The 71150-nt window shown below is 38.0% G+C and overlaps 6 protein-coding genes across 6 annotated transcripts in view; 1 reads left to right on the top strand and 5 right to left on the bottom strand.

Annotated features, from left to right (window-relative positions):
- Positions 1 to 14841: 14841 nt before the first annotated feature.
- LOC107593446 (extracellular matrix protein 2) lies at positions 14842 to 33020 on the bottom strand. Its single transcript, XM_016283173.1, has 10 exons — positions 33006 to 33020; positions 32546 to 32770; positions 31370 to 31437; positions 30551 to 30977; positions 30306 to 30421; positions 29542 to 29674; positions 27515 to 27672; positions 27283 to 27422; positions 16242 to 16568; positions 14842 to 15026 (listed from the first exon to the last, which is right to left on the bottom strand). Exons 2-10 carry the CDS (start codon positions 32694 to 32696, stop codon positions 14849 to 14851), a joined length of 1698 nt encoding a protein of 565 aa, XP_016138659.1. The 5' UTR covers positions 32697 to 32770; positions 33006 to 33020; the 3' UTR covers positions 14842 to 14848.
- Positions 33021 to 37372: 4352 nt separating this feature from the next.
- LOC107593406 (troponin C, slow skeletal and cardiac muscles-like) lies at positions 37373 to 39267 on the top strand. The gene is made up of 6 exons (XM_016283121.1): positions 37373 to 37559; positions 38178 to 38208; positions 38344 to 38490; positions 38583 to 38697; positions 38786 to 38922; positions 39019 to 39267. Exons 1-6 carry the CDS (start codon positions 37536 to 37538, stop codon positions 39048 to 39050), a joined length of 486 nt encoding a protein of 161 aa, XP_016138607.1. The 5' UTR covers positions 37373 to 37535; the 3' UTR covers positions 39051 to 39267.
- Positions 39268 to 41725: 2458 nt separating this feature from the next.
- Positions 41726 to 52771, bottom strand: LOC107593428 (transketolase-like). The gene is made up of 13 exons (XM_016283150.1): positions 52481 to 52771; positions 49113 to 49230; positions 48903 to 49016; positions 48258 to 48355; positions 47963 to 48006; positions 46178 to 46413; positions 45896 to 46060; positions 45180 to 45336; positions 44924 to 45054; positions 44748 to 44831; positions 44411 to 44507; positions 42705 to 42824; positions 41726 to 42560 (listed from the first exon to the last, which is right to left on the bottom strand). The coding sequence occupies exons 1-13, from the start codon at positions 52582 to 52584 to the stop codon at positions 42388 to 42390; spliced, it is 1641 nt and encodes a 546-aa protein (XP_016138636.1). The 5' UTR covers positions 52585 to 52771; the 3' UTR covers positions 41726 to 42387.
- A 576-nt stretch (positions 52772 to 53347) lies between these two features.
- LOC107593427 (leucine-rich repeat-containing protein 23-like) lies at positions 53348 to 54874 on the bottom strand. Its single transcript, XM_016283149.1, has 6 exons — positions 54830 to 54874; positions 54532 to 54668; positions 54263 to 54372; positions 53874 to 54136; positions 53520 to 53650; positions 53348 to 53422 (listed from the first exon to the last, which is right to left on the bottom strand). The coding sequence occupies exons 2-6, from the start codon at positions 54646 to 54648 to the stop codon at positions 53348 to 53350; spliced, it is 696 nt and encodes a 231-aa protein (XP_016138635.1). The 5' UTR covers positions 54649 to 54668; positions 54830 to 54874.
- A 1839-nt stretch (positions 54875 to 56713) lies between these two features.
- On the bottom strand, positions 56714 to 59776 carry LOC107593405 (uncharacterized). Its single transcript, XM_016283120.1, has 5 exons — positions 59207 to 59776; positions 57718 to 58112; positions 57482 to 57642; positions 57271 to 57403; positions 56714 to 57194 (listed from the first exon to the last, which is right to left on the bottom strand). Exons 1-5 carry the CDS (start codon positions 59463 to 59465, stop codon positions 57024 to 57026), a joined length of 1119 nt encoding a protein of 372 aa, XP_016138606.1. The 5' UTR covers positions 59466 to 59776; the 3' UTR covers positions 56714 to 57023.
- A 5247-nt stretch (positions 59777 to 65023) lies between these two features.
- Positions 65024 to 71150, bottom strand: part of LOC107593426 (ubiquitin carboxyl-terminal hydrolase 19-like) — a 26403-nt gene continuing 20276 nt past the window's right edge. Inside the window, exons 12-22 of the mRNA XM_016283148.1 lie at positions 71094 to 71150; positions 70771 to 70911; positions 70556 to 70674; positions 70296 to 70439; positions 69119 to 69456; positions 68926 to 69039; positions 68623 to 68839; positions 68383 to 68535; positions 67036 to 67202; positions 66765 to 66940; positions 65024 to 65538 (exon numbers count right to left, since the gene is read on the bottom strand). The exon at positions 71094 to 71150 is cut by the window's right edge and continues 45 nt beyond it. Of these exons, the coding sequence (XP_016138634.1) occupies positions 65257 to 65538; positions 66765 to 66940; positions 67036 to 67202; positions 68383 to 68535; positions 68623 to 68839; positions 68926 to 69039; positions 69119 to 69456; positions 70296 to 70439; positions 70556 to 70674; positions 70771 to 70911; positions 71094 to 71150 (1908 nt within the window). The 3' untranslated portion in view covers positions 65024 to 65256. The remainder of the gene's footprint in view (positions 65539 to 66764; positions 66941 to 67035; positions 67203 to 68382; positions 68536 to 68622; positions 68840 to 68925; positions 69040 to 69118; positions 69457 to 70295; positions 70440 to 70555; positions 70675 to 70770; positions 70912 to 71093) is intronic.

Raw genomic sequence — 71150 nt, 5'->3', positions numbered from 1 at the left:
CACGAGAGGCAGCGATCGTGACCATCACCCGGCGCCAGGTAACGACCGCACCCAGAAACACACGGGTGGTAAGACATCTTTAAAAAGACGCGTCTTCAAAAAGACATTCCACCTGTGAAGCTCTTTTAGTATGGAAAATTGCTCTTTCAGTGTACTGAAGCACACAGGGGAGATGGCCGTCTGCAACACACACAGGGGTAGTGCAGCCTGCTGTGTGCAACCCACTCGACACGGGAAAACCACCGCTGCTGAAGCACCGTACCACCAGCAAGAGAGCCCACAAAGAGCGTACTTGACTCGTAGTCTTTACTCTCTACTCGTAGAAGGTCAGGAGCAGAACGATAGAACCGCTCGGCTCCGAAGCGAAAAGCTGAATATGCGCTGCATCTGCTGCCTACTTATACTCACTCTGTGATCAGCAGCAGCTGGATGCAATAATCATATGCCAATGTGCATTGGCTCATTTAGTTTACACTCGAAGTGGATTGGTCTCTCTAAGCGAGATCCCAATTTCGTAGGTCATCCGACGTGACGTCGAGAGTGACCGACTGAAAGGGAACTCGCATTCATAAAGTAGCCTTGTTGAAAAGTTTGGGTGAGTAAGGGCAAAACGCACAAGATGCAGTACTTTCAGTGACCTGTAATAGGCAGTATCACGTCTTTTGTAGCAGAAATAAACTGCTGCAGAAAAAGCTAGGTCCATGCAAAATGTAATGTGTAACTGCAACACTCATTTCAAATGAAGTGGAGTAAAGAGTTCAGATACTCATTCAAAAATGTAGTGAAGTAGAGAGAAAAAGTTGCTACTATCTTTGATACTCAGTACAGTTACAAAGTATCCAAAAAGATACTCAAGTACAGTAACTAATTACATTTACTCCAACACCTCTGCTCAAAAGTACTAAAATTACTATTATTTAAAAGTGCAAAAGTGTCTGATGTTAAAAATATTTGAATGAGAACAACCTTTTAGTTTATCTTTTGGTAACAGCTGCTGACATAAAAAAAAAATTTAAGCAAAGGGGAAACTAAAGAGACAAGTGTCTGTGTCTGTAGGACAGGTCTGGTCAGACGGTGTGTGGTGGTGGAAAAACTCAAACTGGCCTTCTTAAAACATATCTTAAAACAAGCCATTCATTAGACAGGAAGGAGGTAGGAGGGAATATTTCTGACAGACTCTGTTTGTGTGTGTGACTAAAAGGGTGGGCCACTCATAATGTAATTTCTCAATGTCTTCCAGCTGAGTCCTGTGACGTCACCAGAGATTTTGGGGCTAAGATGTGGTTAAGGATCTGGGGTCCGCAGAACCCACCAGAGGACTACACTGATACCTTAAACATGGGCCTGTAACCTAAACCGCAAACCCTATTCAGCCACATGCCCCCCACCTGTCAGTTCCTGACTTAACCTTGGCCTGTGTGTTGAACCTGATCGAACCGAGGTCTAAAATTAAAGCCAACACCTGTTCTAAACCCAAATCAACACCCTAAACCCAACCTGCATCCTGAACTTTAAACCTGAATCATGCATACTCTAATAGCTCACACTGAATGTGATATCTCATGGCAAAAGCTCAAGCAACATAACATTACAATTAGGCCTATCCTTTAAATCCATCCAGCTGGGGGGAAAAATCAGTTAATCTCACTGCCATCATAGATGATTGTCTTCACAAATGAGTCGCAACACTTTTAATCCAAAGTATTCCCTATACATGCTGGGAAGAAACACATGTGGATGAGCGAGAGGAGCCAGATGTCAGAGGATGACATGTGTCCCAAGAGAGAAACCCAATGTCTACCCATCACAATTTACTGCCACATTCAAATATGTTCCCTCAACAACATTATAAGTCAGGAAGTGAAGATTGAAAAGGTATGAAAAGCATTCAAAATCCCAGATACTCAATCAAATTGAAATAAACAGTCTCAATTACTATGGATGGATCAAATGGGGGAAAAAACTACCCAGCAGAACATTTTTACACAAAAGTAGCTCTTTAAAGTTCATTTAAGTTTCCTGAACTTTGTCTCTGTCTTTTGTGTTTGCCCTCAACTTTAAGAGAAATAGTAATAGATACAGGAAGATTACAATATAATATGTGGATATTCATTATATATAATATATTTTATATCCTTTGAACCAAAGAAGACCTCCCATGAACTTTACTAAGTTAAATAATGTCTTCTGTAACAACATTACAGCAGGCATATAATATAATATAATATAATATAAAATTTATTTTCTATCCTATGGATCCAAGAAGACCTCAGATGAACTTCATTTTTTGTTTATTGCTAAGTTAGATAATATCTGCTATAACATTTGTCATTCAAAGGTGAACAATGAATTGAGGGACACCTCTAAGTCAAAGAACTAGCCTCAGCTCCTATTTATGCATAGCAAACTCACAGTAAAGACTCCCACATTAAGCTTAGAGGGATCCCACACAAATGTTGTTCATGTAAATGTGTCCGTTGAGTCCTTTATGTCTCCCATTCCACACAGCGTCTGTGACTAATGAGCATGGATGCTTTTGCCGTTCCCCTTGGCTACTCCTCAATCATCTTCTGTGAACATTCACACTGTTGTCTAGGTCTGAGGCAACAGAGAGATCTTTGAAATGACTACAAACAGACATTTACATAAAAAATTTGTCATGGTGCCTGACAGTTCCCAGAGCTGACCATATGTAGCTGATCCAAACATTTCCTAAATATCTGTTCAGCCAAGGTACGCATTAAAGCCTCCAATGGGATATCCAATGGAATCCCATTCTTTATCCTGACATGCCAACATCTATGTGTGTTCCTCTCATATCGTCTGCCCATCTTTCACTTTAAAGTCAAACACAAGGGAAAGCGACAGCCGTTTTTTATGCCTCTGACCTGGAATAAAAGCAAAGAGGGAAGAAAATGTACCCATTTGTAAAAATAGTGTCTAAATTATACCGCGCTCCCAAAAAAGGTCTGGTTTGGACTGGCCAGAGGAATGCGAGGAGAGGGCTGAGGCACAATTACACACAAGTCCTTGCATCCTGCTCTTCACGGAAGAGTTTGAAAACTATATGCGTTATTTATGAACACAAGCACCATAATACTGGTATATGTGCTGTTTTTATGGGATAAAATACTTTTGCACTTCCAAGCAGAAATTCTTTCATTAGAAGCTGCTCAACAAAACAAGGTGTCTTGAGTGGGATCTCAATAGTTATGTTCGCACATATGCAAAAATAAATACAATTCTGCAAATAAAATGGTCACAAACGTGACAGAAAGTGTCTAAGAATCAGTACAATCTAATTGGGAAAGCTTTGTCTTTTGAATGTTCTCTGAGCATTCTGAAACAAGTAGTAACATTTAAAAAATGTTAGACGAACATGCAACTTTTTTGTTTCAGAAAAAAAAGATTCCATGAAAGATGTATAAATGACGTTTTTGTGCTAATGTTTTGAGAACATTAATAAAGCCCAGATAACTGAGAACTAACATTCTGTAAATGTTCCTGGAAGAATGTTTGTTCACAACTTTAAGAGAACCTGTTGAGAATGTTACCTGTTAGCTGGGGTAGTGATTCATGAACAAATTACTCTTAAAGGGATAGTTCACCCAAAAATGAAAATTACCCCATTATTTACTGGCCCTCAAGCCATCCTAGGTGTATATGACTTTCTTCTTTCAGACAAATACACTCGGAGTTATATTAAAAAATGCCCTGGCTCTTCCAAGCTTTATAATGGCTGTGAATGGTGGTCAAGATTTTGAAGCCCAAAAAAGTGACAGTAGCGTTCCAGCAGATGAAGTAGTGCTTTTTTGGGGCTTCAAAAAATATCACCATGTCATATACACCTGGCTTGAGGGTGAGTAAATCATGGGGTAATTTTCATTTTTGGGTGAACTATCCATTTAAGAACCAGTTCTTTATAATGAGTAAGGATTCACGAAACAGCCTCAAACTCACTGGAGAGTGAATCACTTATCCATTCAGTCATTGATTAGTTCAGAGTCATTTTACTGATTTAACTGACTTCCTCACTGACGTGTCATTTTTTGGAGAAGTCTGATTCAAAATGAACCAGAGCCATTGATTTCTAATTTAGTGAGACTTACATAGTATGTTAAGACTTGAGTCAAACCTGTTAGTAAATACACTGTGTGTGAAAGCAGCCAATAAGCAAAAGTCACACACATCTTAAAGCCTTTGACAAAAACATACAAACATTAGCTGAAACAAGGATAATCTTTTCCCATGGCCTTAGCCAAAAACATCAGTGGACAATCCAAAGCTCACAGCACTTATCACTCCAGTCTAAAGACACAGTCCTCTCCAGAACGGTGACTTGAAGTATGGCATGGCCTAGGCATAACAACCACTTCTGCTGCTAATTACACAGCACATACTTCTCAATGTGGAACGCAGACAGCTATTTCTATCACTCAAAATGTCAGTTAGTTTTAAAGTTACATGTGACAGAAATTAAGAGAGAGTGGTGGCATACAGATGAAAGAGCAGCTGCTGATGGCAGAAGCAAGGTGAAAGTGAAAGTGCTGTATTCTCTTAAGATGATTTATGTCTGCATACGCTGTTTTCTGCTGGTCCAGTTGGACCAGAAGTACAGATTGTTACTCGCATTAACACATTTTCTCTGGCCCCACCTGTTCAAAAGTTTGAGGTTTTCATTCATTTGGTCAAAAATACAGTAAAAAGGGTAATATTGTGAAATATTGTTTTCTGTTTTAAAATATTTTAAATTGTAATTTATTCCTTCAGTGTCACATGGTCCTTCAGAAATCATTCTAATATGCTGATTTGGTGCTCGAGAAACATTTCTTATAATCAATGCTGAAAACAGTTAATACTGCTTAATATTATAACAATATTAACTTTTTTTCATAATTCTTTGATAAAATAAAAAGTACAGCATTTGAAATAGAAATCTTTTGCAACATTATAAATGTTTTTACTGTCACTTTTGATCAATTTAATGCACCCTTGCTGAAAAAAGTGGTAATTTCTTTACAACAAAAAAACGAACAAAAAAACATCACTGACCCCAAACTTTTGAATGGTAGTGAATAATGGTAGTGGATGCCTGATTTCTGTTGATTTGTTTTCCTCTTTGACAAATATATAATATTTAGATCTTGGGCATCAATACATGTATTTTCTCTTAATTAAAACAATTAATTTCTGTCTAAATCTCCACCTAGTCTGGTGTTACTGAAGAAGACAGATAGTAATTAACTTAATGTCAGATTTTAATAATAGAGTGCACAGCAGACGTCTCTTAAGAAATGACAGAGACTGAGCAGTGCCCACACAGAGATCTCTCTGAACACAGCAGCATGTTTCCCATGATTACTGTAATAATAATAATAAAACACAACAATAACACATTAGCCAAAAAGGGGATTTCCCTCCACACTGTGAGGCGTGTTTATGTCTGATTTGTATGTCTTTAAGATTCATTTAAAGAGTTAAGGCTGAAAAACTAAAAGCCAAGACTATGGCATGTCTGTTTTACAGTGAGCTGAAATTCATAAATAAGACAAGAGATTAAACATCTGAGACAACATCACAAGAAAACATCAGAGGAGTTCAGAAATATGAAAGAGTGCTCCATCAGTATCTACTCCTGACCTCCTCACAGGATGTTTTGTTTAAAAGCAAACAGTACAGAGTTTTGTTTTATAACTAGGCGGTTATCATTAGAAATGTTTTGACTGTGGCTTTGTTAAATCTTGAATAATGTTCTTATTATAGTAATTTCAAAAATTGGGTAAAGTACTAACCCTAAACCTAACCTTAACCCATGTAGTTACCTTATATTACCATTACTTTCTTAGGTAAGTACGCGTAAGTGAACATCCTGTGAAATAAAGTGCAACCCAGAACTGTATAAAACAGTTTGAAAGCTGTAACTTGTGAAAATGATGTGATAGGACTTTAGACTGTAAATCTATCCATCATAGTCTTGTTTTCATCTGTGCTAAATTCAGTATGGCATCTAACCTTATTAAGGTCTATTATCATAATCAATTACAATCCTTTTTTTTCAGTCTGTTTTTTTTTCTTCCTGTTTTTCGTACAATCAGTTTTTTCATGTTATGGCCAATAACCAATAAACAGCCTTTATTTAAAAAAATCAATTGTTTTTGTAAATCAATGTTGTTAGATGTTAGAACTATTCTGTTTTTTGAGATTTGATAAAGAAAAACATTTATTTGAACAACAACAATAATAATAATAAAACAAATAAAGTTGGACCTCTATTATCATCATTGTTAAATGGTTAAATATTTGCTTTATTCTTGCACTGATCCTCTACATTAAAATTAGATAATGGCAAAAGTCATAAAAATAAAATTAAATATCCAATAAATGTCTGATTAAAAAAAAATAACACTAATATCAGCAAATAATATTGTGCGCATGATATGGAAAGCGTAATGATACTCAGATCAACAGCACTGTCTGTGCGTTATCTACAGACTGACAGTCTGTGCATTAGTGCTGGCGATTTGTCAGTGACTCTTTTTCTGCAGGTTACATCATTACGCAGTTGCTGACAGATAGTGCAAATATGTGCATTTATGAGTTGAATTACTGAAATAAATGAACTTTTCCATGACATTCTAATTTATTGAGATGCACCTGTAAATGTGGTCTGATTGGGAGTTCAATGACACACTTGCTTTCAATGTTCAACAGCCAATAAAAGTCTGACATCAGCAATCAAATATATGAAGATTTCCTATGTAATGTGTTCTCACAATTGAAGTCAATCATCTAAATTCAGCCGTTTTGTCTATTGCATGCACACATGTATAGGCTACTTAATTTTCCCTCTCTCTCTCCTGACAAACCATTGGGTGGTGCTGGTCTCTATGTGCTTGGTTGGAATTAACTGCTGGCTTGACTGTAATTTGTTAACTTCAGTCCCTAAAAAAGCTTCTGCCTGGCAATGTCTATTACTGCCCTGCATGAATGTGGTGACTGGCACAGCAAAAAGTGAAGGCAGACCTGATCAAAAGAGCTGGTTGTTAAAAGAGTTATATTGAGTGTGAAGCATTATTTAAAAAAAAAAAAGGATATTGGTCATTTCCACAATTTAATATATAGGCAATTTGGAGATAGACCGAATAAGACAAAGTGAGGGTAAATGAAATGGACAAGGACAGAGATGCCCTGAAATTTGTGCTTTGAAACATGTGAGAAATGATTTAAACAATCAAATCAAACTTGTCATAAATATATCATAAATCCTCATTATAAATCTCATAGTAAAGGTCAAGGTCAAGTTTATTTATATAGCACCTTAAAAGCAACAAGTGCTGACCAAGGTGCTGCACAACCAAAACATCAGAAAAATCAACCAACAAAAGCATCAAGACAATATAAAATTTGAAATCATTAAATAATACAATAAGTAATGCAAGATATCACCAAACAAAGAAACAAACAGAAACAAAACAAAAAAGTATTTTCAAGTTAAGCAAAAGCCTGAGAAAAAAAAGATATATTTTAAGAGATGATTTAAAAGAAGATAATGTAGGGGGTGATCTGATGGATAAAGGCAAAGAGTTCCAGAGTGTAGGACCAAGAACTGAAAAAGCTCTGTTCCCTTTAGATTTTAAACGAGATTTTGGGACAATCAATAACTTAATTTCAATGTAATGATCTTCGAGCCACTTCTTTATCACTCTTGCTTTTTTACATGGTGCTCCATCATGCTGGAAAATGCACAGATCAATCCCAAATTGCTCATGGATCGTTGGAAGAAGTCGCTCTTGCAGGACGTTTTGATACCATTCTTTATTTATGGCAGTGTTTTTGGGCAGAATTATGAGAGAGCCCACTCCCTTGGTTGAACAGCAACCCCACACATGGATGGTCTCAGGATACTTCACTGTTGGCACTTCTCCGAGATTCTTCTCCGAACAATAGATTTTCCAGATGCCCCAAACAGTTGAAAGGGAGCTTCATCAGAGAAAATAACTTTGCACCAGTCTTCTGCTGTCCAATCCTTGTACTTCCTGCAGAATTTCAGTCTGTCCTTGACATTTTTCTTGGAGAGAAGTGACTTCTTTGCTGCCCTTCTTGACACCAGGCCATTGTCCATAAGTCTTGGCCTCACTGTGCGTGCAGATGTTCTCAAACCAACCTGCTGCCATTCCTGAGCAAGCTCTGCACTGCTGGTGACACGATTCCAGCTGACTCCTCAGGAGGACACGGTCCTGGCGCTTGCTGGACACTCTGGGACATCCTGAAGACTTCTTCACTGCAGTCAAGCCTCTCTCCTTGAAGTTCTTGATGATCCGGTAAATGGTTCTTTCAGGTGCAATATCTTTGTAGCAATTTCATGTGAGGCCATTTTGATGCAAAGCGATGATGGCTGCATGTGTTTCTTTGGAGGAAACAAGAACACTGATTGGAAGCGCTTCTTCCCTCCTTTTATAGCAATCAGTCTTGCTCTTACAATCTAATTAGTATGATAGTGATTTAACGTGACTAGTACTCATTCACACTTTCACATGTGCTGCTGATATGAATTCATGTCAATTAATGTTAGCTGGTCATTTTGTGTCAGGATCAAAAAACTGTGAAATTTGATTTTTTTGTGAAAAGTTCATTTTTTGGCCAATGAAGCTTTTAGCAACTATTTAAAATGCATCTGATCACTCTACACAATAATCTAGAAACAATGTGAATGAAAACCACAACAGCTTAAGCAGCAAACTTTGCAAAACACAAAATTTATGTCACTGCCAAAACTTTTGGCCATGACTGTACAAAGGACACGAGCGCTGTCGCGGCGTGACCACAACAGCTTGAAGTTGTCTAAATTGGCACGGTCTCCCTGCTGCACTAATAGTAATAGTAGTAAGGCTGTGTACACTTGTCCTTACAAGTACAATTTTAGCTGTGTTATTTGTGTCCCCTTTAAAAACTGCTCTTGAGAAATTTTATGTTTATTGTCCCCCCCAACTGTTAGAGGAAATTTACACCCCTGGCTATTCCTCATTGACACTTTGTCTTTACCAGTTTGATCAGCTCTTAACATAGCATACTCAATGTAACTTGTATTTCACTTCCATGTTTGAGGTTATGGAGATGCTCATAGTTGTGGCTTCATAAGTATAGCACTTTCTGAGGACACAGTCTACTGTAGCAATAAAGAGATTCACTCAGATGCACAGAGAAAACTGCAGGCAGGACATTAGTCTGCAAGGGGACATCAGTAGAGAGCTACATAATCCAATATGAAGAGTACTACTTTTCTTCATCATGATTTATGGATATGCTCATTTAATTCATGTAATGCTGAGCTATAGAAAGCACAGTTTAGCTCATGATGATGCTGTGTTTCAGGCCTGTTTCCTATTTACCATTGGCAACCTGCACTGTTATTCATTTCAGCATTTAGTTAATTCTACTGCCAGCACCCACTCACTGACTGCAGCTGGAGGAACAAGAACAGAAACTGGGAGATTTTCTGAAGACGATCAAGGAAAAACATTTTCCTGATGCTAAAGGACACTAATTATATATTTAAAACAAGAGCTACAATGTCAGTATGGATACTTTTCATAGTTAAACAGCTGAAATTCTGCCCCATCTGCTCCATCATGTATGGATCTTTTAGTATGATGGACTGTCCGCTTTGTCATTGCACACATTTCCTCTGCCTTCATCTTTCTGTCAACTGTCCTTTGTGTGATTCTACTACTATGAACTGTATATGAAGCTGGTCAGCAAAACTACACTGTGGATGGATGCAATGCAATGATGTAAGGAACGTGTCTGTGCATATTCTTGTACCGTGAACATGGTTTGCTTTCTCTTTTCTCACTCTTCCCATTCTCTCTTTATAATGGAATGCCCCATGCTTGGGTTCACTGTCCAGTAGGGGGTTTATAGGCCGCTGCCCTGTTCTTGCTCCTCTAATAACAAACACAGGAAGCTGCTGTCACTGCACAAGGGCAGAAAAAAGGACAACACAAATGGACAGAGAGTTTCTTACACTTATAAAGTAAAAAACATTGAATTAATAACTGCATTTTATTTTTGTACAATGTGCTTTTGACTATTATAATATTAATTTGTGTTATTAACATAGCAGGTGCATGATAATGTATATATGATTTAACATTTATATGTAAGGCAAAAGCAGATGATTTTGCCCAAAGTGATTTACAAAAAGTACTGCTAACAGAAAATCATGTTAGAAGCACTGCATGCAAAGTAGCTGCAAGTTAGAGGAATAGTTCACCCAAAAATGAACATTTGCTGAAAATGTACTCACCCTCAGGCCATCTAAGATGTTTGTTTCCAGAACAGATTTTGAGAAATTAAGCATCACATCACTGGCTCACCAATGGGTGCTGTCACAGTCCAAAACAGTTGATCCAAACAATAATCCACAAGTAATGCACATGACTCCAGTCCATCAATTAATGTCTTGTGAAGTGAAAAGCTGTATGTTTGTAAGAAACACATCAATCATTAAGAGGGCAAAACCATCTTCTATCCATAATATTGCTCTCTCCATTGAAAAAGTCATCTTGTCTGAATCAGAAGAGAAATACTATATGTACAGATCAAGCACTGTCCAGTTCTAAACAAATATGTCGGTGGATTTTCACGTTCTGAATAAATAATCTTATCGTCTTATATCTCACAGGTTGACTTAACAGTAAATCTCACAAAGGTACACAGCCCCTAAATGGACATTGTGATGAAAAACATAAAAGATTACAGGAAAAATCATATTTCAATGCTTTTGCATTTTGATGCTGATGCTTTTGATTCCAAGAAACTTTAAATTTGCTCACAAAAGCACTGAAACATAGTTTATCCTGCCACCTCATATTATTTCCATAACCAGTTCTGTGTTCACAAAAGCAAAGTTTCTCATTTTCCCCCCATGACTATGTGCCATCAGGGGCTTTATTTCTTATTCTAAGCTTTACCTAACAATTGCTTTTTTTTACGGAAATGGGCTTCCATAAACTACTGATGAAAGAGATTTGTTTTGAGTTTGCATTTGAACTGTAAAAATGTTAAATATGGAATTCATCCAAAATATTTTTCTTCTAAATAAAAGTAACTGACAAATCATACAGAAAATTAATCAGTGAGAATGAAATGTTTTTGCATGTCTGTGAGGATGTGTGAAGGCCAGTCTTGCCATTTTATATACACACATGTGAAAACAGCTTGAGCTGAATAAAGAAAGAACAGTGCTTGTCTGTGGGTCAAAGAGGATATGAAGGATAAGACGGATCTCCTCTGGCTTGAAAAAGCGTATCCTCAGTGCTCATGCTCTCATGCGGAGGAATCTGAGCCAGTCACATTTTATGCCATCTAATTAGTGAGTCCAGTTGACAATGGATCTCTGAATCAGTTATATACCACCCTACAGATGGTCTCCTGCAGTGATGCTATGAAGCATATGACGAACAACAGAGAATGTATAATTTAAATTACAATACTGGGGAAGATGTTCAGATGGATTTAAGAATAAATTACATTTTAGTTTTATTTAAATATGCACCCCCCAAGCTAAAATCGCTCAGATGTCCTCTGAAAATCCAGCAGGACCATGAGCACCATACATTTTGTTAGTTGCAGTGGCCACTTTCTTAGACAGTAAAGCACTGTTTTCAAAATGACTGTACAGTTATGTCAAATTGTGGTTATTCTGTGTGCCGATCGGATAACTAATTGCACTGGCCAACTCAGCGGTGCTGCAATATGTGATTACATGCTCAGCTGGGAGTTAGAGACAGAGTTGGTTTGTTGTACTTTTTGTAATAATAGACATTGTGAGTTGTACTGCTTATTGTGTGGCTTCAAAAGAACTCCAGATGTATGTATTTTTGTTTTAGGGCAGCCTTTTAGCTTTAAGGAGTACCATTATCATCTTGGTGCACTGGAAAGTCATCAGATTAGAATATTAGGCCATTTCACACATGTGCATAAGCAGCGTTTAAATGGAGCTTAAGCTTAATAATGGCTATAAATAATAAAATGTCTATAAATTATAAAAAATTATATCAGGAGAGAACAATTGAGAACTATTATCATCTTGATGGTTAAAAAATATAAATTACATACGCAGGAGGATCCATTAAAAATATGTACAATTATACAAATGAATAAAAAATATTTTTAATTTAATTACTTTTTGGCTTGTTGTCTAGTAAGATATCTAAAATTATTGCTGAAACTTGAAATCAATGTTAGATTTGATAAAGTAATGCTTCTGAGTTTTGTGGGCCAGTGTCTTCTAAGCAGTGAACTGGCTAATTAAAGCATAAAGTGTGATATGTGTATGTGTGTAGTGACTAATGGAGATGAATTATGTTCTCTAAGTACAAGACAAGTAGGATTACTAGAATCTCTAAACTTCTGTCAGAAGTCTGCTTGCTGTCAGATTATAAGGACTCTTCATGAGAAGAATACTCTATAAATAGAAGCCTAATAAGAAGACTTGAAAAGAGAACAATAATAATTGACCTGTGTATTTTACAGCAAGCGCAGGATTATGTGCAAATGTGACACAAATTAGGCAGGTTTTCTTAAAGAGAGGAAGGCTTTCGCATCTGAAATGCCGTTTTGATTACTGTGCATGTTTTTCATTAATGCTTGCTAATAAAACGTCAAGACAAAGAACGTCAAGAATTAAGAAGTCACTTTGTTAACAAAGCTGGAAGGACAAAAGGGTTTCTGTGGCCTTGATGTGGTGGAGATGATCACAGACCCTTAGCTCTTGTCTTTCTGCTTGGCGACAATATCATGAATTTTTCCCCCCCCCGCTTATACGGCTGCAAGAATACAGGCATTGTATTTTGCAAACAGAGCGGTCACAGTTATTTAACCTCTCCTCCAGGAAAATCATTACCAGGAATTATGCCCATTTGAACCTCAGAGCCATTATCCCTGAACAGCAGACAGAAGCCCTGCTGCCTTTTATGTGTCTTGACATTCAGGCCACGCCACATTTGAGACCAACATATGTGATCTTTTAAATCATGTAACGTTTCTTTTTTCCCCTGCATGCCCTATTTGAAGTGTCCAGCTGCTCTTTTGATCTCAATGGGGTCACTGTTCACATGATGTGAGCACATCATCTTTGTTTATAACAACCGTCTTTTTTGTCAGTGACATACACTATGCTAACCAACTCATTGAAAGCATCAATATACAGTATTACTCAAATAATAGTATATCAATGTATTTGCTTTGTAGCTAGTCTGGGAACTTATATCATACTATATGGTCACCGTGATTTTGCCAATAAGACATGTTCCTGGATCAACATCTTTTGTTGATCCTGGACCAACATTACTGTCCAAAATACAGACTTAACCCAATCCCTACCCCTAAACCTAACCTTACCCATAATTTATTCCTAAAATCAGAGGGAAATGATAGCTGATTAACAAGGATGTAGAAGCACCTAATCCTAGTTGTAAGCCTAAAACTGACATTTCCTGAAAAGTTATCCCTCAATTCTGATTGGTTGATTGGAATGATGTTGAACAAGGATGTTGATCCAGGAACATGTTGTACTTGGTCAAATCCCGCTCACCCATACTATATGATCATTTTTGTCAGATATTTTATTGGTGAGCTGACATACTAATGAAATGCAGGCTTTGCAAGCCGTTTAAGAGACTTAGGACTCCTCTCTTTCAAGTAGATTACAGCAGTACTTTCAAGATTTGCAATAGCTGCCCAAAGACATTACTAAGATGGACAGCGAGTGGACTGTTTTAAAGGACTTTAATAAATGAGCCCAAATGCCTTCAGTGTAATGCAATTCAAACTAAATGTGTCATGCCATCAGATTGCCTTTGAATGATCAGTCGAGGTCATTGGGGGCATCCACAGCTTGATGCAAATCATTTAAAAATGCAAGCTCGACATAGATGCTTAAAGAAACTCATCTTGAGGCGCTTTACGCTTTGATAGATTTCTTGGTTAGGAGAAATCTGAGGTACTTATGTAAATCGCATTGAAGTAACCCACTCTTACCCAGAGGCGGTGCTGCTGAATGAGCACAGAGGGGCCCTATTCAGAGCTGTGGGCGTCATTCACACCTGAACTCAGCAGACATCACAGCTCGTAAGTTCTATCTCATTACCTTGCCATTCAAAACATCATCTCTGCTCAGAGGCCTCCAGCCGTTCACCTGAGGCTTCACTCAAAACTCCTGCAGTGTGTCCTGAAAGTCATGGATAATAAAGATGCTGTCACATTCCCCTCAGTCTCAGAATGCAAAAATGTGTTTAGGTGCACCTACCAGGGCTGCATGTGAGCTTTGGTTCCATCATACAATATGTCTGACAGACAAATTGTGGTAATTGTTTACATTTACTAAAACATTTACTCACTGTCTTGCATTGGAATAAAATCTTGAAATAAATTAATTCAAATTAAAGTATTAGACATGACTCCATTTTAATGTGACATCAGAATATGAAGATTTAAAATAATACAATACAATTATAAATATAAAATAACAAACTAATAAAATCATTACAGAATGCACCAAAGTCTAAAAGAATATTGTGAAAGGCATTTGATTATTTTTGCAGCAAGGGGGTTTATGAACCCATTTGTTTCATTAGCTTACAAGAAGAATGTTTATTACGTACAAGAAGAAACAAAATAAAGTACTTTATGCTACAAGTTGCTGAAAATGACCCATATGTGCATTTCAAAAGGAAGTATGCACACTATTAATAGATCTAATGGACATGGTGTTTAGTATTCAATCTGAGAGTGACTGACAGGAGAAGCAGAGGGGAGGCTGTGAAGTGACAGGGTGATGTTTCTGTTAGTAGACCTGTGTTTGTCTCTGGGGCTCCAGTATGATCCCACTGGAATCCTGAATGCAGGAGAAAGCAGCACGAGGGATTTTCTTTACATTGATGTAGTTGTACTGTAAATGGACAGTTGACAGTGGAGAATCCTCAGTCCTCTTAAACTTACAGATAGATTTCACTGGGACAGAGCTGAAAACACAAAGCCATACATATTACTTTTCAGGGATGTACATATTTTCATAATCATTCCTTTTGTAATGTTTTCAATTAAAATACCTAAACATCATTTTTATTTAAACTTAGAAAAATCTAAAAAGCAAATGTGTGCAATAAATAAAAATATTCCATTTGGGTGAGGAACATGTCTTCTCCAAAAAAAGAAAAACTTCTAACAATTTTCAATTAAAGTTATTTAACTATAAATGTTCATATATTTATAAAACAAGACAAAAATGCTAATTCAGAAAACGACTGCAGTGTAGTTATTGATCGATTCTTAAAGAGTGTTTCTAGACCTTACTAATTCAAGAGCTGTTTAGAGAGTAGAGATATGCATCCTTGTAATTACTGGCAGACCCTTAAGCAAGCACACAAATATTTTAATTAGTGCAGTTCATGTAGTTCACTCTGGAGCTTGGAGCTCTCACTACATCAGCTGCGATATTGGTTGCACTACAGTCTGCGGGTACAGACAAGCTTAAGCCTTTGAAATGCAAACTAATACAAAAGAAAGAGTGAAATTAGTAAGTAATAAATGAGAGAGAATGCAGAGCTGAGTCTGAGCAGGAGAAAAAAATCTAAAGAGAATGAGGATTTCAAGAAATAACAGGACAAAGTAGGAGTTGAGATGTGATTGCTGGCATAAGGTTGAGAGGGTTTCACAAATGGAGGTCGCATCATTTGGGCATGTAGAAGATTAACACTATGGTTCTGTTCCAAAACCTAGTGACTTACTAGACGGCAACTGTGCTCCATATGCAAATATTATTCTAAACATTATGCTGCCTTCTCAGATACTTCTCAAATTCAAGTTCATTCTATGTCTTTTTAAAGAATTAGGCATTCCAGTATGTACTGCAATGAGCACAGGACAAATGTTCTTATAACAACATTGTTATTCAGTACTGCAAAGTTGACACTACTTTGAGATCACTTGAGATTCTATGACAGTTAAGATGGTGCCTTAGAAGGTAGCAGTCTATGTAGGGCATAGGCAATGAGGCTTTAACCACTTTAGAAGCAAAGATTGCGGGCGACCTCAGATTAATGTTGTACAACATTCACAGCATGTTAAAACATCACACTCTTACTTGATCTGGACAAACTGTGTATCATGAGATAGGTTTAAGACTCCAGCTTCGATATCTGACCACTGTGTTAAGGAACAGAATTTAGCATACATACCTTATACGGTTATGGTCTAGATGCAGTAGTTTGAGGTTCTTGAAGTGGCGCATATTGTGTGGCACCCTCTCAAACCTGTTGTTGTCCAAGTGTAACTCCACCAGAGTTTGATAAACACCACGAAATGACTTCCCCAGCACGCCGTGCTCTTCTAACAGGTTGTGGGAGAGGCGTAGGGACTGTAAGCCTGGGCGGAGGTGACTCAGTGAGTATGGAGGAATGGAGTGAATGTGATTGTGCTGCAGGGAGAGTTGGCGCAAGGCCCTGGGCAGATCTGAGGGCACCACTGCCATCTGGTTATGGGACAGGTCAAGAGTTTCCAGCTTCCTGAGAAAACAGACAGAGGTGTGGTGTTACATCATGAAGTGTATTAGCGCTGGGCAATATAACCAAACTCTCAAATCACAATATGAGTAATTTTACTTCACGATTACTATATATAACATACAATACGATACACTAATATTTCTCATTAACTGAAGCCAGTGAGCTCTATTTTTAGTTGTCAATGACTTAGTGCTTTTTAACAAATCATTCAATGATTCAAGGGATCATTCATAACACATAAATGAAGTTAACTTTACATATTTTTGCCACCTACTGCTGTGAATATGTAATCTGAAGACATAGTCACTGAACTAATTATTGACAAAATCAGTGGGCAAATCTGAACAAATCTTTTTGGTGAATGGATTTTAAAAAGTCAAGACTTTGGGATGAATCAAAATCCCCACCACTAGTAAGTAGCATGAACGTTATAGCCATAGACTTCACACCAAGGACGATACCTATAAAGATAACGATAAAGATATAGTTCTAAAAATCGTTCTCAATATTAAATAATAGCAGAGTCCACACTACAACTATAACGATAAAGACAAAGTGAAACGATATCGTTGGAATCACTTTCAAAACGATTTTTCTCCAGATGAAAGATAAAAAAATTGACACCCAATCAGAATCCATCCTGCTGTAACGAGCTCAAGAATTTAAAGCGGCAGACGCTCGTGCGCTTAGAATAAACAGACGATATCGTTCGCTGGTGTGGATGCTGTTATCGTTCTTGGTGTGAACGGGGCTTAACAGTGGTTCTTAATTCCAGTCCTCGCGGCCCCCAAACTCTGCACATTTTGTATGTATATCTTATCACTTGAGACATTTGTTCTATTTGACCGTAACATACACTTGTTCTAACCATCCAATACCAGCATGGACTACTGGAATTCATGCTTGTCTAAGCATGTCTGTACAATACAATACAATTTGTATTTGTGTAAACAATGTTAAGAGTATTTTTGATGGTAAGTATACATTGGTTGCACCATATGTAGTGGGTTTCTCTCAAGTGCTGGGGGAGCTTGTGAAGTTTTCTGCAGTGTTTGCACGGAGAACGGGCCCCATGGCAGGTCATTAACCCAGCACAAGACAGCTAGAGCCAAAAAAGCCTGTGTGTCGACTTTGTATTTGTGTGTGTGTGTTCTGTGAAAGCACAGGGGGGTTTGGGGGTGGAAGATTTCGAGAGTGTGAGAGAATGTCCTAAAAGTCATGGTAGTGTAAGAGAGGCTTTTGTGTTTACTGAGATGGGTCTGGAGGAGGCAGCTGGTGTAAGTTTACAATGTTCGTCTCAGCAGGAGTCAGGAGCACATTTCCTCTGCCTCCGTAACACTGACGGCTGCCCAGTCCACCAGTGTGCTAAGCAGGAATAAGGGTCTCATATTGCAATGACTGTTATTATTACATCAAAAGCTAGTGACCTCCATGTGGATTTCATTCACCCAACAAGTTCTGATACTGACCTTGAGATGAGACTTTAGATGTTGCAGACTCAATGTCAATCAGAATATCTGGCAGTGAATGTAGCTGACAGAGTTCCAGAGAGGAGCCCTGAGCTATTATGTTTAGTTCTAGTTTGAAGTAAAATAAAGTTATCGGTATCGCATCAATGTATATTTTGAGATATACATTGATGTCAGATACACTGTTAATTTATCACAGAATGTTTTTGCCCGAAGCAGTTTTGTGTTTGTCTATAACACTGTGTCAGACATTTGGAAAATCTAAAAACTTGGTTCTTCTTGCCTAGGGCACAAAGAGGGTCAAGACTGCCACTGGTGACCCTTAAAAAACAAATAATGTAAATGCATGAGGTTCCTGCTTTTTGGAAATAAGTGTTAATGCTAATAAATAGAGGGAATTTTCCCCCTTCTTTAGGAGATTTTCATCAACAGTTGGGTTGTTAAATAAACCCATAAATGTTTTGTGCATGTGCGCAATGGACCACTGTCACAAGAGAGCCAACATAATAATTTACAGCCAAAAAGACACACTCACACACATGCATATATATCCATATCCAACATACCCTTATATACGCAGAATATATATATATATATATATATATATATATATATATATATACTTTATTATTTTTATATTTACTATTATTTATATTACATATTTATTATATATTAAGGTTTTATGTATTGTTAGCTTATTTTTATTTATATTATATTAGCAGTCTGAAAATCCACAATTAAGCTGACCAGTAGAAAAAAAGTATTTCACTGCCTGAACTATATCTAAAAGCAATTACCATCGTAAAAACTTTTAAACGTGAAATACCAGATACCATCTGAGTGACAAAACTGCCATAAAATACAATTTTGTAAAAAAAAAAAAATATTATTCCAGACCACAATAAAGCAGTTTTAGGATTATTGGCTTCTGATGTCTGAGTCAGATTTATATACTGACATTGTTCCCACACAGATTCCCCCCACCGACAAGCCAATAAAGGTGGGCATCCTCAGGGAGCACTCCCATAATGAGAAGCAGAGAGCACGGCTGCCACCTCATGTCCACAGGCACACCGATGCCAGCGTTGCACAACCACCCTTACGTAACCTGGCACGCAGGACAGGAAGACCACTGTCACGACAAGGCACATTTTGTTAGATCTCATGTTATATCATGCATGCGGGAGACCCAGGCACAGCTAAACTCAGCCCCTTCATTTAGGGCACAATGATTTGAACTAGCAAGAGCGAGCAATGGCATAATCATCTCCAGCTGTAATTCGTGCTCTTTTCCTGACATTATTCACAGAACAGGTTTTGAGGTTTTTTTCACACTTTAAAGAGTGTATGGCATTTACATGTATGCGTGTGTGTCTCTTCATATCTGCACAACCGCTGGCTCTTGGTTGTCTCCTCAGGCAGAGACACTTTATATAACTTCTTATGAAATCAGAATGTGAACTTCTTGGTGAAACTGCACTAACTTGCGTTTTTGTCTGCCTGTGTGAGAAAACAAGCAGTGCTTGTCCTTTGTTTCACCCCCCTGCCTCATTCTCGTAAGCTCAGTCCAGCCAGCGCATCAACACTGTCCTCACATCCATCAAAATCCTCTGTCTCAGGTCATCGGCCTGCAGAGGAGCCCTCTCCCAGCACACCCTGTTCTTCACCCTGAGAACCAAAACAACCCTCCAGATGACAGGGGACCTGTCGTGTCAATGCATACACACACAAAAATGTGTGCACCTATATAAACACACAGGCATATGAACACACAGAGCACAGCGGTCCTTCAACCCCAAGTTGCACAGCTTCCCATGACATTTGACTGTGTATTGCAGACGTGGCGTCACTGGTCAGAGATGTGTCACTTTTAAAGTAAATTTAAAAGAATCTTATTAGCAGTTCTACTAGAGCTTCTCCTCTAAGGGAAATAAACCATGAAGGTTGTTCAGTGACACTGAAAACTGTAATTAGATTTTAAAGGCCTGGCACTTTAAAAGAGGAGGACAGAGCCATAGGCGGAGGGTGAACCAACTCCAGGGTAAGGCTAAAAGCAGCCAAATCTATTAACTACTAAACATCTTAAACCCGTCTTTTTAGGCAAGAACCAGACATGGGTGTCATGTAGGCTAATAAAATATGTTTAATGGGACTGAATTTGTATTTAACATGATTACAGTTTAATAATAACATTAGAAATTGGTAATTATAAAACGTTTCCTTTCCAAGGTTATTCAAACAGTGAATAAATTATTATACAGAAAGTGACAACATTAACTTTGATCTATTGAACTTTTGATCTTTTAAGCACTCTCAAAAAACAAAATGATCGTTTTAATCACTGAAGCTGTCGACACTGTGAAACGAATCTCTTACGTTGTACTTACATCTGCGCTTTGTTGTTTATGATGAGAAAATAAGCGGAATTCAGTCAGCGAACGCGCGCGCACTCAAAACTGAGAACGCCTCTGATTGGCCATTGCATTCCTTAGCTCAACGGAATCGCATGTGATTGGTTATAATGCGCGACACTGTAAAAACGCCTAAAATGAAATACGGTGCAACATTAGCCGTTCTTAATTTAATGCCGCAATCGACACTTTCTAATCATTTTCATTTTGTTAGCAACAGACGTAATAGATTTAATTTGTTTGCGCAGGGGCATTTTCGTCCAATTTAGTGGCATTTTTGCCCCAACTCGCTGTGGCCCCCTGCCTTACACACGCTCGGCCTATGGACAGAGCTCAAGGAGGCGAGGTCCGTGAGGACATTAATATACACATAGTTCAAGCAAAAATGAAAATCCTGTCACCATTTACTCACCCTTATATCTTTCCAAACCATTACAAAAAAATTTTTTCAAAACACAAATTAAGATATTTTTTAATTAAACCTGAAAGATTTCTGTCACTCCATTGAAAGTCCATGCAAGTAAAACTTTCAATGTGCTAAAAGGTCATAAAGGCATCGACAGAAAGCTAGAGCAAGTGTAAATGCAGAAACAAATACAGAGAGAAAAGGAAAAAAGTTGCCTTTGTTATATGCTGAGGATCTGTAATGCCGTTAGCATTTCCAATCATTTCAATAGCAGTTCTGGCACAAGACCCCCAGAAGCAAGCAATTTGCCATCTTTTTGGGCCACAGATGTTTTTTTGAGCCAATTGTCTCAGCTGGAAATGTCATGTGACTGATCACAAACAAAATTCAAGAAAATATTGTCATGGCTACATCTTTATGTATGTATGTATGTAGAATATGCAGCTGGGCTGCTTTGAGAAATGGAGTGTTGAGGAGGTGTTGATGGAGCTGGGATTTACAGTGCTATTTAGACTGGGTCCATGGTGCCAACTGGGACATTATTTGGGCTCACAGGCACTCATAAAGGCTGAAGAAATTAAAGCAGACAGTAAAAGTCTTGCCTTAACAAGATAATAGCATGGTGCTGCAGTGTTTGGGTAGATCACAGGATCCCACACATGAATGCATGCACACACACACATCTATAGTAACAATTAACAGCAGCAATTTGATGACAATATGACATTATTTTTTAAATAAAGAGCCTCTAAAGTTGAGCTGATGGTTGATCAAAGCTCACTTGCATTCATTGCAGCTAATTACAGGTTACCTTAAAAAGGCAGCTGGAAAGTAAACAGTGCAACAGCCATGGAAGCAGTTCCAGTGATAATGTCCACTTTCCTGGTATTGCAAAAGTTGATGAGCGTGAATAGAAAGAAAGAGAATTAGGAGTTCCTGCAAACCGCTTTAAATGGCACTGTTTCAAAAAGATCTGCAACTTGCAAGAAAAGAAAATGAGGAAAAGATGTTAGAGATGAATAATGTAATAGTATGATTTGCTGACGGTATGAGAATCAGTGTGAGAGAGGGGGTGGAAAAGACAAAAAGCTTATGGAGCAGAGAAAGTCGTAATGGAAGGTCTCATTTCATTTACTTTGGTCTGTTTCTCACATAAAGCTATTGTATAACATCAGAAGACTTAAATATAAATCATATGTGGTTTTTTATGTTAATGTTGTGGTGCTTTTGTCCTTTTAGAAACTTGAAAGCTCCATTTCACATTCATTGTAATTGCATGGTGAATCGTGGCCAGTGATTTAAAATATCTTCTTCATAAAGGTTTGAAACAACAGGAGTAAATGACTGGATTTTCATTTTTGGATAAACTTTGGGTGTCTCTTTTAGATATTTTTAAAAAAATTTAGGTACTAATTAATAAATAATCCTCTTTATTACTCATGAAATTAAGCTTGGATTTCCAAACAGCTGGGACATGGTAGCAGGGCTCTACTGTTTGAGTTTGAGACCCTTTTATCTCCCAAGAGAATTCAGGAACATTTTGATCTGTGTTGTTTACGTTCCGCCTTCGGCCAAGGCAGCAAACGCCGCGGGCGTTATAAGAGACTGTATTCAAACCCAACTTCAATCAACACCAGGAGCGCCGGTTTTTATTCTTGGTGATTTTAACCATTGTAAATTAGTGTCACGAATCCGGTCCATGAACTTTCCTTTTCATTGACTCTCGCACCACACAAACTGTTGCATAGCACCCCGGACTACATTTCCCATCATGCATTGCACTGATTGCACTCAGCACGAATTGCACACACCTGTTTACACTGATTGCACCCAGCTGTTTCATATCACTCCCTCACTATTTAACACTCACTCTGATCCCTTCCCTCTGCCGAGTATTGTTTCAGCATTTATCACTCTCCTAGAGATAGCTACCTTACGGAGCCCTTGTCATAGCCTTAGCCCTAGTCGTTTGCCTTAGTCTTAGCCCTAGTCGTTTGCCTTAGCCTTAGCCCTAGTCATTAGCCTTAGCCTTAGCCTTCCCGGTTTCTGATCTTCGCCTGGTTCCCTGGATTCACCCCTTTTGTCTTGCCCCTTTTGATTCTGTCTGCCGATCGTCGACCTGTGCTAGCCCTAGGACTATTCTTGTGTTTTGCCCACCATATACCTGTTTGCCCTCATCTGACCCATGCCTGCTGTATGACCACGTCTCTGTCTGTGTCTAATAAAGCTCTGCGAATGGATCCGAAAGTCTCACGTCTCGTCAGCCCCGTAACAATTAGAGACAGTTCTCTCCGGGTATGAACAGTGTTAAAGACAACACAAGAGAAAATTATGTTTTAGATAAATGCTATGGGAACATAAAAGAGGCATACACATCCAGACTAAGGCCTCCTTTATCGAACTACGATCACAACACTGTGTTTTTAATTCCGACATATAAGACTCTGTTGAAGAGATACAAACCCGTGGTGAAAAATGTTAATGTGTAGTCAAAGGACAGTGTTGAAGCCTTGACAGGTTGTTTTCTTTGCACTGATTGGGACATTTTCCATAGTGATGATATTGATGAAACTACTATGGTAATGACAGATTATATAAAATTTTGCACCGATAATGTGATACCCAAAAAGGAAGTGATCATTTTATGCTAACAATAAACCTTGCATAACTAAAGAGATCAAAGACTGTATTAACAGGAAGAAACTGGCTTTTCGCAGTCATGATTGTCTTGGAGTAAGAGCTGTTCATAAGGAGTTGAATGGCTTACTAAGAGATGCCAGGACGAAACATAAAGAACTCCTGGAGAACAAGCTGAGTATGTCTAATCCTAAACAGCTGTGGGACTCTATGAAATCTATAACTAATATGCAGTCTTATATACTGTTAAATACTGTTTCTATTTTTGATGACTTACAGAAAGTGAATGATTTAAACTATTTTTATCTAAGATTTGAGAAGCATGGGCATATCTCTGGGAATAGTATTGGTGTAAGGGATTTTTCTCCCGATATCATCAAAGATAAGTTATTGATTCATCCGAAACGGATTAATTTCTATTTTAAACATATCTGTTCAAAGAAATCGGCAGGCCCGGATGGAATTTCTCCCTATATTGTTAAGTGTTGTGCAGATGAATTGACTCCAGCTTGGCTTCCTATATTTCAACAATCTTTGGATTCAGGTATTGTTCCCAGTTTGTGGAAAAGAACATTGATTATACCTGTTCCTAAGATAGCTAGGCCTTTAGAGAATAATGATTTTAGACCGGTTGCATTAACATCTGTGATTATGAAATGTTTTGAAAAGTGTGTTGTATCTATGTTGAAAGCAGAGGTTGCTAGTAATCTAGATCCTTTACAGTTTGCCTATAGACAAGGGAAAGGAACTGAAGATGCTATTAACAGCATTATGCACTTGATTTTGAAGCATTTAGAAGATCCTAAAGCTTATGCTCGGTTACTGTTTGTTGATTTTGCTCCGCTTTTAACACGATTCAACCGCATGTGTTAATTGATCAAATGAAGCAGCTGAGTGTAAGTGGTACTATTCTTTTTTAACAAATAGTACTCAATATGTAAAGGTAAACAATCTTCTTTCATATCAAAATAGTAGTACAGGTGTTCCACAAGGCTGCATCAGTTCACCTATTCTTTTTACAAATGAATGCTTAAGTAGGCATTCACAAAATTGTATTTTTAAATATTCAGATGACACAGCCATACTAAGTCTACTCCATGTGCATGACAATATTAGCACTATTTACCAGTCAGAGATAAGTCAGTTTGTTGACTGGTGTGATAAAAATGAGCTAATAATAAATACAAAGAAAACGGAAGAGATTGTATTTGATCCAAAATGTATAGGTGACCATCGCCAAGTGGTTATACATGATCATAATATTATTCAGTCACAGTATTTGGGCGTTTACATAGATAGTTCACTTACATGGAAAACACACATTGAATGGGTTTGCACTCGACTACAACAGAGATTGTATTTCTTATGTAGGTTACGTCTCTATGGAGTAAACAAGAATCTTATGCTGCTGTTTTATAAAGCTGTTTTAGAAAGTATTGTTAGGTATGGTATCACAGTGTGGTTTGGTAACCTATCAGTACAGTTTAAATCTAAGTTGATGCACCTGTTATTGACAGCATGGAGAATTGTTGGGCATGATGAACATTTTAACCTTCAAGATTTATATGAGGAATGTGTTCTTAATCAGGTAGAGAGGATTCTTGGTGATCAAACTCATTTCTTGTATTTACAATATGAACTAATTCCCTCTGGCAGAAGATATAGAATCCCAATGTGTAAGTTAAATCGATATAAGAATTCCTTTGTACCTGTATCGGTGCAGTTGTGTAACAAGAGTTCATCTTGATTTTATTTTCTTGATTTTACTTAATTTTGTTTTTATATGTTTATTGTATGTCTGCAGCAACATGTAGTCCATAACAATTTTCCTCTTGAGCACAATAAAGTATACTACTACTACTACTACTACAACTACAGTGCGACCATTTCACTACTGCGTGCAACTATGAAAAAATATTTAGGAGCACCAGTGTGACTGACCCGATCAGCATATTTGTGTATGTGCTCAGGGGGGTGTCAAAGGTTTCTACGTGTTTTTGCAGCTTTGAGTAATGTATCACAGACATAACTGTTGATTCCTTGAACACAATTTTAATCAGAATCCACTCACTGCTCAAAACACTGGCATTTTGTTCAGTGCTGAGTTCTGCAAACTCACAAATGATCAATAAGATCTTCATTGTTCAGTGCAGGGAGCTTCGTTGATTATGGAACTTTGTGAGATCGCGATGAACTAAGGAGAGTGACAGCTTTAATAATTAATAAAGGAGTTTGCAAATGTGATACTGATTTAGTACAACAGTTCAATAAACAAGAAGTTAATGTTAAGTGACTTACATTCTCTGACTATAACACTATTGCCTGATTTTGCTCTATTTCGTCAGTGAAAATAGTTTCAAACAAAGTCGCAGTTGAGCCGCTGCACATCTCCCAGCAAACACAGCAGTGTTTTTAGTTTATGAATGAACATGCATTTTTAAATAAATCTAGTGAGTCGGTGATTCATGATTTCCCATTCATAAAGACAGTCACTTGCTTCATTCCTGAAAGAGTCAGCTGTTCGAACAAATCAATTGAATGAATGATTCAGTAATAAAGTGACTTGCCACCACATACAGTTTTAGTTTCATTTTTTAAAAGTATAATTTCAGTTATTCAAATCATTTAATATTTCCATATTCAAAATTGTATATTTAAAACATCAATCTCAACATGAATTTTTGAATTTAATTGCACTCATGTCACCTCTGAGCCTCATTATACGTCTGAAAATACACCTACAAGCCACTTTTGTGTTCTTCTGTGCCACCTCTGTATTACAACTTAATTTTGTTAATACTGATTTGTAAATTATTCTTCTTATTCTATTCTTTTAATTAGAAATGTTAAAAAGCTTATAAATATACATTTTTGAATTTGACATAAAAGATGACACTTGTAATAAATTTAGAAAAATGCCATTACAAAGGTCAAAAGAAAAAATGTCACCTCGTATGCCGGGAAGGTTGATTTTTGATCAGAATTTTTGATTATTGATCAGAAGGTGCTCCTAAATTTTTTTAATGAAAAGAAAGTAAGCATAGGACCCTGTGTATGTGTGTTCTCGGCCTTGTTTTTCTAACGTCACCCCATCACTCAGTGTGTTTGACAAGGTAAAAGGTAAAGTGAGTGATGAGTGGGCTCTCTGTCGCTGAGGATGAGTGAGGTGAGACCTTGGAGAAGCACATCTACTATGGTAGAATCGAAACTATGAGGCAGATGCAGGCTGACAGCAGATCCAGAATAAATGATCACCCTCCTTCAACTGATTCTGATGATGATGAACACAGGTTTTTGGAACCGTGTTCTACCACAACACATTTAGCAATAGGGTGGGTTAGACTGTTCTCAGCATGTCTTTTGTGCACCATCTAGTGGCTAATAAGGTAAATGTATTATTGTATATACATTTATAATTTATATATTTATATACATTTAAAAATATATTACAAGATATTATGTGAAGTATTTCATATAGAAATATGAATACATAGATGTATTTTTTTATTTTTTGTACAATTTATGACAAATCATGCACTAAATATTTTTGGACCCCACTGTATATATATAGAAATATGTTTTTATATAAAAATAATGATTTGATTAATTTGATCATCTATATTAAATATACATTACATAAAATATTTTATATAAAATATTGGTATATAAATAAATATTTTATACAATTTATAACAAAAATAAAAAATGTTGAAGCAGATTACCATTCCAGAAGCAATAAACATATCTATAAAGTGCATTAATAATGTCCAAAAAGTGCATGTGAGACTCACGGCAGGTTGATCCAGGCCTCAGGGTAGATGCTGTTCTCTTTTAGGAGGTTGTGACTGAGATCTAACACCTTCAGGTGGACACACTTATCCAAAAGCCTGTCCTGCACCTCCACTATTTGATTGTCCTGCAACCTCAGGTCCTGCAAATACACCAAGATTATCAAAATGTAGAAACCATAAACCTATACAGAGAAGCAGGTGACTGAAACATTGGCTAGGTTGCAGAACTGACCTCTATAGATGGGGGCAAGTCTGCTGGGATAGCACTGAATCTGTTTTTATTCAGTCGTAAAAACTTGAGTGCCTTCAGAGGTTTGAAAGCCCAGGGTGCAATGCTGCCCTCATAGAGAATGTTTCCTGTCAGTTCTAAGACTTTTAGGTTAGGCAGGCCTGCAGAAAACAAAATGTTATTATTAGTAACTTAAGTTAAAGGTGTATCAGTAATTTATTTTTATTTTGAAATATCCTAGACTTATTCTGACACCTAATGATGTGGATGTAACAAAAAAAAAGTTTTCAGTTGTTAAAGGGGTCATATGATGCGATTTAATTTTTTCCTTTCTCTTTGGAGTGTTACAAGTTTTTGGTGCATAAAGAAGATCTGTAAATTTGCAAAGACTAAAGTCTCAAATCCAAAGAGATATACTTTATAAAAGTTAAGAGTTAACCACGCCTACCTAAAACGGCTCGTTCGAACACGCCCCCACATGTCTACCTCACTATGTGAGAAGATTTGCATAACGCCGCCCAAATGTTCACGCAAAGAAAGAAGGCGTAACTTTTATTCTCGCAGTAGTATTGTTGCCGCTGCCGCCATGTCCTGAAGACGCTGTGTGTTTCATTGTGAAAGCGAAACTACTTTGTTTGGTCCGCTTCGTCATGCCTGGAGCTGATCCGTGCTGGTCGCTGAGGAAATACATCAACTTAGTGCTGTGGATCGCCGGCACATTTTATGGAGGATTGTTTACTGATCCTGGGAGAGTAACGTTAGACTAAAATGCCGGCAGTTCTGACTCACGTAAGTACGTTTTCTTTTATCATTTGCCACTGATGATTCAAACGCGAGTTTTGGCCAGTGTGGAGTAGCACTTGTTGTTTGTCATTTCTCTGATCACAAATGCAGACAGGGTTTTATGTTTACGTGGCACGATGCAATGCAACGCAATGTGTAAAAAGACAGTATAAGTCATGATAATCAGTAATTATGTCCCCACTGGATGCAACAAATGCTTCGTTTATAATGGGTTTTAATGTTTTTGTGTCGTCGTCTGGCTGGGACACGGCATCACAGTATGGTGAGGGGCGTAACATTTCCGTCTCACGCTTGAGGTATTCAGCCAATCACAACACACTGGATAGCTGACCAATCACAGCACACCTCGCTTTTTCAGACCGATGAGTTTTGTAAAAATCAACGCGTTTCAAAAAGGCGGGGCATAGAGGAGAAACAATAATGTACAGTATGTGGAAAATAATGTGTGTTTTTTTTTTACTTTAAACCGCATAAACACATTTCATTACACCAAATATACAAAATAATGTTCTTTTTAGCAGCATCATATGACCCCTTTAAAAATTATTGTTCAAATGATCTATTAGCAGTCAGTCATGATTTATTTAAGGCTGGAATACGCTACATGACTTTTAAAATCTGAACAGATTTTAAAACAATAGGCATTATACCAACTTTTTAAATAGTTACAGTTGAAAAACTGTGCTTCATACACTAAACAATGAACAGACTACCAGACTTTCAAGTTGTTCCGAACACAAAAAAAACTGTTGCTATGAGAGACAAGTGACAAATTAAAATATTATGTGTCACTATATAGGCTCAAAATATAAAACATGTTTGATTTCCTCCGACTGTATGGAATCATCGTCTGAAGATAAAAAAATCGGAGTCTGCTCATCATATACAACATGATTTTCTGTGAAATCTGTCAGCTCAAATCTGCAGACTGTCTCTGACTTTAGGCATCTAGCGTCAACTTTTTCAGACTGTAAATCGGGGCAAAAATCAGCAGTGTATTCCAGCCTTTAGGTGTATCTTGAGAACAAAAATGTCCAGCAGCAGGGAAAAGAGCTTTTATTCAGCTAATGATATGAGATTAGATTATATCTCCTGTGAGTGTAAATTATTTAAAATATCTTTTTCAAAAGTACTACTCAAAAGTACTTTTTTTGAGGGAAAAAATTTACAAAGAACTGAACTGAATAAACTCGTGTTTGTGCAGCTGGCATGAAAACAGCACAAACCTTTGAAGCTGTGTGAAGCCAGTTGGTTTATTTTATTGTTGTTTATCTTTAGATCCTCCAAAGAAGATGGCAAGCGTGGAATTGTTGTAAGTTCATTGCTGTCAAGTTTCAGACTCTTCAGCTTTGTCAAATTCTGTTAAAAGAGCAGAAAAATGCTTGTCTACTTTGTACTTTGTGGTTACATCCTGTCTGTTTTGGGCCTAGGGAATTATGAGCCTAAATTTGAACACAGCAGTGTTTCCACTGTGCCTACCACCAAATGAAAAGTCTCATTTGCACATGTTTGTCCAGTTATTTTAATGTTAAGACATGTATTTCAAACATTGCTGCCCCAGACTATCGGACCTGCCTGACTCCAGCTTCTTCTCATTTGTGGAACAACATAAATACTGTTGTGCACTGTAAATTGTGCACTCATTTCCCTCAATAAAGAGCATTTACTCTTTATGCTAATTTCACCGACATTTCACACAGTGGCATTTTCCTCTGGTCAAACTGCGGTTCCTATTTTCATGCTGCTGAGTTTGCTTTGGGAGTGGTGTGTTTGGTCTCTTCTTAAGGTCTCCTACTGGGAAATCCGGACTTATCTTGGCTGAACTTATGATTAGCAGTTATAATTTGAAACTTTTAATTTGTATGTTTTTGAAAATCCTGACTAGGATGGAATTATTTTTAGATTTGATGTAGACATGTACAGTACATACACTTTAAAGATTATAGGAGTATATAGCTGGTGTAATTGAAGGGATAAAAAATGCCAGTACCATGAAAAGACTTTGGCCGAAAGAAGAGTCGTCCAGCTTGTTCAAACTTAGGTCAAGCTCTTCAAGATTTGGCAGTTCGGAAAAACCACGAGGAGGAATTCTTGTTAAGTTATTTCCTGTACGACAGCACATTGGTTAAAATGTTGAATGGCTGTGCTTATTACAAGACACAAGCAACATAAACTATAGAGCATCTCAGCGATGCATATACTTTTGTTGGATCTTTCAGCCTTTCCAAACCTTACCAGGCAGTTCAAGGATGGTGACTTCCAGGTTTGTGATGACTGGCAGGTGGGACAAGCCAATCTGCTTGCAGGATATTCGACTTTCTGCCAGTTGGCAGCCTTCTGGTAATGAGTCTTGGGTCGAAGTGCTGTTAGATGCATCATTCTCCTCCTCTTCGGCTGCCTCTTCTTCCTTTCCCTCCTCCTCCTCTTCTTCTTCTTCCTCCTCCTCCTCTTCTTCTTCCGCATCATCATCATCATCTTCTTCTTCTTCTTCATCATCCTCTTCCTTTTTCTTTGCTTTCTGTTCTTCCCCTTGGTCCATGAGGCGTCTTTTCTCCTCCCTGAGTTCCCTCAAGACTGCATTTAGTTTCCCTGCGGCTCCGCCCCATCTCTCCAACACAGCATTGAGCTCCACCCACACAGCCTCGGTTCGCCCCATGACTGACTGATGGGACACACAGAAGGAACACAGCAGGAATCGAGCCCATTAGTGACACAGGAATGAACAGAAACACGCTTAACAAACTAAACAAACTAAATATAGTGGACAAATAGCACAGGCAGAAATAAAGGAGGTGGAAAATGAGAGGCTGAGCATTAAGGCAGGATGCAAAAATAGACTTATAATTAGCATTTATGGTATGGTTGTGCTATCTTGGACTGCCAGAATACACATACTTGTTCCACTGTAACAACAGTAGCAGCCATGTGCAGCAAACAGGCATTACTATAGTACACAAGTATGGTCATGAATTCAATATTTACTGTTTTCTATTTATTTCACCAAACTTTGATGTTAGAAACCTGATTGGTTTGACTCCAGAAATACAAACTCACCTGCGTATCTGTGGCAGTGTCGCTTACTTGCCTTGTTCTTTGTGCTTCATTGGTTCTCTTTTCATCTGCTAATGCAGCCATGATTCAACACAAGAATAACAAAATCAGTTAATTCAGAACCATGTGTGAAGCAACAGCTGCACTGCTGACAGAAGAAGCTACACATACACTACCATTCAAAAGTTTGGGGTAAGTTTTTCTTAAATAAATTACTATTTTTATTCAGCAAAATGCATAAAATTAATCAAAGTGACAGTAAAGATTTTTACAGGGTTTTACATTTCAAATAAAAGCTGTTTCTGCAAAAAAAAATATTAAGCAGCACAACTGTTTTCAACATTGATAATAAGTAATGTTTCTTGTGCAGCAAATCAGCATATTCGGAATACTGGAGTAATGATTGCTAAACATTCAGCTTTGCCAACACAGGGATAAATTACATTATAAAATATATTCAAATAGAAAACAGGTATAGAACATTGTAATAGTACTGTATTTTTATGCAAAACCTTTTTCAAAAATATTTTTACCGACCCCAAACATTTGAACAGTAATGTATTGTACTGTATTGTGCAATGTAACGTATAGTGGATCATGTTCATAGATGTTGTGAATAACTACACCTGTGATTACTCTTCTAGGACACCTGTGGGAACTTGAGGAGAACGACAGTAACTTTTACCTAAAATTACCTTTAAGACCAAGTTATTGTACATTTGGAAAATATATATAAAAAAATTTATTAAAAAAATTAGAGAAAAGCCATAATTTCTTTGCAAATACCATCTGCTTTCATATTTTGTTATCTAATGCAATACAATTCATCCATTTTAAATGAATTGTCATTAAGTATTAAAATAATTTACTGTAGGTTTCACACACATGGCCAAATATTTAAGGAACTTTTCAACAATTTAAACTATTTTGTGGTAGATACAGTCTATCAAAAAAAAAAACTGTAAAGGAAGTTGCATTTACCTCTCTTTATTTCTATCAAAATATTCTTTGATTCTCTGTAACTTTAGTTTAGAACTTTATCCTAGTTCAAAAACACTTCAATAAACATTAACAAAGTATAACAGACACCACAAACTATTCACAGTGGTCTTGTCTGACCATTCCTGGGACTGCATCCTGTGTCACTGCTCTTGAAATTATAATTGCTGATCTACTCACTAGGTGCAGATGAAGAATCCAGTGGTTGATGCTGTGAGGATGAAACATCTGTCTCAGGTGAAAATGTGATAAGTGAATTCAGTTCATTCAGGACTTCTCCTTCCACAGATAAAGCTCCAAAGAACACGAAAAACACCAAAAGAGCCTGCATGATTCTGATCGGATCTGTTCAGATGCTCCCCGTGTACCTGCAGGCTCACCTCTAGCTGCCCTCTTAAATTCCCTCTTAGTCAGCAGTGAGAAAGAGGAGGAGGAGGAGGAGAAAACAGGGAGGAGATGGTTAGACATGTACAAGGACCTTCATTGCCAGGAGTTCACAAAAATATCAACTCCTCCTTATAAAGTCAACGGTTGTGCCACTGCCAACAAACACTAGAGTTCGGGACAGAAAGAGAGAGAGAGGCAGAGGAATGATGGTCAATGTCAGTCACGTCATACCACAATGACAAAGTGTTCACACCTTGTAGCACTTGAGATGGACAAATGAGAGAGTTATCCAAACAAGAGGGCAGCGAGCGAGCAGCCTGACTAAACCATACAGAGATATCTCTCCGGCTCCACGTCTCATCCTCAACATGTTCCTGCCTGGCATGCTGCCATTAGCATGTATGTAAGAAAAAGTAAAAGACCTTGCCAAAAGAGAAAGACATGGTTCTCTAACTCATAAAACAAACAGATGGAGGCAGACAGGCATACAGACAAATGCTATGTGTTTTCAAAGCATACAGTTACACACTCCTCTCGTTTATGGAGATTATCGGCTGGTTTATATATAGTGTCACATTTAAAATGTCTGAATGTCAAAGAATTCGATAATTAGACTGCAATGCTTGTGATTACTTTAAAATAAATTCCACTAGGTTAGATATTTTGTTTTCGAGACCAATGACATTCATACATTTTACGTTTGGCACCAGTGTCCAAATACGTTTTTGTGTAAAAGTTCTGTAAACACTATCTTTTTAATTTCACTCATTAGTGTGAAATCAGAGATTTGAGAAATCTGTGGGGGAGGAAAGAAGGATGTTTTAAAAAAAAGCCAGATTTTCAGTTGAATGAGGGCCTCACAGACACATACAGTGCCTTGCGAAAATATTCATACCCCTTCATTTTTTTTCACATTTTGTTAATGGGATTTGTATGGGATTACTTTTTTCCCACATCAATCTACACTCCATACACCATAACTGTAAAGCAAAAAACAGGTTTTTAATATCTTTGCAAATTTATTAGAAATAAAAAACTTAAATGATTCCATTGCATAAGTATCTGGGACAGTTGAAATTTTGCTCAGGAGCATTCATATTGCTCGTAGATGTTACTACACTTTAAGTGAAGTTAGTCTGTGGCAAATTCAATTGAATGGGTATGATTTGCAAAGGCACACACATTTTAATAAAAGGTCTAACAGCTGATAATGCATATCAGAGTAAAAACCCAGCCCTGAGGTCAAAAGAACTGCCTGTAGAGCTCAGAAACAGGTTTGTGTCAAGCCACACATCTGGGGAAGATTTCAGAAAAAAAATCTGCTTCATTGAAGGGTCACAGAAGCATGTAGTCTCCGTTACCCTTAATGGAAGAAGTTTGAAACAACCAGGACTCTTCCTAGAGCTGGCCTTCTCGCCAAACTGAGCAACTGATGGAGAAGGGTCTTGGTTAGCATGGTGACCAAGAACATGATGGTCACTCTAGGTGAGCTCCATGATCATATATGCGGATGGGAGAAATCTACAGAAGGACAAATATCACTGCAACACTCCACCGATCTGGGCTTTATGGCGACGTGGCAAGACTCAATCCTCTCTTTAGTGAAGACACATGAAAACACACTTGGATTTTGCATAAAAACTCCTAAAGGACCCCCAGACTGTGAGAAACAAGATTATCTGGTCTGATGAACCTCAATTCCAAGCATCATGTTTGAAGGAAACCAGGCACTGCTCATCACCTAAAGAGAACCACCCTAAAAATAAAGTGTGCTGGTAGCAGCCTCATGCTGTGGGGCTGTTTTTCAGTGGCAGGGACCGAGGGACTCGTCAGAGTAGAAGATAAGCTCAAAGCACCAAAATATAGAGATAGCCTTAGAACCTGAGCTTGAACCCAATGAATTATTTCTGGAGAAACCTGAAAATGTGTGTCTGCCCCCATCCAACCTGACAGAGCTTGAGAGGTGAAGAGGTGAGGAGAAGAATGGCAGATAATTGCCAAATGATGATGAGAAAAGCTTGTTGCATCAAACAAAAAATACTTGAGACTGTAAAGGTGCTTCAGCTAAATATTTAGTTAAGGGTATGAATACTTATGCAATGTACTTATTTCAGTTTTTTTATTTTTAATAAATTTACGAAGTTATGACAATTCTGTTTTTGCTTTGTCAATATGGTGTATGGAGTGTAGATTGGTGTGGAAAAAAAGAGTAATTTAAAGCAGTTTAACATAAGGCAACAACATAACAAAATGTGAAAAAAATGATACTTTCGCAAGGCACTGTACAAATAGACAAGCTCTCAGGGTCACAGTGTATAGGGAGAGATTGTTTGCATTTACATTCACACCATAAAGTATCACTGCACAGCGAGATATTGCCTTGCGACTGTTTAAATTTGCTCAGACAACATGGGATACAAAATGGGCAACAACTGTGTACGTTGACATAGGAAGCATATTTTTTATGTGCACACCTTGAGGCATCTTCATACCTCTTTTTCAGGTTTCTTACCAGTTTTAATCTGATTGGCATTATATATCAGATATCATTACAAATTTGAATTCATATTATTATATTTTTAACTTAATTTTATTAAAAGCGAACATACAAAAAAAGTTTATAAATTACAATTTTGTTTTACATTTTATTTCAGTTTTAAACATATTAAATGTTTATTTTATATATATATATATATATATATATATATAAACCACTAAAAGTATAGACAATTTAATTGTCTTCACTTTCAAACATGTCCATTTCTCCCAGTAACTTAAAAGAAATTAAAGCCCTTAACATTGTTTTTGTTTGATTGTTTAATACATAATTTACTGGGAAAATACATTTTTTAGCCTAAATAACAATTTAAATAGTAACTCAATATGCAGTTGCACAAAATTTAAGCTACCCATTTTTAAAATGACTTTTTCTAATATTCTCCCTTGACAACCAAGATCCCTTTTAAATGGATGACCCTGTATTTCTGTCCAAACAAACTGTGGGTAAGAGTTAGACAGTATCTGTAATTTTATGCTATCTGGCTAAACCACTTTGCCAGACTGCTGCTCCTTGTACAAATATCTGTCTGTAGTGAGTCACTGGTGTGAGTGTGTTCTGCTGACCTGTCCGGTGTCCAACCCCACTTTATCCTCATTGTTCTGTCCAACACACGCCTTCTGAACCTCAGTGTTTCAGCTGTTACATGTTCTCAAGATGAGGTGGTTGTGTCATTGTATGCTGGTCATGGAGAGAGCTGCTGAGAACATGGGCAGAGAAAATGCAGCAAAAGTTTATAAATTGTGATGGCAAAATTAACCACAATCCTTACGCTTCCATACTTATTATGAAATAATACCACTATTTGTCTATTGTACGTGTTGAATTGTACGTGTGTGTGTTTTGTAATCTCTTACTTTAATAGTCTTTTAAGGGAAGGTTCATGGCTAGTTGGTGGTTCTTAATTTAGACCAGAGGGATCCAGAATAGCATAGTGTATCATTGTGATGTCAGCACCAGAGGCATTAGTCTATGCTGGAAGCTTTCATGCTGCTTGTGGCAGCAACCATGATACTGATGCAGTCTGATTTTGACATAAAATACTGATTGATTTGTAGAGAAAGATAACGAGGGGGGAAAAACCCAACAACAAATGATTCTGAATTATAAGATTGTTGCAAACACAATAAGATCAGAAATTGACATATCACTTTCAGTCAGGACTGATGTAATAATTCACAAATTAAGTTCACATATTTTCAAGCAGCTCAAGCAAAAGATATGACTTGAGTGCTAGGTTCCCTTCTCTGGACTTAATTATAGAATAAAGGTGGAATAGTGGTGCAGAGGTGCCACAGTGAAGCAGCTGTTTATATATCACTAGCCTTGGGACTGAATAATTAGATGTTTCCTCTGAGCTTTCATTCAGAACTGCATCTAAAAGAGTTACTTGAGCCAAAAACCTGTGATTCCTTTTAGCTATGATGGACATGAGAAAATGAATGGATATAAAGAGCATCCAAACATCTGAGAACTCTAGTGAAACTCCTCATTTTGCATTTTTCTCATTTAAAACAATACTTTTCATTGCAAATTAAATTGTAGAATCAAAAATCAGAGTTAACTAAAAACTATAGTTCTTTTTAAGTTTGGTTATCCAGTCCCATATTTTCAATGTGGTTCTTTGACTAAAGGAAAAACTTTGAAGGGAATTATTAATGTTCAGTCCTTTAAAGGACCCACACCTTCAACAACCCCAAACATTGGTTAAGATATAATAACAAGAAGTGCTATTGGCCTTTTTGATTATAGTAATTTCCTACACACATAGGATCAGTACCTGCCACAAGAATGTAGTCGTGATGCTGCTCAACAATGATTGGCAAATGCAGGTGACCAATGGATAAGTTTAGAACTTGATAACTCAGGCTGCCAGGGAGACCAGTGCCAAGGACTTATTGTCATAACTCGAGTTATCCTGCCTGTTGTCTCTGACATTCCTCCTCTATTTATAGCCCGTACCATCTCTAACCCCTTTCTGTCCTGCTTCTTTTCCTTTTTCACCCATCCGTCGCTCTCTTATATAGGAAAGGGGAGTGACAAAAGGCTTTGTCTTTTATGGGGCCATCCATTCCAGCCATAAAGGCCAAGGCAGGTGGCCCTAGGACTCTTTGTCCTGTGTCTGCCGTGAAGAGGGGAGTGCTGGGTGACAGGGCTTCAGTGCTGGATTACCTGTGAGGAGTTAACAGACAATTTCAAAAAGGAAACCTCAAACCCAGGACAGCCATGGATGATGTATATAAAGCAGCGGTAAGTTATGAATGCACTAATTATCAGCATTTCATTCCACTCAGGCTGCCTGAATGGAGAGTGACCCTGTAATAACGAGTCCCATAAGTTGTTTCGCATGAATGTGTCAGCTAAATGATAAATTAATAAATGTTCAAATTTAACCGGTCCTTGACCATTTCCTTCCTCTGTAAATGACAGATTTTAGCATTATAACTAATAATCAACCAAATCAATCTGTGCACTGTCGGGGTAGTTAGCTCTCAAGGTTAAATCAATAAACGGGAGATGGGACAGCAGAAGTTTGGGGCCCTTTTGAGGGCACAGGGCACACCATCAAAATGGATTTGGTCAAAAAAATTTAGCAACAAAACCAGTGTAAGGTTTAGATTTAGCATATCCCGTAATAGGTGGTGAAATAGAGAAGGGTCACAGTCAGTGAAGCTAAAGCATTTCAGAATGGGGCAGAGGGTGTCTGGTGTCTGAAGAACATTACACGAGTGACAGCTATCATTCCTGTAAAGAATAGATGTTGGCCAGTCTCTGTCGAATGACTTGCTATACAGTCTTACAACATATTGTATTTTTAGCTCAAAGTGTACTAGAGCAAAGGTTTGAGCTCTCTTTTCCGCCTAACAGGTAGAGAACTTGACAGAAGAACAAAAAAATGGTGAGTTTCTACTTTTAATCTGTCAGTTTGAACATAAAGCTGCATGTATTGTGATGTACCACAATGTCAACTCTCTTATAAACTTAGAAATGTTACTGTGTGACATTTGCACTGCTATCTGACTGCGCCTGGCAGAGTTCCGCGCTGCGTTCGATATCTTCGTGCAGGATGCTGAGGATGGCTGTATCAGCACTAAGGAGTTGGACAAGGTGATGAGGATGCTGGGCCAGAACCCCACTCAAGAAGAGCTGCAGGAAATGGTAGATGAAGTAGATGAGGATGGTATGTTGGATTTTAGTTATATCATTCATATTCATGTGTAGTTTATGGCAGCAATTGGGATTTCATTGGTGATTGGACTCTGTGGGTTGTAGGAAGCGGGACAGTGGACTTTGATGAGTTCTTGGTGATGATGGTGCGCTGCATGAAAGAGGAGAGCAAAGGAAAATCAGAAGAAGAGCTGGCTGAAGTCTTCCGCATGTTTGATAAGTATGAAGTGGATTTCTTTTCAAAGCATATTGTAGTGTATATCACATTACCTCCTATACTAGATATGTTTTATCGTTGTCTCTTTAAGAAATGGAGATGGTTACATTGATTTACACGAGCTGAAGAACATGCTGGAGTCGACAGGTGAGGCCATCACTGAGGACGACATCGAGGAACTCATGAAGGACGGAGACAAAAACAACGACGGCAAGATCGATTACGATGGTAAATGCGTGCTCAAAACATGGTACACTTATGAATATTTAGGCAAAAATGACCCATTTCGAAAATTAAAATATGTATTACTTTTAAAACCAACAGAGTTCTTGGAGTTCATGAAGGGTGTCGAGTAAAAATGCCGCCTGACGGATCCAAAAGACCAGTCATTTCATTCCCTGACCCAGTCCATCTCTCTGGCCTCACCACATGAACACTCAGTTGGGAAGCACAGAAAATTATCTGTATTTCATATATTTCTGTAATTTGTTTAAATTAGTAAATGGTGTCATGTACTGCTGCCCAAAATAGTAATGTTATTTGTGCTCAAGTAAAAACATTTTGTGTACAGTTGCACCGTTTTTTTCTTTCCCTAGCACATATCTTTTTTTATCATTTAACACCCCAATGAAAACAGATATTGGGGTTTTGTCTTTAAATTGAGGTAAATATATATAAACAGTAACAAACATAAAGTGTTGTAATTGATATTAGCCATAGCTCAATTAGACACACCCCTATTTCTATAACATACTCGCCTGTCAAGAAGAAACATTTATTAGTGTAAGATTTTGTTGACAACCGAGAAATTGTAAACATTTTGCACCTTCCAAACTAATGAAAACCAGTCATTTATTATAGATCAGTGTTTGTCACATAACTTTAGGTTAAAAAAAAAATCCTAAAAATCATTACTCCTCTTAAACTACACAGATTTTTGTCCAAACAAATGCCCTCTTCGGCCTCTTGCATGAGAAACTCAACTGCCAGCAACTAGCCAGTACCAAAATCAAGATTTATGATTATGGTTTAACTAAAGGCTCCAGGCCTTTTGCATGCATGCATGCATTATATATATACAGTGGGGAAAATAATTATTTGATCCCCTGCTGATTTTGTAAGGTTGACCACTTACAAAAAAATTAAGGGTCTATAATTTTTATGGTAGGTTTATTTTAACAGATAGAGACAGAATATCAACAAAATAATCCAGAAAAAACACGTTATATAAAGGTTATAAATTGACTTGCATTTCAGTAAGTAAAATAAGTATTTGATCCCCTACCAACCAGCAAGAATTCTGGCTCCCACAGATTGGTTACCTTAGTCCTGTCACTTTAAGAAATTACTCCTAATGTCATCTTGTTATGAGTATAAAAGAAACCAGTCAATAGAATGTGTATCTTCCATTCAAACCTCTCCCACCACCATGGGCAAGACCAAAGAGCTGTCAAAGGACGTCAGAGACAAGATTGTAGACCTGCACAAGGCTGGAATGGGCTACAAGACCATCAGCAAGAAGCTTTTTGAGAAGGAGACAACTGTTGGTGTGAATATTCGGAAATGGAAGAAATACAAAATAACCATCAATCGCCCTCTGTCTGGTGCTCCATGCAAGATCTCGCCTTATGAGGAAAGGATGGTCATGAGAAAGGTGAGGGATCAGCCCCGAACTACACAGGAGGAGCTTGTTAATGATCTTAGGCAGTTGGGACAACAGTCGCCATGCAAACCATTGGTAACACACTACGTTGCAATGAGTTGAAATCATGCAGTGCCCGCAAGGTCCCCCAGCTCAAGAAGGCACATGTACAGGCCCGTCTGAACATCTAAATGATTCAGAGAAGGCTTGGGAGAAAGTGCTGTTGTCACATGAGAACAAAATTGAACTCTTTGGCATCAACTCGACTTGCTGTGTTTGGAGGGAGAGAAATGCTGACTATGACCCCAAGAACACCATCCCTACAGTCAAGCATGGAGGTGGAAACATTATGCTTTGGGGCTGTTTCTCTGCTATGGGTACAGGATGACTTCACCGCATTGAAGGACCGATGGACATGCACCGTAAAATTCTGGATGAGAACCTCCTTCTTTCAGCCAGAACACTGAAGATGGGTCATGGATGATGGGTCTTCCAGCATGACAATTACCAAAAATACTGCCAAGGCAACAAAGGAGTGGCTCAAAAAGAAGCACATTAAAGCCCATTCATACAGTGTTGGGGAAAGTTACTTTTAAAAGTAATGCATTACAATATTGCGTTACTCAATATAAAAGTAACTAATTACGTTACTTTTTATGGAAAGTAATGCGTTACGTAACTTTTGCGTTACTTTTTAAATGGACAGGGCTTGCTTGCTTGTTTTTAAAGTAAAAATGTTCTGTTTTTGGCAAATACAAAAGCCTTTTCACACCAAAAGTGAAATGAATAAGCCTCAGGCTGAAGGGAAAGTAAATTTACGTCCGTACAGTAGAATGCAGAAGAAGAAATTTCAACACACTTCAGCAACAAAAAAAAGACACACAAATGTTTGTCTAAAGTAATTTTTGATTATTAGTACGGTTGAACTGGATCATCGAAGGTCAGAAGCAAAGACATTGGTTAATAGAATGGGATTAAATACATAAAGGATATTTGTGTCGTTTAACATTTAATTATTGCAGGTTTGCATCATATTCTGAGTTGCATTATTTTTATTCATTTTGAGGAATACTGAATCTGTGGGGGGGTTTTTGTGACTGAGATGAATTAATGCATATTCATATTTATTTCAGAACTACAGTAACATCTTCTGATTTCTCTCAACATAGGGACGGGAGAGCTGTCAGTCAATAAATTTGAAAAAAAAAAAGTTACTTGCGTTACTTACTTGAAAAAGTAACTCAGATATTCTCTTGTAAATTAAAGAGAAATGCGTTACTTTACTAGTTACTTGAAAAAAGTAATCTGATTACGTAACTCGCGTTACTTGTAATTACCCCCAACACTGTTCATACATAATACAGCTATACCAAGAAGAAATAAGGCATATTGGATGGGCAGTTAAATTTATTATCACATTGCATCAAATTCAGTGAAAACTATAGGTTTACACAAGCAACAACAGTGAGGGTGTCTCAGTAACATGAGAAACACTTCAAGTCGCCAAAACCAAACCATTGATGTACTAACTTTCCAAAACTGGGTTGTCCAGTAGCTTATGCAACAGCAGTAAAAAAAAAAAAAAAAAAGATATACTTGGTTACTCCCTGAAAGCACCATCACGGCTAATATAAAATTTATTTTTCATGATACTGGCTTGTAATAATTCCAGGAAGCACACACAGTCAAAAGCTAGGGAAAGGATGAAATTACTTAATGTGAAATGGTCATTGTTTTAATTGTATTCAAAAAAGTGAAACTGCAATGCACTCTGATCTAATCCACACTTCCAAGCCTTTAAAAAACACTATTAATACAGCATTTAAAGCTTTCAAGAAGTCAAAACTGATGATGCAAAGTGAAAACACTTCAGAGCTATGGGCGACACTGTATAGACTATAGTGCACAAGTTGAGTATTTCACACTAAGTTAGGTATATCCTCAAGCCATGAGCCTCTGGAATGATAAGGATGAGTGGCGAGCTTGTATTTAGGGTCTGGGTTAGAAGTGGAGAAAGAGGAAAGGCGTAGTTCAGGGTGGTTCAAACGGTTTCAGTTGGCGAAAGTATGCTTGACGGCAGTAACGATAGATTTGGCACTGATGCCAAACATGTCCAGAAGCTCCTGCGGTTTGCCGCTCTGAGGCACATGGCTCACAGCTAGCCGGTGCACCACAATGCCAGGCTCTTCACCCACTGCAGACAGGACGGCCTCGCCCAGACCACCTACAATGAGAGCAAAGGAACCAACATAAAAGACCTCTAACAGCACAGAAGAAAAAAACTAAAGAAAGAAAGTAACAGGAAGGGGAAAAAAGCTAGTCTTCCTCTTTAATCTTGATGGTATTTCACTGAATAAAAGCAGCTCACCCTCTTTGTAGTGGTCCTCTACAGTGATCACCCTTCCTCCTGTGGCACGAGCACTTGCCACAATAGTGGAGGCATCCAGGGGTTTTATGGTGAATGGGTCGATAATCCGAATGTTCATACCTGGGAAAATAGAAAACACATATCGTGGTTTTAAAACAAAAACTGCTTCGAAAGACTTTTCAGGAGGAGTTTTGTCCTTTGACACACAATGCTTTAATATTTATACATACATTTTATATTAATAATAATAATAATTATATATATATATAAATAAATAAATATTGCCAAAATTAACATGCTAACACATGATTACTGTTTTCAGTTTAACGTGTTAAAAATATTTAACGCAAATGAACACAGAGGGGGAGCTATGGTTGGCCACCCCACTCACAACTGCTGCTTCGGTCTCTTTTTTCTTGCCAAGAATTGCGTTTATTTCGAACGTCTTTACAACCACATCAAACGGGAGACTTTTCAGACGCACAGTCCAACTTCGCCTCAGCACCAGGCTCTAGTCAAACGAGCGCGGAAAAGGTACAGGTGACTAGGGAGCTTCAGGAGAACAACAGTGAACTGCGGTCAGATGAGAAGTTGTCAGGTCATAACTCAGTAAAAATGAGTTTTCCTGTCAGCCATACTGTGCTCATAGCACGTGCTCTTCAATTGCACGCACAAATGCGGCGGCACACTGTATATCATTTCATATTGAGGCGCAAAAGATACTACAAGCATGCAATGTCGTAGTTATGTCATCAATTAGCCTAAGTGATGAAGTTACCAAAAAGGCGATTAAAGCTACCTTAAAACTGTGTATGCATGCAAGTATTTGTTATATATGAGTCACATTTAAGAACATGTCTCTAAAATGTAGTGGTTTTCAAAACAGTCTTGGAGCCCAGCACCGTCTCCCTCATCTAACATACCCGATTCAACTCATCAGCTCATTAGTAGAGACTTTAAGAGCTGAAGGGTCAGAAAAAGGTAAAGAGCTGTGAGAAAATACGATGCGTGTCAGATCCGTGACATGCTCAGCAGCTCTTAAAGCAGATAAAATAACCTTAATAACCCAGCTACTGTGATGTCTGTTAAATCAAAGAACAAAAAAAAAAAAGAAAAAGAAAAAGGAAAATCAATAACTTTTGTAGCTTTAAGGATTCATCTATATTTAATTTAGAATTTAATGTTTGATAACTTTATTCAATTTCTGTATATTTCCTACTTGCTGAAGAGCACAGCTAGCTAAATATGACATTATAATAGATTTGTGAAGATTGTTTTAAGCTCACTTAAATTAGATGGTTTTTTTAAAAAGTCTAATAAATGTTAAAATTGATAGCTCTCAATTATACTGTAATTTTGAATGGCTATAGTCAAAGATTAAATATTAGAAAGAAAGAAAAAATTTAATAGAGACATCAGTAGTATTGGTATCAGTGATACTCACCTTCAGTCATAAAGATGCCATTAAACAAATATACTGTATGTTATTTCTACTTTAATTTGAAGATTGAATGTGAATTTATTGCAATTTAAAATCTTTAATGTTAGGTGGAATTAATCGCAATTTATTTCAGAAAAAAATGTGCGGTTAATTTGTTCATTTTTTAAAAATAGATTATACATTTAGTATATTTGCATCACAAGTTAAGTTTAATTCTCTAAAGTGTAACTGAGGTACTGTTATGGGCAGTAGGCGCTGAACAAACCTTCTTTGGCCAGTTGGTCATGTGCTGCCAGTGCCTCATGCAGTGTTACTCCAGCTCCAATGACGGTCACCTGATCTTTGTCAGACTGCCGCACCACCTACAGGACAGAAAGAGAACTGTTAGAACAACCCTTGTGAACCAGACATTTCACAGTGGTCCAACAGGAGGCCCCATTTGCTCACTGTATTACTATACACACTAAATTGACAGGTTCAGCATGGCTGCTAAATTTAGCCTTATTTGCTGTAGTTTGTAACCAAATATAGAAACTATAAATAATTTCATTAAAAGTGTGTTCTGGTCTTCTCTTTAAAAAAAATAAAAAAATTCTCCTCACCTTGGCTTTGCCAACTTCAAATTTCTCTCCAGCATCATAGATGACTGCATTGTCAGGTCGGCTGGTACGGATGAAACAGATACCCTGAAAGCAGGGAATGGCATGAACACTGAGCCAAAGAACTATAGATTAACTTTATCTATAATAGACCATCAGGTGGAAACCATAAACCACACCTTTATATTGGCTGCAAGCTCCACGGCTCTCTCAGTAGATACTGCATCACTAGGGTAAAACACTGTGCACGTTGGGATAGCGCGGAACATTGCGAGATCCTCCAGTGCCATCTGCGAGGGGCCATCCTCACCTGGACAAAATTAGAAGTTAAGAAACATTTCAGATTGAATATGTTAGATTCAGAAGAGATTTGACGATAAATTAAGACCAGATAAAATGGAATGAATCCATGTATTTCACAGCACAGAGCCTTACCAATGGAAACACCACAGTGTGAGCCAACCAGGTTGACATTAGACTGGGAGATCGCTGCCATACGGATGTGGTCATAGGCACGAGCAAAGAAGGCAGCAAAAGTGCTGGCAAATGAAACAGTGCGATCACGAGTGGCACAACCAATGGCCACACTCACCTGGATAGCAAGGGAATTAAATGCATTTAAAACATATTATTAGATAAAATATAACGCATGCATATAAAAAAAATAATCCCAAACATTTTAACAGTAGTGTGCATTTTATATTAATTTGTAATACTTAAACATTTATAGTAACAATAAAATATTTAATACACAGCTTAATACAACAACCAGGCCAATTACTGCTGTAAGTTATATTTTAATACAAATATTTTATTGATTATATTGACCTCAGAATAACCACGTTTATGCAGAAAGGAATTCTTTCTCATTGTGGGAATTCATGTCCTATTGAGTAAGAACTTAAGGCAGCGAAAAATATTAGTCAGAAAGTGAATAGTAACAGATTGTTAAATCGGGGTGAGGTCAGGTTTACAATGTGCTGTATGAATAGTGCACCACACCTTCAACTTATCACAAAGTGCTATACAAACACAGTTTACAGACCCATTCATATATGACACACACTGTCAGCCAACATACTTTTGCTTTGCCATCATGACTTGTTACTTATCATTGTAAAGGGGGAGAAAAATCCCATCCATTTACACACCATGTTCTGCTCAGCAATGAAGCATTCAATAAAGCGATCAGGATGGGCCTTCTTGAAGATCTCAGAGAAGGTTGAGTTCTTGGTGTCTCCATCCATGGCCACCACACGTGGGCTGGCATCCCCCATCTTCTTCAGGGCAACACCATAGGCCTTCCTGGTGGACATCTGAGTGGGCAAACAAAAGCAGAAGCTTTATAGATTCTTCTTTTGAAGACATGGAAGCATTTGCTCAAAGAAAAAAAACACTTAAAAACTCCAACATCTACGGTGACACGTCATCACCTTATCTCCGATCTTGTATTCTGGAGCTGTGAGCAGGTGGATGGGGGTGAGGTCAGCTGGAGCAGCATCCTCATTAGGCAGGTGAGGGTGGAGGGGCTTATTGGGAGACTGAATCTGGCTCAGGAGGTCCTTAATCAGCTCTTGCGCACGGTCTTTAGGCATAGGCTTCCCATGCCAGTTAACCTGATCCTCAATGCCTGAAAAAAGATCACAGGTCAGACCACGAGAATGAGGACAAACATAAAGGCCGGGCAATTTTTCCGATTTTACAGATTAATTTGAATTTAATGTTTTGTCACGATTTTATTTTTTATAAATTGAGGAATCAAGGTATTAAACAGAAATATTACCAAACGTTAGAATTAGACACTTTGACAATAAGCCAATGTTAACAGTAAAGAGAAAAGAATGATCCAACCGCATGTCGGCACACATGATTAACCGCTCACGTGTGACGCGCTCTGTGAAGGACCACAAGGTGCCATTCACACAGAATGCACTTTTGTGTCGACAAAGAGGGTAGTGCAATAACAAAAAAAAAAAAATGCAGGAAGATGGGGGTTGAAGTTCTTTAAACTTGAGTGCCGCGTTTTTAGAATGCCGTTTCATGCATGAGACACTGCAAGAGACGCGAGCGCAACAGTCAAACGCATCCATGTTCACATAGAAAAACAGTGGAAAAGCAGCGCAATCAAATAAAAACCTGTAAAGAACTACTAGTGTATATCTGAAATTTCATGTTTGCATCATATTGACAGGCTAAAAGCTGCTGTTCACTGTTTTTACAGAACATTTAGTTAATAATAGTCATAGGGCTGCACAATTAATTTAATGCGCATCTTGTCAGTAAAGCCGGTCCTGTAATCAGTAGTAAATCTCCAGCACGTGCTTTCAGATGGAGCAGCATTTACTACACAGAGCCGTAGTTCACTGACAAGCTACGCAAACAGCTTTCATAATCGCAGAACGATATCTTCGATTTCATAATCGCATGATTATGAACGCGATTTTGCATAGCTTGTCAGTGAACTACGGCTCTGTGTAGTAAATGCTGCACCATCTGAAAGCACGTGAAAAAACCACATTTAATAACATATATTTACTCCAAACTCACTTCATAACGTCAGACGAGTGTCTGCAGTAAATCCTTCTGTGAGATGTGGTTTCTTACACAGAATAAGGCACGCAACAAATTTCATAGTATTCCAAGCAGTGATAAAGGCTGTGTCGATTTGCATTGCATTATTATATACTTTATTACAATAAAAATTATAATAAGACGAACTCAGATAAACCATATATTGTTGTAGTTGTGTGTTTATTCGTCACATTGAATCAAGGCAAGCAGTTCAATCTTCTGTTTATTCAGCAACCGCTATAGGCATTTCCTGGGTTTCTTCTGCGAGGCGTATTTGGAGTTTCCGCGCGAGCGCGTCCTCTGGCCTTCGGATGGAGATTTACTACTGATCACAGAACCGTGCTTCACTGAAAGACACGCATGACAATCGCAGCTTCTGCCTAATCGCGATTTATCACCTTTGCAATTTAATTTCGATTAATCGCGAGGCCCTAAATAGTCTACTGGTGTTATACCTTCAGTCATTTTGAATTTGAATGACCTTGACTTTTGAGATAAAAAAAAAAAAAAAAGTATTTTCTTTGTATTATTTCTGAACATATATGTATGACAAGTTTGAAGAAGATGTAGTTGTAGTTCATGCATTTTTTTAACGTTAACAAGTGATTTGTTTAACATTTACATTGACAACTTCATGTGTGGTGCACTTAAAATAGAAATGTCTTTTCCCAGCATGCAGTACACACGGTAGCTAATGAGACAAGACAGACAGTTACAGTAGCTTCAAATGATCAGCAGAAATTGGCATTTTCCTGTACGGCACTGTTTTTTTATTTATTACTATGGTCTGAGAGCAAAACCTTTGTTTAGGAGCCATACTAGCATGAGACGTTTCATTTGGTGTACACAAGCAATGTAGTACAGAGGATCATAGTATGAAAGAAAAACTGTTGAAAAACTTTATTTAAAAAGGGAATCAAATAATGTGGAGAACGTAGGTACCTAGCTTTATCAAAGTATTTTCCAGTGTACGCCATACCGCAGGAAGCACCCAAACCCTGGCCAAGAGAACCTGTCGCCACATCCACAAACGCTAGTTTCTGAAATAAACAGAGAAGTGAGGTTAATTGCATGACAAATGGTTATGTGAAACAATTGATACACTAAGTCAGCAAGATTAATACTTTTATTCAGCAATGATGCACACATTTAAATCAAAATAACTAAAGTTACTAAAGGTTTCTATTTCAAATAAAAGCTGTTCTGTTCAACTTTATTATATTATTTTTATTATTATATATTAAGCACCACAACTGTTTTCAGCATTGACAATCAGAAATCTTTCTTAAGCACCAAATCAGCATATTAGAATAGATTTCTGAAGGATCATGTGACAATGAAAACTGGAGTAATAGCTGGTGAAAGTTCAACTTTGCCATCACAGTAATTAATTACATTTTGAAATACATTAAAATGCTGTAAAAGCTGTTATTTTAAACGGTAACATTTCACAATATTACTTTTTATAATTAAATAAATACAGCCTAAGTGAGAATGAGATTTTTTCCAAACACATTAAAACAATCTTACCGACCCCAAACGTTTGAAAGCTAATGTATATGCGGTGATAAGAGTGGTCTTACTCACAGGGGTAGGGTGACCCTCCAGGTCAGAGTCGATCTTGCGCAGGTTTAGCAGCTCAGACTCTTTGATGAATCCAGCCTCTGCCCAGGCAGCATACAGAATGGGAGCAGCATGGCCCTGAAAACATTAACATGAGGGGTGGAATACATTTAATCTCTAAGCACTGAGAAAACTAAAAATTACAAGGAAGCTCAACACAGATTGAAAGCCCACCTTGGACAAGATGAAGCGGTCGTTGCTGGGGTTGCGAGGATCATCGGCTTTGTAGCGCATGGTGTGAAAGAACAGCACTGACATGAGCTCAGCAGCGCTGCAGCATGAGGTGGGGTGTCTGCGAGTAGAAAACACATCAGTATCATCAATCCCAGCCATCAACCATTAACCATCAGCTCAAACATGCTGGACGTTAAAGACCAATCAGACATGCAGGTTATCTTTCATTTCAAAACTAGAACACGATTGCAAATGGTACTAAAGGGCAAAAGTTGCTACAGTCATCATTGGGGTTTGAGGTGTAGTAACAGACCTCATCAGAATCAATGACTTCAGCTACTGCCAAACCAGGCACATCATATATAAGCCATTTAATGATCAGAAGGGCTGTAGCCTCTAATATTCTAATAAAGAGACAACAGTGCAATAGATTAAGGACTCAAACCATGACACCTATCTTGCTTTTTTTGAGGTACAAAGCTAATGTAACAGAACATCAACATACTCATTTACTCAAACTCATGTCACTCCAAACCTGTTTATTTTATAAGCTTTAACTCTTTATTCATCAGAAATCACATGAGAAAGAGTGACCTGTACATTATTCTGAATTTCTCCTTCTGTGCTCCACAGAAGAAACAAAGTCATACAAATTTGAAACAACAAGAGGACTGAAATTTTATTCTTTTAATGAGCGTGTGATTCACCAAACTTTGGAAGCCAGTATTCACCATGGAATAATAATTAAAAAAAAAAAGAAATTTCACAATTCTTTCTTACCTCGCAAATTTGATTATACCTTGATTCCTGATATAGAATTGACAGATAAAAATTGTGAGATAAAGTCCCAAATATATATTTTTTATTATTTCGTAGTGAAAATGGGCTTCCATACAAAACAGAGCTAATTAAAAAAACTGGTTACTATCAAAACGTTAAGCTGAAACACACTGTTAAAAACATACAAATGACTGAGCTTGAACTTGAATTGAGGGTGCAGTACAACTGTTAGTTTGTTGGTTCCCAAAGTGGTTTAAAGCAACATGATCTTTAAAGTCAGAGTCTGTAAAGCACTCATGCAATCGAGTAGTCACAAAACTATCTGTTGAAAAAACATGAAAATTTTATTGTGAGGAAATACATGCAGTCTTATGTTATTGTTCAATACATTCCTAACATTCCACTAAACAAAACAAAACACCATTGATGAATTACCATCTTTGTCCTATACAGGGACTCATTTAGGCTGAAATAAAGACAATGGAAAAGGTGTTAAGAAACAAATCTCTACTGATCAGTTTCAGAATGACGGATAAGATTGTAAAAAGGTACAGACAAAAGGCTGAGTCATGATCAATACTTCCTTGTTGCCTTGTTTAAGCGTCTACATGTATACAAGTGATCATCCTTGAGGAGGGAAAAAGACTTTGGTATCAAACACGCTGACCCAAAAAGAAATGAGAAGGAACAGAAAAAGAGGAAGTGTCATAACCGTCAAACAAACAGTATCAGGTCAAAGTTTACACTCAGTGAAATTCCTTTACAATATTTTCAATGAATGAAAGATTGTTGCATGCCAGCAAGGGTCTGTGCAGATTATTGTAACAAATTAACCCTCTGATAAATGGCGTCCGCTACGAAATATAATGAAGGCATCTAATAAAACAGCCTTTCTATCCTCTTCAAGTTTAGAAATTCCCCTCTTCGATTTTAGTTCATGTTGAGAAATTACCATCTGTGGCAATAGCGGTCACAAAAGAGAACCGCGCGCAGAGATTAAGCAATGCCAAAGCAAAGCTTTCCTTTCACGGAAGCTTCATTTGAACTCTGCTTATCGCCACATTCTTCTGATGTGATTTCCAGCAGACGATAACTTCATGGAGCCTAACAGCACTTTAACTAGTGTTGGGTTCATTTTGAACAAATCTTTAATGTTACTCGAGAAGAACGAGTCGTCTCGGGGAGTGATTCGTTCAGTCGCGCATGCGCAATATCCTATAGGTTCTGTACTGGAATTAGTCAAGTAGTTCACCTGGTTCGAGTCTTCGGGTTTTCCCGAGTCGTTCGTTCATCACGTGACAGCCCCATAAGCCCAAACCCGAAGACTTGTCAGATAAGAGCTGAGGTGAGCTAATCATAGACTGAAGACCCAGGTAAACAACGAATTAATCTTTTCTGTTTCTTATAGCAGTTTTGTATTGTTTGTAGTGTGATCAACGTTTGCGTAAGTAGTAGACATTAGGGAAGTAACACCTAACATTTTAATTATATTTTGTTAAAATGAGCGAAATGACTCGAAAAAAGATTCGTTCATTTTGCTGAACGAGACTCAAAGGTCCGAGTCGGTAAAATGATCCGAACTTCCCATCACTAACTTTAATCCACAGCTCAACGGAAACCACGAGACCTCCACGCCTCCACGTGACAACCTGTAGGTGAAGCGTGCAGCCGCGAGCTCGCAGGATAAATTAATTAGTGATGGGAAGTCCGAATCTTTTCCGCAGAACGGTTCTTTCGAACAGTTTGTTTCAAAAAAGATCCTTTTGCGGCACAGCGTAATTGCGTCATCACGTCGCCCTGACCCGGCGTGGTACTACTACGTGCTCGATTTACCAAGTCTTTATGTAAACATATATTGCGGTTTATCATGTATAAATGTGTATATTGTTTAGTACGTATAAAAGGGCGATTGTCCATGATTCAACAGTTTAAAAATAATTAATTTACGTCTTGACTTTGTATGAACGCAACTCATTGTTATTACAAGTCAAGAAGCCAAACACATTTCCAGAACGTTTTATCTGTATGATTAACTTCTGTCAGCTACATCGGTTCAGCGAGTCGGGAGTTGTTGCTTCTGAATCGGGTCTGTGAACAGGTTCAACAGCCGCTCTGAAGAGATCCGACTCAAATGAACAACTCTTTTAGGAATCGCCACAATCAATCAGTTGCAGCCATAGACTGCATAGTGCATACTGCATACAAACAGGTTGCAGCTCAGCGAGTGGAACTTAAACGCGACGATTTAACATTTATTAACATACCTCCTGTGCTAATGACAGGGCGATGAGAGGCTAAGCCCATTTTCACTGGTCATCGCTTGGAGGCCACGGTGGGCTAAAAAGCTCTCAAATATGTCGCGTAAGTAGTGCAAAGCTAGTGACTCGCTTGTAATAGCTAAAAAGGTCGAGTAATTCGAAACTAATAAGTAACATCAATGTGCCCGGCCCCCTCGCCAAGTTCACGTGCTATGCAGGAACAAGTGAACATTTGCGCGACACACTAGATAAACGTAACGTTGCAAATCTGTCGTTCGCCATCATAGAAAGATGTTACGCATGAATTTCAATAAGTGCAGAAGATTTTACCCGGAGTTTGAGGCGCATGTTTCCTTGATGGAGTGAATCCTGAGCTTGTTGGCGATGTCTTTCAGGGCCTGCAGAGTTTTCTCGTCGGGTTTGTGATAGCTCATGATTCAGCTGTGCGCGATTAAATGAACGCGAGTGCTATAACTATAGAAAAATGAACTCTTCTGAAACTGCGTTAATCTGTAATTGCTAAGAGCACCAGAGCCGAGCACGGTGTGGGACGCGGGTAACGCGCTGCGCTGTAGCTTTTAAGCGAGGCGTTACGTCAGCTGTCAACTCATCCGATAACGCGAGCCATTGGACGAGGCGCTGTCGCAACAGCACAGCAGAGCACAGCAGAGGAGAGGAGAGGGTGCCAGATCAGGCCAGAGACCGCAGACAAACTAAACCTTGCATAAACAAGATTAGGGTGTGACAGAAGTGAGCTCGGTTTTTTTTACACTTGAGTAAAATCTTCAATGATTAAATGTTTGCGATTGTTGTAAAATCACTGAAGGAGCTGATTGAATCAATGATTCGTCGAGTCACGGTGACCGTCTTGAGGACAGGAGTGCGGAAACTGTTTAACCCTTTAAAGTCCATTGTATTGTATGTGATACACTGATATCTAGGATCCCTAAATTACCACCAAAACTGAAAAACCTGTTGTACATAATCTTCTTCATGCATCCTGCTTTCTGATTGATTGCCCAAAGTGAACGTGAGGTTAACATATTAATAATAATAATAAAAATATGTATATTATTTCAAGACGAACATTCGCTGGACTGAAGCAACTTAGGTTTACTTGATTATTCATACATATTTTGTTTATTTATTTTTTAGAACCATGTGCACCGTTTGATACATTTTAACACCTCTCAATCATCATTGTATTGCATTACGTTTCTTGAGACGCTCCAGCTTCTCCAAACCCTCCAATCGCTTTATGTTGTTCTGAGCCTAAATAGTTGGGTGAAAGTGTAAGATGGTAGTTTATTGGAGATAATCAGTATCATGTACTTTTATCTACAATAAACATAAATACAAGCAGTTATACCAGATACAAGTGGCGTAAATTGGGGAGGTAAATGCCATCTGTAGTTTCCAAACAATTTCCTCTTAGCTCGAGAGTCACCAAATTGGTCAGATTGTGATATTCCAAGCCCTGCATGGTCTGGATACCATTACCTAAAAATATATCATGAAATGTTGCTGTAGTGCAGATTACAATGAAATTTGAACAATGCCAGCTCATGATTTTTTTTGTATTCACATTATTGAATCACATATGTTACATAAAGCTAAATACACCACTCTAGATTTGCTGAACGAAACCAGTGTGGTTGGTACTAGAGTACAAAAAGAGCTCACTGTCACTAGTACAATAATCTACTAAATGGATTTAACTAACCAGTGAGATTGAGGGTTTCCAGTGCTGGACCTCCAAGACCTTTAACATCAAATAGGCGGTTGTTGGCAAAGCTGAGCCACTGTAGGTAAGTGAGCTGGCCAAACGGCTGACTCTCAAACCTCTGAAGCAGGTTGCTGTCTCCCTTCACCCACAGCAGCTGGGTGAGATCAGCCAATGTAGAGAAGTCTGATAAATGATTGGAGGAGATGTCCAAGTAGCGCAGATGGATGAAGGAGCTGAGCAAGGCCAGGTCTGTCAGACCCCTGTTAAGACAGGTGCAGTGAAAACCAAGTTAAACTGGTTATGTACAAATTATACTTGAGATACAGTAAATGAGTATGATAGTATGTTGGAAATGATGGGAATAAGAACGGCCCAGACAAGCTTACTTGCTTTTAAGGTCAAGTCGGACATAGGCATGAGACAGACCATTCCCTGCGCGACACAATAAGGACAAACTTTTCGCCATCATGTCCTGGGTTAGTGGACAGGGCTTTAGCTGGTAATAAAGAAAATCATGGGCAATCTTAATTCTTTTTTTCTGCTTATTTTGTATATATAATATAAAATAAGATAAAAATGCACAATAAAACTAAAATCTTATTAACCTTACTTGATGACTGTTAACGTTATTAATGTCTATATAAATTTGGGTTACCTGAACCTCTTGTTCTGAAATCTCCTTCTCTTTTCTTTCAAGATCATCTCTCTCTCCCGGTCCTTCTTCATCCTCTTTCTCTGCTTTCAAAAGCTCATCTTCATCAGAGTCTGACATTATTCTTCCGTCTTGGTTACCTTGTTGATCAAATTTTCACGGCTTAAATAAATTATTCGACGTTTAAATGAATCAGTTCGTTCACAATCACATCATCAGCACGCTAGCTAACTTCAATCAATGAATTAACAAAGGATTTACTTCAGTTTGTAAACCTGAACATGGTTTCTGTGTCACTCACCTCACGCTGCATCGTGTTTATGGCCGTTACCATAGTAACACCACGAGTCTCTGTACTACCCAGTGCCTCCATAGAACATTTGTGGCATATGCATATGATTCATATTTATGTGAATATGTATCCATTATTTACCCAAATTAAATGCCTATATTATAAATCTTTATCAAAACCTGAAGTAAGGTGAGAAGCTAGAAGCAGTTTTTCTTGTAGCATACTTCAGTAGTTGTGTTTACATAACACTCATTTTCGGCAATCCGAAACAATTCCGATTCTGAAAGTCGTTTTATATAAAACCTAAACCTTGCAATCCGACTCACATTTTCGCTTACATGTGCATGCATTGCGTACAAAACCTCAGCCATGTTACAACCGTGAGTATAATTATCGCTTTTGTTTTGATGACACATTTAAAGGGGTCATATGATGCGATTAAAATTTGTCCTTTCTCTTTGGAGTGTTACAAGCTCTTGGTGCATAAAGAAGATCTGTAAAGTTCTAAAGACTAAAGTCTCAAATCCAAAGAGATATTCTTTATAAAAGTTAAGAGTTAACCACGCCTACCTAAAACGGCTCGTTCGAACACGCCCCCACATATCTACGTCACGATGTGGGAAGATTTGCATAACGCCGCCCAAATGTTCACGCAAAGAAAGAAGGCATAACTTTTATTCTCGCTGTAGTATTGTTGCCACCGCCGCCATGTCGTGAAGGTGCTGTGTGTTTCGTTGTGAAAGCGAAACTACTTTGTTTGGCCTTCCAAAAGAGGACGATATGGAGCTGATCTGTGCTGGTCGCTGAGGAAATACTTCAACTTCGTGCTGTCGATTGCCAGATCGGCTTTCACCGTGGACGAAGCGGAGTCCAGCCCGGGGACGTAACATTTCCGTCACACGCTTGAGGAATTCGGCCAATCACAATGCACAGGATAGCTGGCCAATCACAGCACTCCTCGCTTTTTCAGACCGATGAGCTTTGTAAAAATCGACGCGTTTCAGAAAGGCGGGGCATAGAGGAGAAACAATGATGTTTACATAATAAAACAGTATGTGGAAAATAATGTTTTTTAACCTTAAACCGCATAAACACATTTCATTACACCAAATACACAAAAAAGTTTGTTTAATACATATGTTAAAAAAAGAGGATAAAAACAGAGGCAATCAACACAGTTCGAAGTGACCAGTTAATAAAGTCCAAATAATTTATTTTTGCAACTTTCTCCAAATGAAAACTGTACCATAATAAATCGTAAAACAAAATAACCTACTTCAAAATAGCCATCATAAATAATGCATTAAGTAACAATACACACTAAAAGCTGTAACTGTGCAATGACAATCTTCAGTAGATTAACATCCTCCAATGACGGTGAGAGGAAATGGATGCAAAGATCGAGTCAAAAACTGCATTCCACTGGAATCAAAACACCTTAATTGTTGTTGGAAAATCTGAATATGATTAGACATCGTTTTAGAAATTAGAAGTTCAATATTGTACATAAAATGCAACATCAGAACTCTGTACCTTGAGAGGAGGATGCAGACACTTTAGCATGTAACTGCAATGTGATTTAAATAATCACATGTGTAAAACCGCATTCATGTAAACTCTGAGCAACTCAATCCAATGAACATGTTAGATATATTAGCAAATTCTGCTTTGGTTAGTCTCAGCTTCAAATTAGTGTTAGAACAAACCGAAAGGGTCTCAAAATATATTAGTGTCAGTGCAAAAAAGAAAACAAATCTTCACAAAATAAGTCTACAAATTCAAGTGTTTTGATATTCAACTTATTTGGTTTTAAATGCATCAAAAAAAAATAAAAAATAAAAAACTATCCTTGAATGTTCCTGAGAATACTGTTGGTCGAACCATCTTCCTTCCTTGGTTTATGTGCGGATATAACAAAATAGATCTATGAAGCAGCTGCCAACTCTTATGACCATAATAACGTCTACATACACTATGGCATGTGCGGTTTATGATTGCTAGATCTTCAGGGGCAAAATCTGACCCTTGACTATGATGGTAATGTAGATATGGATCTATAGATTGCAACATCCTTCATTAAAGGGTGCCGATCTGTGATTGTAGCAGAGAACTTCAAACATGGTTCTTCCACATATATGCACATACTACAGGATTGTGTTTAAGCATAATTTGTGTTTCCCTGCATGACTTGAGCTTCATCTGGCTATCCCGTTTGGATGCTCCCCTCATAGTTCTCCATGCAGATCTGGATGCGTTGGGTGAAATATCCAGGCTCGGAAATGGCCTTCAGCAGGTCGTTCTGTACCAGACACAGATCATACAGCTCTGATGTGGAGGCTGTTCGAGTCTGCAAGCCCTCAGGGTCCAGAAACACCTGCAGAAACAGGTGAGCACAGGGGTAAGACACATGGGACGATCAAACTGGAGAAGTGAAAACATACATCTAATACCTTAGGATGGACAATAGTGTCCTCATCGTTTTGTCGAATATTGTCATCAATGAAGATATGCTGAACTTTGGTGTCGAAAGGGTCAATCCAGAGTGGCTTTCCTCCTAAAATGGAGTATGTGTTCCGTGCCCACCTATTTAGGAAAAACAATAGCTTGATAATGATAAGCAATACAATTACATCGTTTTCAGATCCATAACTGGCTCCTCACCAGTCAAAGTGGTCTTGGAAGCCACCCAGACCCTCAGCAGTGCTCAGGTACTGGTAAACATGCCGCTCTCCATCCCTTGTGGACACGTGTTCTTCTCCACGAATCAGTGTTGCACCTTTACCGCTGCACCTGATGCGCCCGGCAGTCATGTTCACCCTCAGCTGTGAGAGGAGAAAGTCTTAATGAGGCATGGTTTATCTGGGACAACACAAAACCTACTTTTCCATATCAAATACCTTTAGAGCTGGGAGGTCAGGGAAGAGTGGATGTGAGCCCTGCTCTACAGCACGCTTGACAGCATTCAGAACACGGGGCAGATCTGAGCCGAATGTACGGAACAGGATGGAGAACTCCACACCTTGTGAAGACAAGTCCTGCAGCATTCGGAAGAAGGAAGGGAGGATCCAGTGATACAGCTTCCCATCTTCTGCCTTAACAGACAGCTCTTTATCTGCAGGTATGTCCGACGGCCATCGGAGTAGCTCTAGATGTTCCTCCAGGACCTTCCGGAACCGTCGGCCTGGACCTACGGTGGTGAAGCCTGCCACTCGGCCAAACTGTGTGTAGTATGTGATGGCGCCCTCACAAGGCTGGAGGAGAGATGGTGCTTCTGACAACCACTCCCATTTACCTGTGAACAGTGAGAAGCAGCATGTGACGTGATGCTGAGCAAAGGCGTTTGAGTCATGATGCAAAACAGCCACTGCATGTACTACAGTATTAAAGGATTAGTTCACTTCCAGACAATTTATTTATTCACCCCCATGTCATCCAAGATGCTCATGTCTTTCTGTCTTCAGTTGCAAAGAAATTAAGGTTTTTGAGGAAAACATTCCAGGATTTTTTTTCCATATAATGGACTTCAATGGTGGCCAACGGGATGAAGGTCCAAATTGCAGTTTCAGTGCAGCTTCAAAGGGCTCTACACGATCCCAGCCGAGGAATAGGGGTCTTATCTAGTGAATCAAACGGTCATTTTCTTAAAATAATAAAAATATGTACACTTTTTAACCACAAATACTTGTCTTGCACTAGCATCGACACGCATTACATAAGAAGTTGGAGGAAAAAAATGAGATGGAGTTTTTCGCCCTACCCTACCTTTTTGAACTGGAGTACACAGTTTTCTTTTTAGAAAATGACCGACTGTTTTGCTACATAAGACCCTTATTTCTTCGGCTGGGATCGTGTAGAGCCATTTGCAATGAAGCTGCAATTTGGACCTTCAACCAGTTGAATTTTTTTCATTCTGGATGTGAAATAATCCTTTAAGAATAAACATTTAAAAATGAACACTTTATAAGGGAGTGCATAGCATTTTGTTATGTATTATATTAAATATTTATTAAAAAATATCCTTTATTTTACACAAACGCATTTCTTTGAGCATAATGCATTGTACTATATTTTATATTTTTTAAGTATATACATAAACTCATACAAATTGTTAATATTAATACATGTATATTTACATGCTATATATATAAAAATGTATACAAATATAATTTATACAGTTTTTTATTTTAAATTTAAATATTATTTAACTTACATTATATTATTATTACATAGGTAATAGTGTTTACTTATTATTTAATATACATTTTATAGGCGACACACATATAGGTAGTCTGTCTTTTTATATTGATTGTCCCCGGTTTGGCTGTTGGCTGAGAATCTGGCTTTCTGGTCTGTAAAAGTTGAAAACCCACAGATAAGTGGTCTTACCTTTTGTCATGCGCCCCCAGGCCACCGTGGACAGGAAGTATTCAAGAGCAGCTACAGTTCCTTGTCTCGTGACTGCGTCAGACACGAGGATTGTGTTGTTGAGATCAAAGTGAAGAGCGATTCTTCTGGAAGGTCTTCTTGGGATTGAATCAGTGGGGTCTTTATATTGATCTGCCCCGTCAGAGTTCACATCACTTCTGCATCCATTAGTTTGGTTCTGATCGATACTTGTTTCAGGGATCCTCTCCGGGTTATACATGGTGTTACAACGTATATTTATATTTATATGAGGATATATTTAAAACTAGAGTTGTTCATATATAAACTAAACAAAGATACTTAAGTGTACACGAGGATAAATATCTCTGGCGATGAATGCCTGGTGAATCCCTCCAGATTTCATCTGACTCATGCGGATGCCACACATCTCAGTCAATGGAAGAACAGCTGGGCACGTGAGGCTCTCCTTCTGTCGGTACAGATACATTCGTTGAACTGCATTCGGACGTTCGACTGAAAACCGCTGAGCTCTAAAACCGGCTTTTAGAATGACAGCATCACTTCCGTGTCGGTGTCAAATACCGCGAGAAAGAGCGGGGCTGCAGCGCTTTACGGGTGAATGTAGTGAGCGCGCCACCTACTGCTGCCTTCCTTCTCCTCCCGGCGACTATGAACAATTATATTCATCCACTAAATATGGTGAAATGAAGGGCCCATATTACATTTATTTTGATTGAAATCATGCATAACCTTATTGTTGTCGGGAGTTCAAAGTGGTCAGTCAATAAAGTCTAACTAGTCTAGTAGTATGTGATGGCACCCTCTCAAGGCTGGAGCAGAGTTAGTGCTTTTAACAACCTTCCAACTTACCTGAAAACAGTGAGAACCATGCGACGTGATGCGGAGCAAGAGAGTTTGGCCAATATATATATATATACACATTTAAAAAAAGTGAGCATTTTGAGCATAACAGTCTTATGAGTATACGGACATGTACATAAGACATAGTTCATCTGAAAATGTACTCACCCTTAGGCCATCCAAGATGTAGAAGAGTTTATTTCTTCACCAGAGAAATTTAGCATTCCATCACTTGCTCACCAATGGATCCTCTGCAGTGAATGGGTGCCGTCAGAATGTCCAAACAGCTGATTAAAACGTCACAATTATTCACACGACTGAAGCGAAAAGCTGTTTGTAAGAAACATATCAGTATCAAGACAATAACAGTATTACATTTCAAATATAGTATTATATTTTAACATTTCAGTCTTTCTCCATCTGTGTAAGTGTGCATTTTATCGTTTTACCTCTTCATTTCGGTGTATGTCTTTTCAAAATCGTCTGATATATAGACTGCATTCAAACCAAATGTAAAAACATTGCTTTGATACTGACTTTCCCATTCATTCAATTTTGTCAGCCAACGTGTCACACTTTCTTTGTGCAAAATATGATTTCTTTTGATTTTGGAGTGTTTCATGAAGTTTTTAGGAGGTTCACCTGCTTGTTATAATATTTTACTTCTAAACTTAACATGTGAAACTTGACAAATAAATATGCACATACAACTGTAACATTTAAGGTTGTTACACAAAAAAAATGCCTTTATATTAATAACCATTTGTTTTATTCACAGCAGCATTCTTACGATCAAATCCCCAGTTCCTGCTTGCTATGCAGTCCAACACGAAAACGACAATCTACTCAAAACTTCAAAAAACAAAAGATGATATATGATATACAGTACTAGGGCTATTGTAGGCTAACATGCATCTCAATCCATCAAGCTTTTGCATTTCCACAGGATCTGACATGGAGTAAAACAAAAGAATTTCAATCACTAGATTGTCTGAGAAAGAAAGAACAGAACATTCAGTTGAGAAATGGCCTGTGTGTGAGGGGGGAAATCAAATAAAAATCAAGCAATCTGCCTTGTCCACACTTAAAACCTCATCTACAACACCTGCAAAAAGTTTTACACAATACCTCCAGACTCTTTACAAAGAAACACATCAGGCCAGGAGACATGTGAGACATTCTTCAGTGAGAACAAACACCTAACTCGTCTGTGCATCCAAACCAACCATGCTGATCGCACTCTCCGATTGTTTTTCCCAAAGTAACACCTCGTGTAAATACAAGCAAGATAAACATTGTCTCAGAAACCTACCATGTGAAATTGTGAATGGCATAATTTCTGTATTAAAATGTTTACATATATACATAAAAAAAAAACCTTAAGAGACCTGTGCGCTTCCTCTTATGACAGTATATTTCAATGTGTGCACCTTCCAGAATTAAATAATTATTTGTGAATGTGTTGGAGGATTAGTCTTTACTTTAAGCATCATCCTACTGCATGTCGTCTTTAATCGGCCACTTCCAAACAGTCTTTCCATTGGAAATGCAATGTGGTCTTTATGTCCACATTGCAAATGTAAAAAAAAAAAAAAAAATTGAGCACCTTTGCCATGCTCGATCCATTTGTGAGTACTAATGTCTATTTTTTGCTTTTTTTGTTGTAGAGGAAGCAAGTCTCCCTGACTGGGTGAAGTTTCAATCCACCTCCTCCATGTTGCTGTAGGACGGGGCGGCACATTCTCCAGAGTGTGCAAACATGTCAGAGGTCACTTCTGTGCTCAACTGAGGCGGTCCGTCTGGGTCCAGGTCTGTCCCAAACAATGTCTGGCTAGAAGCCTGTAAAATAAACCACCATTATAAAGGGAGAAACTTTATGCATCTTTTGAATGGAGACTTGGATGCCAACACACACACAAAAACAAAGTTTAAAGTGGTCCTATTATGCTTTTTCACTTTTTCAACTTTAGTTAGTTTGTAATGTTGCTGTTTGAGCATAAAAAAGATCTGCAAAGTTACTAAGTCCACTTCAAAAGGAGATATTTTATTTAACAGAAATCACTTTTCAAAAACTACAACGAACGACTTGTTTGGACTACAACGCACATTTTCCGGGATCTGTAAGATCACAAATATCGAGGAATGGGACGAGACCTGGTTGAGCTGCACTTGAGAAAGCAACGAGTGTTATCACTATGTAGGAGACACACTAGCTTTCCCAAGGCAGACAAACTTAGAGTGGTTACAATCATCCGGGTTTAAATCGTGCTCAAATTGATTTGATTTTGACGCAATATTTATACTGAAGCTCGCAGGCGGCTATGGTAAGGGGGCATGACATGAATAACCTAGTATGAGAGCCTGTTCTAGTACACCCCCAAAACAACATCAAGACTTTGTAAAAGAGCATAACAGGACCCCTTTAAGTATTCAACTATTTCAAATGAGTGATTTCAAGACAGGGTCATCTTGAATTATTTATTGTTTATGAAGAGCATGATACAGGCACTATAACAATTGAGCAGCATTTAAAGTGGCCTCAATTATTGCTGGGACATTTTGTGCAGCATCATAAATAACATGAACATATTTTCATTTTAAGATAATATTTAAATAAAAATCACTTACCCAAACATATTCAATTACTGCCTAAATGATAACAAACATGCACAAAGCAGTCCTGTGCCCAAAGATTGGCTTTTCAATTATAACCAGTAACATTTCAAACAGGAACACCCATCATGACATAGTCCTGACCTATGACCTTAATGAGGTATAATAACAATCTGATGGGATCGTTTCGGTCATGGTGTCCAGACCTGAGGCATTCACAGAAGCCAAATGTCTTTAGGCTTTATAGTGTGGACAGCTACATCAACCATTATAGCCCACCAGCATCCCTGAGACTTTTGTAATGGCCACATATCCAAAAACCCGGGTACCATTCATTTTGCAATATGTGGATCTCATCTCAATTTACAACACGTGCAACTAGGCTTTGAATCAATGATGCAAAGTAGAGGGGGAAAAAACTCCGAAGTACAGTACTGAGCAGATCTGCCTCACTGACTCACAAAATGGTAATCAGTTCATCTATTTTTAACCCTCTGGTGTTCTTTGGTCACTACTGACCTAACAATTTTGTTTTGAATTTTTACAAATTCTAACTTCATCTGAAAGGTATGAAACTTGGTGACCTTTATGGGACTTGCTATGAAAACACAAAATAAAATTGAGGGCATGATTCAAAAAGGCTAAGTGGTCATAAAAAAAAAGTCACACTTGTGGCCTTCGTCGTCAAAAATGATTGCCATAGGAAAGGAACAAGAAATAGGGAAAAATATGAAAATACATACGTTTTTGCATGATGAGGTATAATAACAATCTGATGGGATCGTTTCGGTCATGGTGTCCAGACCTGAGGCATTCACAGAAGCCAAATGTCTTTAGGCTTTATAGTGTGGACAGCTACATCAACCATTATAGCCCACCAGCATCCCTGAGACTTTTGTAATGGCCACATATCCAAAAACCCGGGTACCATTCATTTTGCAATATGTGGATCTCATCTCAATTTACAACACGTGCAACTAGGCTTTGAATCAATGATGCAAAGTAGAGGGGGAAAAAACTCCGAAGTACAGTACTGAGCAGATCTGCCTCACTGACTCACAAAATGGTAATCAGTTCATCTATTTTTAACCCTCTGGTGTTCTTTGGTCACTACTGACCTAACAATTTTGTTTTGAATTTTTACAAATTCTAACTTCATCTGAAAGGTATGAAACTTGGTGACCTTTATGGGACTTGCTATGAAAACACAAAATAAAATTGAGGGCATGATTCAAAAAGTCACACTTGTGGCCTTCGTCGTCAAAAATGATTGCCATAGGAAAGGAACAAGAAATAGGGAAAAATATGAAAATACATACGTTTTTGCATGTAGATTCTACAAATCAGCCTTGATGCATAAAAAAGTACATAGCAATGACACTCTGAAACATCAAGAGTGACAACCTTGTGTGACTATAACAGGTTTTTGCAAATGTGTAAAATCAAATCAACAGTTCAGCCACAATGCAGGAAAAAGGACACAGCAATGAAGGGGTTAAACTTCAAAACATCAAAAGTGCGAAACACACCCACTCACACACACAAATTAACTTGTGTGACTGAAACAGCACATTTTTGGAAATGTGTGAAATAAAATCAGTAATTCATCCACTATAATTAAAGGGTCTTGTCTCTATTTTAACCTGAAATATTGCAACAATTGGGAAAAATAAAAAAATAATTAAGAAAACGTAAAACAAATGCTTGAATAAATATCAATTAGTACCATAAGATGTCCATAAAAATAGGAAATAATAAATGAAAAAATATTATTGAACAAAAGTATATTACATTGATTTTACTTCAGCTGAAATAAAAACATAAGAGTTAAAAAAAAAAAGGAGAAAAAATAAATAAAATAATTTTTGTTTGGGGAATAGCATGCACTTATGAATCATGCATTATAAGACCAGAAATCAACACTAATACATTAACTTGAATAAACTTTGAATTCATATTGACTTTAAATCTGATATACCTAGAGATAAAGAGTCATCGCAGATTGACACCATTTACTAACCATCATGTCCTTCCAAACCTGTATGAACATAAGTTATTTTGAAGAACACTGGTGACCAAACAGCTTTAGTTCCCATTGATTTCCGTTGTATGGACCAAAAAATACAATGGAAACTGCTTTGTTACCAACATTCTTTAAAACATATTTTTTATGTTCTGAAAAATAATGTCATACAGGATTGGAACAACATGACGGAGTAAATTATTATTTTTCATTTTTGGATTTTGTTTTTTTTGGATCCCTTAAATATTTTTAATCTAAGTTTTGATTTATTGATTGGTCATAGAGCTAAAATAAAATCTCAAGTCTATACTAAGTACATTTATATTTATGCAAGACATTTTTCCTGAGTGTTTATGAAACATTCTGGACATTATTGTAAAACAACAAATGAAAAATAAAAACAACCCTGAATAGCATGGATATATATCAGTCTGTGTGACTCCCAAGCTAAATAACATTGAAGTTGTTAAGAGAAGAGTGATGACTAATAGAACAATGCAAAGTGCAAATCTTTAGTTTCTGCTGAGGGTCTGCGGCTGCAGTGACCAGTAAATTAAGCCCAGTTGGACCAGTACAACAAAGGATAGATGAGGTTGAACAGCAAGGCTAGGACTGCCGCCACAGTGCCCATGATGAAATATCTCAGACGCTCGCCATCAGAGTAATCTGAGATGCGGTCTCGTCTGCGGTGAGAATGCCCTCCCCTGCCCTCCTCTTCTTCCTCTGGCCTCATCCTGGCTCTTCTTCCACGCAGCCCTGGGCAAAACAGGCTCCGAAAAGAGGCCTCTTGCTGCCCCTCCTCATCCTCCTCCAGTTCCTGCCATATCAGAGACGCCTGCGATTGGCGGAAACCTGTGTCAGCTTCTGGGAAAGGGCCTTGCCTCATCATTCCACCGTAGAACACCAATTACACTGTGTATCAGAGAGCTCACTGCTCCAGTTTCACACACTCAGGAGGATGGGTAAACAAAATAGCATGCAAAAGGAGCCCAAGAGGCCTCTTCATGTCCAAGAGTAGCATTTCATTTTCAAATCTTTTTGAATCAATGTACACAGCCTGTGACTGATACATCTACTAAATTAAAGGCAAATTGTTTCCTTGGACCCATAAATCACCAGCTTGTACTTTAAGGATGGACCACTGATGCAAAATATTCTCCCAAATGTACCAAAATGTTAAACTTGGTTCATGTGCATCATAATCTATTCTTTTTAAAGATGCTTATGTTACTGAATCACTTCCAAAGTTTTACGACGGTCAGTCTCATGTTCAACTGAGTTGAGAACAAGATGTGAAGAAACTTCTGGTTAGAAATAGGGCTGGTTATCAAGTTTGATACTGTGTGTAAACGTAGCCTTTATTAAAACTATTTGCACTGAATTATTTTCTTGGTTACATTTTGTTCCTTTGTGCAGTGGCTCAGGAGAGTGTGAGTCTGTAAAAACCTCAACAAGCTGAAAAAATAAAACCAAAGTTTTTTAAGGTAATGTGTAATGCAATCGTGTTAAAACGGATTTCATAAAATTGGTATTGAAAAAAGTATCGTTCAGGAACCAGTATCGAAGTCAAGGTATCAGTATTGATTTCGAAATGTTTTGAACGATACCCAGCACTAGTTAGAAATTGTTGAAACCAAGGTGCAAATGTCATTTCTGTATATTTTCACCTTTTGAGATTCACAAAAGTCACGAACAAAGAGCTCATTTTTTTAATCATTAATATTCATCAAATCGACTCAATACTCTTGATGCTTTGTGATTCATCTATTAGTCATGACTGATAGATATCACAAGGTGATTATACTCCAGAACATCTGAGAGAACATAATCTCTCATAAAAATGCCAAATTAAATTATAATCAGCTGATGTTGTCTGAGCATTTCTGAGAGACGGCTCATTAAAAAATGAACGATGGAGAAATACGGCTTTTTTTCCATTTTGAGAATCTACCAGGAATGTTACCCAATCCCTTGCAACTTTAATGAACAAGTATATAGCTGCTCCACTAAAGATTAAACTTTCCATTGGGCTGCAGTGACTTGAGAAGGTGCTGCGCTCACCTGACTGGCAGCACCGCCGGTTGCAGCAGAGGATTCGGCGCCAAGGGGCCCCAGTAAGTGAGACGGCCTCTCTACCGGAGAGTTCCTGCGGCGGTAGAACAGTACATAGGCGTAACGTGTAACCACCTGACTCTCTTCCACCGTTGTCACTGTGCTGTCATCAAACAAACGCCAGCCTGAAATAAGTAAATGTAAAAGTAAATGCCAGACAGTGAGATGTTTCACATCACAGCCGGTGAGATGTTACTGATCTAGAAGAGCTCACTCGTACCGACGTCGCTGCGCTGGCTGTTCTTGTCGCTGGGAAGACGTGCATAGGCCGTGTAGTGTCCTCCGATCATGCCGCCATAATGGTTGATCACAGCGTAGAGATCATAGATGGGGGGCTGCTGGATGTCACCCTTATGACCAATACAAAACTTACTCAGATCCAGGTTTCTGATGAAGACAGAAAAATCTAGGTAAAACATCCATTATATGGGCAAGCCAAAACATGGATAATAAACAAAACTATTCAGCCAAATGACAAGTTCACAGTTCATACTGCTATTAAACTCCTAAACTATCAGGATTATTTTTGTAGTGTCACAAACAACTGAGAATGAATTAATGTTATTACAGGGTTTGTCATTTTTTTATTTTTACTTTGTATCAAATTAACGGTGTAACTTTTTTTCAAACCACTCTTAGAATATTTCGAATACTTAGAATAATTTATTTGAATAACACTTTTCATAATAAATAACAGTACAAAGCAGCTTTACAAGGAAATAGAGCCAAGCAACTAGTAAGTCAGCTATAGGTGACAACAGCTAGGGAAGAACTTCATAGAAAGATAAAATAAAAACTTAAATACTAATAAAAGTGACAAAAATGGACTTGGTTTAGCACTAATCAGTTGTTCCACAAGGTGGCAACACTAGCCCGGGCTGTTGTTTCACAGTAGAAAACAAAACTAAAGAGACCGAACAACAACAACAAAATAGCAGATACTGCAACAACAGACAACCGCATTGACAAGCGCTTGTGTGAAAGGGTGATGAGATAGCAGAAACTTTAGTTTAAAAGAGTACAAAGACATTTTTATCAGTCATAACTTTTAGAGAAAAATAGAGCAGACGCTGGACAAAGATGAATCTTTCTAGAGTGCATGTGTCGACTGCCTACATTCGCGTACACCTGAAATGGACTATACTTTGAAAGGCTGCACATTCTAATGTGTGCATACGTTAGCGTAAAAAAAACAAGCATACTTGGGCCTTAAGACATTTGTTATAGAAAATTTCTATTTCAAATAAATTGTTATATTAAACTTGCCAGTCATCAAAGATTCTTACAAAAAAATTCAATCATGGATTTCATAAAAATATTACTTTTCACACTCCAAAATCAGCATATTAAAATGATTTCTGAAGACTGGAGTAATATATTTTCATATATTAAAATAGAAAACAGTTATTTTAAATTGTAATAATATTTCACAACATTACTGTTTTTACTATATTTTTGATCAAATAAATGCATTCTCTCAAAACATTCAAATAAATCTGGCAGATGCCAAACTTTTGAACCCCTGTGCTAGTGACCGCCAGTGAGACAAGAGTATAGTTCAGTGTACCTGACTGGGAAATCAACCATATCATTAATCTTGTCCCTCCATATGAAGCTCCTAAAAGAGAAGCGCTTGAGCTGGATGATAAGCACGTTGGGAAGACGCCAAAGCAGCAGCTGTTTAGAGGCTTCCCTGTGTTGCTGACACTTAGGACAATACCTGAACCACAACAAGAGAAGATATATGTGGGCCAGTCACATTTATGTCATTTAAACACACTTTAAAAACTGACACGTCTGTCCGTACCATGCCTCTTCAGGGGCCAGCACCTCAGGTTTGGTAAAGAGATTCAGGCACTGCTCTAAAGTGAAGTGTCCAGCCCTGGATGTCTCTGTAGCAGAGCCAGGGTCCTCATCAAACTCCAGCTCTTTAGAGCGGACCAGCACATATTCCTTCTGCCGCTCGTTGTTCTTCCACACCAGCTCCAGCGTGCAGTCATCAGGCAGCTCCAGTATCACATCACCTGTAGGTGGCACCAGGATGATAAAGATACACAGCTCCAACGAAAGCATTTTATAAAACATATCCATCCAAAAACCTCTGACTGACCTTTGTCCTCAAGTTTTCTGTCCTCCTTTTGGCTTGAGTCCAGAACTGTGATGTGGAATTGAGACGCACTTCCAGTGGCTGACTCAGAAGGCTGCTGATACCCGGTCACTACAGCTACCAATGAACAAACAGCAATGGAATATTACTCCACAACAAACAAAGACTATAGCGAAGATTTTTTACACCAACGTACCTTCTGGTTTTATAGCCTTTTCACATGATGTTTCTTTCTCCACCAAAGAATTTTGGGAGCTGGTGGCGAGCTCACCGCACCCCGAGTCATTGGTGTGTGCGGAGAGAGTGTCCCCACCTGCTGCGGAGATCACAGACACGGTCTCAGTTTGCGGGGCTGTGACAGAGTCACCCTGCTCCGCTTGGTTTTCCGCTTCTCCTGCAGATGACTGTTCCTCCTCCTGCTCCTGACACTCTGAGACGTTGCTCGCCAAGGAGGCCAGGTCAACATGGGACAGGCTGGCCTCTGGAGACGTCCGACCGGACTGGAAAGGTGGCTGGAACACATTGACAGAGTACCTGCACACAGAAATTAAGGTTTACACAGTGCTGCTCGTTCCTAGTCAAAAGATTTTACTTTATGTCAGAATATTCCAATCTAAACAAATAAATAATTTATAAATAAATGCTGTAATAACTACACAGACAAAAAAATAAATAATAAATAACAATAAATAAAATGCTGTTAAATGTTATAAATGTATGTATATAAAATACAAAACTGACGTAAATTTAAATAAAAATAATACTATAATAAACACATAAAATTCTATAAAAATGCTATAAAATATAAGGCTAGTAAATAAGTATATAAAAATTTCTAAAATATAAAACAAAGCAAGAAAAAGAAAATGTATATCAATGTAACTTTGCTTTCCATTTATTAAAGCACACTTTAAGTACAAAAAAAACAAACAAAAAAAAGAATACACAAGCATAGATAAATATAATATAAGTTACAAATAAAATAAGGTCTAACATTCAGGTATAGCAATTTAATAAAGTACAGTGCACAGTGTTCACTGTATAAGTTAAATATATATTAATCTTTGTTAAAGCAGTTTTGTTGTTTGATTAACATTAATGACCGACAGCAGCAGGTATTTATAGGCTGCTGTCCCTTTAAGACCTGAAGCACAGATCCAATATAATTATACACATGCGATTTCTTTCTCAGTTGTTTTCATTCAATTAATACACATCCGAACCGAATTTAGTTCTCTTTTGCTTCTACTTGTGCTGGAATGGTTTAAAATCACTTGAATGTGTACAAGTACAAATGATAAGCTTTCACTTTATGATGGTTAAATATTGCAATTAATCCACAAATCACATGCATGGCAAAGAGATAATCATACCTAGAGTAGCCTTCCAAAAGCTGTGTCAGGCGGGAGTAAGTCAGCCTAGACTCAGGCACACTAATTAAAAACGGCAGTCCAATATTCTCCACATTGGGCCGGCATGTGGTCTTGTGATTGGGCCAGTGCTTCTTCTGGCAGGCCCTGAAATCAGAGGAAAGAAACTTAACACCAACTAGCCAAGGCAAAGTCTCTAAATCCCAAGCATAATCTCAGAGCCAGCACAGCACATCTATTTTAATGAATAGATGAAAACTCACTGATTACAGTAGCCAACACGGTAACAGCGAGTACAGCGCTTGAGCTTCTCGTCGTCAGAGGCAGGAGGCTTCATGCAGCCAGCGCACTTTGTAATTGGGATGCTTGGAACCAGAGGTCTCTGAAGATCAATACAAAGACACAATCAATACATTATATCACAGCAAGAAAATCCACAAAACCTAGGAAAATAAGAAGAGTGACAAAAATGGTGTACCTGTTGGACCTTCAGCAGCACCACTCTCTCTTTGGCAAGATCTTTAGACAACACCTCAAAGCAGAAAAGCAGGTCACTGGAAGAGACTGTGTCTAAAGATTGAGACGGTGAGAAGATTCTGTGGAACCTGTTCTTCACCACCTGGGAGAAAATATTGAGGGAACACTATTTAATAATGAAGAACAAAAATGTATGAACGTCACAAGACACATCAGTAGATCTGGTTGATTTACCAAATTTTATTTTCAATTGTGAAAGAGGCTTCCAGCAATTATAACTAAATAATTAAGACAAAACTAATATTCAGAACAGACTCATCATACCTCTGCCAGCCACAGGTTCTCTGGTTTGATCCTCACACTGCGAGATATTGACTCCAG

Source organism: Sinocyclocheilus grahami, unplaced genomic scaffold, assembly GCF_001515645.1.
Source record: "Sinocyclocheilus grahami isolate Dianchi unplaced genomic scaffold, SAMN03320097.WGS_v1.1 scaffold170.1, whole genome shotgun sequence".
NCBI lineage: Eukaryota > Metazoa > Chordata > Actinopteri > Cypriniformes > Cyprinidae > Sinocyclocheilus > Sinocyclocheilus grahami.
The sequence above is the reverse complement of the archived record's forward strand: the minus strand, read 5'-3'. Positions and strand labels throughout refer to the sequence as shown.

Excerpts from the sequence above, each read along its gene's own strand:
- LOC107593446 (XM_016283173.1), bottom strand. The coding sequence starts at position 32,696 with ATGCAGGCTCTTTTGGTGTTTTTCGTGTTCTTTGGAGCTTTATCTGTG. Across the intron at positions 30,978-31,369 it reads ACACTGCCACAGATACGCAG|TCAGTCATGGGGCGAACCGA; the intron begins GTGAGTTTGTAT and ends GTGTCCCATCAG. Across the intron at positions 27,673-29,541 it reads GGCTTCACACAGCTTCAAAG|GCCTGCCTAACCTAAAAGTC; the intron begins GTTTGTGCTGTT and ends TGTTTTCTGCAG.
- LOC107593406 (XM_016283121.1), top strand. The coding sequence starts at position 37,536 with ATGGATGATGTATATAAAGCAGCG. Across the intron at positions 38,209-38,343 it reads GACAGAAGAACAAAAAAATG|AGTTCCGCGCTGCGTTCGAT; the intron begins GTGAGTTTCTAC and ends TGCGCCTGGCAG. Across the intron at positions 38,698-38,785 it reads GTCTTCCGCATGTTTGATAA|AAATGGAGATGGTTACATTG; the intron begins GTATGAAGTGGA and ends TGTCTCTTTAAG.
- LOC107593428 (XM_016283150.1), bottom strand. The coding sequence starts at position 52,584 with ATGAGCTATCACAAACCCGACGAGAAAACTCTGCAGGCCCTGAAAGAC. Across the intron at positions 49,017-49,112 it reads ACCGCTTCATCTTGTCCAAG|GGCCATGCTGCTCCCATTCT; the intron begins GTGGGCTTTCAA and ends TAATGTTTTCAG. Across the intron at positions 44,832-44,923 it reads AGCTTGCAGCCAATATAAAG|GGTATCTGTTTCATCCGTAC; the intron begins GTGTGGTTTATG and ends CCCTGCTTTCAG.
- LOC107593427 (XM_016283149.1), bottom strand. The coding sequence starts at position 54,648 with ATGTCAGACTCTGATGAAGATGAGCTTTTGAAAGCAGAGAAAGAGGAT. Across the intron at positions 54,137-54,262 it reads CGACTTGACCTTAAAAGCAA|GGGTCTGACAGACCTGGCCT; the intron begins GTAAGCTTGTCT and ends CTGTCTTAACAG. Across the intron at positions 53,423-53,519 it reads ATTTACGCCACTTGTATCTG|GCTCAGAACAACATAAAGCG; the intron begins GTATAACTGCTT and ends CCAACTATTTAG.
- LOC107593405 (XM_016283120.1), bottom strand. The coding sequence starts at position 59,465 with ATGTATAACCCGGAGAGGATCCCTGAAACAAGTATCGATCAGAACCAA. Across the intron at positions 58,113-59,206 it reads CTGGGGGCGCATGACAAAAG|GTAAATGGGAGTGGTTGTCA; the intron begins GTAAGACCACTT and ends CACTGTTCACAG. Across the intron at positions 57,404-57,481 it reads TTCCAAGACCACTTTGACTG|GTGGGCACGGAACACATACT; the intron begins GTGAGGAGCCAG and ends TTTCCTAAATAG.